We start from the raw sequence: 72089 nt of genomic DNA on the forward strand, positions 1-72089 counted from the left end.
CCATCTTCTACTGCTTTCCTAGGCCATAGCAGAAAGCTGGATCGGAAGAAGAGCAACTGGTACTAGAACTAGCACCCACATGGGATGCCTGCACTTCAGTCCAGGACTTTAACCTACTGTGCCACAGCACTGGCCCCATGATAGCCATTCTAACTGTGGTGAGATGAAACTTCATTGTGGTTATTTGCATTTCCCTGATGAATAGCGATCCTGAGAATTTGTTCATTTGTGATTTGTATTTTTTGTATTTTATCATTTGAAAAATGCCTGTTCATATCCTTTGCCCACTTCTTAACTGGGTTTTTTTTTTTTTTTTCTTTTTTATTTTAGTTGCTATTGTTGTTGAGTTTTTTGAGCTCTTTACAGATCCTGGATATTAATCCTTTATCACTCACATAGTTTGCATATATTTTCAGTCATTGTTTTGTGTGTTACCTTTGCTGTACAGAGCTTCTTAGCTTGATGTAATCCCATTTGCCCCTTTTTGCTTTTATTTCCTGTGTTTTGGGGATCTTTTCCAAGAAGTCTTTGCCCATGCCACTGTCTTGCAGAGTTTTCCCAATGTCTTCCCCTCATAGTTTGATGATATCAGGTCATAGTTTTAGATCTATGGTTCACTGTGAGTTGATTTTTGTATAAGGTATAAGATAGGGGTCTTTTCCCATGCTTCTACCTGAGTAGATATAATTTCCCCAACACCATTTGTTGAAGACACTCCTTTCTCCAGGGATTGATTTTAGTTTGTCAAATATTAGTTGGTTGTAGCTGCATGGATTAATTTCTGGGATTCCTATTCTGTTCCATTGGTTTACATGTCTGTTTTTGTGGCTGTACTAGGGTGTTTTGATTATAACTGTATTACATCTTGAAATCTGGTATTGTGCTGCCTCCATTTTTTTTGTTGTTGTTGTTTAAGGTTGTTTTTGCTGTTTAGGGTCACTTGTGTTTCCATATGAATTTTAACATTTTTTTTCTAGATTTGAGAAGAATGTCCTTGATATTTTGATAGAGATTGCATTGAATCTGTAAATTGCTTTATGTACTATGGATATTTTGATGATATCAATTCCTCCAATCCATAATCATGGAACATTTTTTTCCATTTTTTGTGTCTTCTATTTCCTTCTTTAATCTTTTGTAATTTTCATTGTAAAGATCTTTCACATCCTTGGTTTCATTTTTGGTATTCAAATTTCTTGTGGCTATTGTGAATGGTACTGATCTCACAAATTCTTTTTCAGCCATGGCATTTTTTGTGCACCAAGAAACACAAATATTTGGAATATTCTAATAGATCTTGTAATACTCTTTTAGTGATTCAACTCATGATTTAAAATATCTTCCTCTTGTTGTGTACCCATCTGCTATGCTGATGTTATATACTAGGCAAAGACTGTTGGATCATTCAAAGAAGGAATTTCTCTTCAATGCAACCACAAAGATCTTGCTTATATATTAACTGGTATGCATATATGTTACTATTTCCTTCTATTAATTTTAAATCACCTTGAAGTCCAGATTCTTACTCATTTTTCCATTTTAGCAAGGATTCTCCTTTATAAAAAGAATCTGAAATTTCTGGTTCAAATCACTTACTTTAGTTGTCAAACTATATTCAGAAGCAAATCTGAGGCTATAAACTTTTTCTTAGGGGCAAATATGTAACGTGTTGGTGGTAGATGTCAAATGTTGGTCTATATTAAAATTATCTAACTTAATAAGTATGCTCTATGATGTAATGGTGCTTTGTTATTGAATATTTCCTTGGTGTGTATATTTGGTTTAGTGGATAACATTCCTCGTGGGATGCACTCATTTCATATTGGTGTACCTGGTTTCAAATCTCAGTCCTATTCCTGACTCCACCTTCCTGCTAATGCCCATCCTGGGAGGCAGCAATAATGGGAGACATTGATTGACTTCCTGGCCTTTGGCTTCAGCCTGATCCAGCTCCAGTCATTGCGAGAATTTTGAAAGTGAAAAAGCAGATGGGAATTCTCTGTCTTCCTCTATCACTATGGCTCTGTGTCTCCCAGATAAAAGGAAAGGAAGGAAGGGAGGAAGGGAGGAAGGAAGGAAGGGAGGAAGGGAGAAAGGGAAGAAGGGAGGAAGGGAGGAAGGGAGGAAGGGAGGAAGGAAGGGAGGAAGGAAGGAAAAGAAGGAAAGGAAAGAAGAAAGAAGGAAAGAAGAAAAAGAAAGAAAGAAAGAAAAAGAAAAAAAGAAAGAAAGAAAGAAAGAGAAAGAAAGAAAGGAAGAAAGAAAGAAAGAAAACAAAGACCCTGCATTAATCCATGGTTAGTTTCTCTAAAAGAAAATGTGTGCCTTTATATCATAAAGTATACCACTATATTTTAGTTCTCATTCGATTATTAACTAGACACTAAATTTTAACTTAAAACCAATATTTTAAATATAAAATAATCATTCCTTAAACCTCAGGAGTAGGTTAAAGTAGTCATTTTTAAAAATATTTTAAATATGCATTCTTTCCAACTGAAACAAGTAAACCTGTATTTCAACATCAAACTAACAGTTATTTCATTTGAAAAAATATAAAATATTGATTAGAATGGCATATTGAAATGCACAAAGCCAAAACACAATAATGACTTATTTAAAAGGACATTTTTGTAAGCTTTTTGAATGATGAGGAATAATTGCTTTCCCTGATAATTTTTTGTTGTTGTCAACTAGATCATGTTTCCATAGAGTGTGGCTATCAAGCAAAAGATACAAAATATTAAATGATTAAACAGTGTAGGCAGTTCTATGTTTAAAACAAGACTTCTTAATTAGAATACACATATTTAAAATGCCCTCCTCTATCTATAGAAATATGATGGCTGAGAATGACTTGTGTGCTACAGCAAATATCTGTCTCCAGTGACATTACATAGTTTAGATGGATGGTCCTAAAAATTGAAACATTTATTCTTGCCCAGATATGCATATTTTAGCATCTTTCTGGAATACTGATGAGAAGGATATCTCTGCTGACAGACTAAATATACTCCCAGAGATGATATTACATATTAATTTTACTTTCAGCATTAACAATTACCTGATGGTTTTTTTTTTTTTTCTATGAAAAGGGAGAGCAACCAATGGGTGCCTCAGTTCTGTGGAATACCTTTTCTCAGTCTCATAGCAACTGCCTCACATAGTCCTTTTTATGATGCAAAGCTCAACTAGCTATTCACTTTCAAAAGAGTTCTCTACGGGGCTGTAAATCATAACATTCATCTAAGAGGTGTTTTGAAAGGATTAAAAGTTATCATGTGAATAATGAAGTTAACACAATAAATGAGAGATAATGAGAACTCAAAAACAGCTCTTTCTGCTATTATTTGTGTTTTCATTTTCATTATTATTCCTCTAAGATTGGTAGTAAGAAAAATGTCCTGGGGAAAGAAGTGGTCTGGAACCTTATCATATGTGAAACAAGACTGTGACCAACCACACCTGCATTAAATGTCTTCCAACTTTTAATACGTACAAACACTGGTAAGTGCCAAGTGGATCTGCATTCCTAGGAGGAATAAAGTGAGAATAAAGTGTCTCTGTGAAGACATAGCTTCATCAGTTACTCCCAAATATTTTAGATATTAAAATATTTTATGTAGATCAATATGTATTTGAAGATTTTAAAATACAGCAAGGTGATGAACTAAAATATTTTTTGTACTTCAGTAGGCATTCAGTTCAATTATAGACATCATTCAGTTCAAATATAGATATAATTATTGAAATTTCTTTCTATTTCACCTAATCATTATCTGAACATTTCACAGGAAATCCTGTAAAAGTTACAGTTGGAGTGATCTGACGTCTATTTTGGCTACCAACACTCTTTATTTAATTTTGTTGTCTTGGTATTCTGTATGAATTGGAATGAATAATTGGAATGTTATAATCTCTTGCCCTGTATATTCTCTTGCTTTAAATCAATGCATTATTATTTGTAATACATAAAATTAAGTCATAATATTTTCAGTAGACTTCTGCCACCACATAGAGCATCTGCCTTGGTCTCACCTAGTAAGTGTGACACACTTGAGAAACATACTCTCATTTTAATCTATGATATAATATTAAATATCATAGATGAACAGTAATGAGCTATTTTTTTCCAGGTCTTCATCTTTCTAGGAAGAATGTAATTATCATCTCCTTTTCAAGGACCTTTTCTAATGCTTAGATGCAAGAGACTATGACAACAATTTTTCTGGTCTACAATAATGGACTGGGAAGTATTCGATTCTGTGGCTTAAGCAGCCAAATTGTTATGTAGTCCATATCATGGCTTATGAGATAAATGACACTTAAATTGAATGTTTGTGAAAATTATACAGGAAGTAGATCATAAGCAGCCCTTATATAGAACATATAGAGAATAGTATGAATATACTCGTGAAGTAGGCAGGCATACAGGTTAAAATTGATCAGATTTGTGAACTGGAAGACCACGCCCCTGTGTGACCTCATGCTCCTCCTACCTGATGCCTTTGCCACACCCCTGTGTGGCCTCATTGCCCTACCTGGCCACACCGGGGTGCCCACCAGCCAATCAGGTTAATTAACCACTCCCCTTTGGAGTGGGTTAAAAGCCTAGGGCACAGTGTGTCTGGTCCTGCTCTTCTTCCCTGGCCTCTTGCTAGGACAGGGCTTGCTGTAGCCCTGCCTGAAGGCCATGTGCTCTACGCTTCCTGGCCTAAATGCTCATTCACATGGCTGGTTCCTGGTGCTCGGTATGAACCCCCATTCACTTCTCTCCCCTAAATAAAGCTCTCACTCTTATGCACCTTTCTTACTAAATAAAAGCATAAAACGTACCATGCTGCCTTGTTTATCTGTGCTGGTATTTAGAATTCTTCTCTAAATATTAAGCAAGAACCCTCTTGGCCTTATTAATATCGGGGATTTAGTAATAAGCCTGTGGTGAAATTGTAAGGCACCCCAAATTCCAATAGTGCATGTGGCACCCCGGATAGCATTTCTAGGGAGCTTTAAGGGGCCACATTTCAGGGTATATTTTAGGGGGTCTTTTCTGATTTCACTCAGTACAAAGCTTTAAAATTTATTTTTTGATATAAATTCACAGCTGCTTGTTGAAGATATTAGCACATGTGAATTAAGTATTAGTAATCGATTTTATTTCATAAAGAAAACTGAACAAAAGTGGGATCTGGCCTTAACTTTGGCTTGTATCATGTACTCTGAGAGTATAGTTACATTATTGATTGCATGAAACCAGAAGGCACAAGTCTTCTGGCAAATACTGATATCTACTTTAAAGCATAGTGAATGTTTCAAAGTAACTGTAAATGTAGATAATGATCTAACACCTGCAGTGTAGAAGGCAAACTTCTACTATATGAGGAATGAATTTTTATTTAGATCAAACATCTGATAGCTTTTTATTTAAATCAAATATCTGTTCTTCACATTAATTTCACTTATTGCATGTTTTCTTGTAATAGTGATTAAAACTGCAGCATTGATTGTTTATATGTTGCTTCCATTTGATGCCAGGTTTAATATCTCTGATCCACTGATTCAAATGGAAATATGTAAATTAATTCCAAATATGGTTTATTTCTTTCTTGTGATTATTAGCTATTGATGATTTAATATTGCCCTGTTCTTATAAATAGAGATTTAGAGCTTGAGGTTGAAAATAAAATAATTTGCCTTGATGTTTATTTGTAAATGCAAGTTTTTGTTGAACAGAAATGTTGTAGAAAAATTATATGCTTACAAAATCAAGAATCTGTAAAGCATAAATGTCTTTGTAATTCAAATTGCACCCAGAAATATTGTAAAATTTTATCAAAAGAAAAAGAAATTGGTGTCCCAAAAATTTATATATGGGCATATCCAAATAATTTCATTGCACTATTTTGTGATGAAGTTTATAATAAATCTAAAGTATACTTAATTTTGCCATGATTTGTACTTTCTCTTTTTTGTCTATTAACCAAAATCAGCAAATTTTTAAACATTTAAACATTACTTTTCTAACAGAAACCTAAAAAGATAAGGAATAATTCTTTCATACCTGAATACTCAAAATTTTATATATGTTATGCAAAATGAGTTGAAACCCATTAAGCAAATTATTCTATATATGGAATAGCAAAAATGTTCCACATTTGAAAATAATGCTTAAGTAAATGGAAAACATCAAAAGTCACTGTTAACATCAATGATAAACACACAAAAATAAGCAATGTATTTTACATAATGCTATACTTGAATTTTGAAACATTATGATCAAAATTTAGATTACCTAGAAATTCATGGAGAGGCTTTATATAGAACAATTTTTACTTGTGTAAGTTTATACTTTCTATCACAATAAAGTTTTAGTAGACAGATTTAAAAATTTTTAAAATGGCCCTAGTTCTTGATTCTATCTCATAAGCAGACATTTTGCAATGTGGCTCAGCAGTGTCTTCTAACAAGAGGCAACTGGTCATGGCAAAAGTGATGTTTTGCCAGCAGAAGCCTAGGTTTCAAGAAGTTGGAATGCTTCTGCTATTAATCTTGGAGATTTTCTAGGCTGTAAGAAGAAGCTAACGAGAAGACAAGAGAGTGCCTACAGAATTCAATTGTCCCTGAAGAGGACAACTGAGACCAGCCTGATGAATGGATGAGTGGGTAGAGCTAAACCCAGGTAAGTCAGACTTGCTGAGCAGAATAGCCCAGTCACTTCAAAGGCTTATGATAAGTAATTAATCATTAATTTAATCCACTCAACATTAGGATTGCTTGTAATTGCCAATTGATGAAAGCATTAACATGGAAATGTTTTCAAATTTGTAGCATATAATTTAAATGAAATGCCCAAAATGTTCATAAGGATAACTTTTTGAGTTTTTGAGTTTGAATTTCTAAGCATCTTCCTTAAAAATGAAAAAAAAAGGAAAATGCTGATAAAGACAATGAGACAAATTTGAGCATTTCAATTGAAAAAAAGAAAGGAAGAAAAAAAAATAGAGATAAGAATGTCCTCTCAATTCTCTATGCAGATCAACAATACAAAAAAGACCATTCCTCAATTTAAAACTGACATCTACAGAAATAGTTCAGAGTCATTAATCAGTGGAACTTTAGCAGCCATAGAAAATACAATGAAAAATTAAATAGAATTAGGAGTGGGAAAGATAACATTATTCAGATAAATAATTCACATAGTATTTGAGACAGATACAATTAAGAATTAAGTGGAGTGTCTGAATCAAAAGGTGATAGATAACTGTGTTCTTGTTAAGTGAAAAATCCTGCATATAAGAAGCCTGTCTTTATAAATTTATAAAAATACACACACATATAATTTTTATATTATAGAAATAATTTAAATAATAATTACATCTATTTTCAAAGTTCAATAATTTATTTATTTCATTTAATAAAGTATGTATATTTTAAGTATTTTAAAGCGTTAACTGTTACATTTTTTCCAATTTTAAAGATGTTATATTGTACCCCAATCATACAAGGATATTTCAGTTATTCTAAAATACAAGTATACTTCAGTTATTCCAAACTTGGTAATATTTATTAATAAAATCATAATTTTGTTTTTAATATAGACTTTTAATAGTCAATATTTGCCATGCTAGATGACAAATTTTCACTTTAATGACTGTGTTTTAATGAAGTGTTTGCTCTGTTGTTACTGTTTATTAATGTATTTAAGATGCTTGCAGGTAAAAAAGAGTAGGCATCCAGAAAAAAAAAATGATGGGAAGCCTGTGGAAAAATGGAGGATAGCACAGGGACTTGGCAATAGCAATGAATTCCAGAAATTCTCCAGAAAAAGAAATCTTATGTTTAAAGAACTAAACATTGCTAAAATCTCTAGGATATGAGTGAACATAGGATATAAATTGAACCTGCAAGGAATCTAAACTAAGTTTTATGATGAGAATTTTCATTACTCAATAATGATGATTTGTTATCCTTCAAAATGATCTTTCTTTTTTGGCTAATTTTAGCTATTACAGTGAAGAAGGCAAAGTTTTATGATATGGTCATTAAATGAGGAATAGCTATACTTTCTGAAGCCACTAGGTACAAAGCAAATCAGGACACACTTTCCAAGTGATCCATTCTGTCCAATTTTTCATGATTCTACATGCTTGAGCAATATAGTATTGTGCTGTGATGAATCCTACAGTATATTATTTGTCTACCTTCATTAATACCATTTACATACAGTATGATTACCAATAAATCAACAAAATTATAAAGAAAAGTATCTTTCCATTCACTTCACTGCACACTCACATCATACACTTAAAATCATGTAAGTAAAATATCTGAGGATCCTCCCTTCCCTTATATTATTACTCATTTTAACACTTGAAGGATCTATGTAGGTTTTGTTTGCCTTCCCACCCATCTGTTCAACTATTCGTCCATTCATCCATCGATATTTCTATCACTCTCATAGTTTAGACCTGTTTTAGAGTAGCTGTTAAATAAGTGACAATGCTAGTGGTCATCCTTGGTATTTTGTTCTTTGATTCTCTCATCCTTCTCATTCTTCATACAGAGTTCAAATCCCCTTTTATTTATAAATATCTATCTTGATCCACCCATTTCACCTGTTCTAATCCTGTTTTCAATAGCAAAGCTATGCTTTTCTCAACATATACTTAGATGTCCAGGACAGCACCTCCCATCAGAGCTTTTCTCTCTCCAGTTTGCTTCAGAAGAATACCAGGATAATGGACCCAAACTCAAATATGCTCATGCAATCTCACTGATAGTAACTCTTTGGAGTTTTCCCATGGAGTTTAATACAGATTCCAGAGAGACGGCATGCACCAGGAACATCTAAGAGGAACATCTAAGGGGAACACCTGTGCAGTCCCCAAGAGAGCCGGCCGGCGGTGTGCCGCTCCCCTGCGGAAGTGGGGAATGTGGCCAGGGGGAACTGCCCTTCCACGGAGGTGGAAGGGACAGTAGCCAACCTGGGAAGAACCAGCAGCAAACCCGGGGAGGGCCGAGCAGACGAAAAGAACAGCGCAGGGTTCAGTGTTGCTCCTCCACGAAGAGGGGGAGCGACAATTATGATCATACTTGGCTCTTTTTTTGCAAAAGGTTATTATTATTGTTATTTTCATTTGAAAGGCAGAATGTCATAAAAGAGGGAGATGACAGGTATCTTTTTTTTAAAGATTTATTTATTTTATTTGAAAAGCAGAGTTACAGAGAGAAAGAGAGAGAGAGGGAGGCCTTTCATCCACTGGCTCACTCCCTAGATGGCTACAATGGCTGGAGCTGCACTGATCTGAAGCCAGGAGCCTCTTTCGGGTCTCCCACATGGCAGCAGAGGCCCAAGGACTTGGACCATCTTCTACTGCTTTCCCAGGCCATTAGCAGAGAGCTGGATCGGAAGTGGAGCAACCAGGACTCGAACTCGTGCCCATATGGGATGGTGGCACTGCAGGCAGCAGCTTTACCCACTACAGCACAGCACTGGTCCCAACAGATATCTTCGACTCTCTGGTTCCTACCCTAGCTTTCTGTAACAGCCAGGGTTGGAGTAGACTAAAGCCAGGAACCAGAAACTCCATCAAAGTTTCTCACATGGGTGGCAAGGACACAAATGATTGAGCCATCATCCACTGCCTCCCAGGGCACACACCAGTTTGACCTTATTATTCATATATATATATATATATATATATATGCATATATATAAGCAGTTGTATCCCCATTATTTTCATTTCTTTATTCTTTTGTTTACTTGATTTTTCCTCATTTATCAATCTTATTAGGTTCAGAAAAAATTTTTATGTTAATTTTTTTTATTTTTTATTTTTTTGACAGGCAGAGTGGACAGTGAGAGAGAGAGACAGAGAGAAAGGTCTTCCTTTGCCGTTGGTTCACCCTCCAATGGCTGCCGCGGCCGGTGCACTGCGGCCGGCGCACCGCGCTGATCCTATGGCAGGAGCCAGGAGCCAGGTGCTTTTCCTTGTCTCCCATGGGGTGCAGGGCCCAAGCACCTGGGCCATCCTCCACTGCACTCCCTGGCCACAGCAGAGAGCTGGCCTGGAAGAGGGGCAACCGGGACAGAATCCAGTGCCCCAACTGGGACTAGAACCCGTTGTGCCGGCGCCGCTAGGCGGAGGATTAGCCTAGTGAGCCGCGGCGCCGGCCTAGGTTCAGAAAATTTTATCTTTTACTTCCAATAATAAATTTTTGCTTTAAGTGATCCTTTATTAAATTTGTTTTTGATTCATCCTTTATGTTATACTTTTTATTTCTATATTTTCATTTAATTGTCTTACATTTCCAAACAAACAGATTGACAAATAATTACTATTCATTTTAGGGATGCAATGTAATAATTTTAATGCTTGTATACATTAAGCAATCATCAGATCATGCTAATTATCATATCCATGCACCTCAACATTTTTCCACAATGACTATTTCAATTTACAGCTCCTTCAAAAGCACATAAGAATTCCCTTTTCTCCATGTAGTCACCATTATTTGTTGTTTTATGACTTTTTGGTAATATACATTGAAGATGCTGATAAAATACCTCACTGTGATTTTACATATTTCATTGATGATAAGTGCAGTTCAGCATGTTTTAAAAGAACTTGTTGGCTTTTTGCATATGGTCTTTTGAGAACTGTCTATTCACATATTTTACCCATTTTTAGTTGATATTTTTACTGTTATTTGATTGGGTCCTTACATATTAAGAATATTAATCCTTTTGTAACTGGACCAAATACTTCTGTGGTTTCATTTTCATATTCTGATAAACAAAAGTAAATTACAAAGCTTGTGACTGAATAAAGTGTTCAAACAAATAATACTTGTTTCTACATTCCAGAAACTGGCCTTGAGAAAGCCAGATGCAGTTTCAAACTAATCTAACCCTCTCCAGTCACCATGATAGGAGGTTTGAGTTTGTTGCAACAAAATACAAAGGCCATGATAAGCATGGGCTGTAAGCTGAGTGGGCTTCCTTCTTATAGAAACACTGGAATCCCTTAACCCAATATTTCAGAACTCAGACAAATAATATTTTGTAGCTACTTAGTTGTACAGAACATCCTCCTATGCCCTCCTCATGATAAAACCATCAACAAATGGCACTGGAGTCTGAAAAACCTTATTATTGGACCCAGAACCTGCTTCAGCACCTGGCTCCATAGCCCAACCTCCCTTGCAGCCTTTTTTAAAGCCCCCGGCCATCCTCACTAAGCAGCAGAGTAGGTCTTGAGATGCACCAAATCTGCTGTTTTCCTCATCTATGGATGGATTAAACTTTCTCTATTCTATTCTTAACCATCAAATCTTGACCTCGTTATTTTGGTTCAGCACTGGGGACAGAGAGAGAGAGGTTTCAGTAATATTTTTTCAGAAAAACAGCTGGCAAATATTTCTACCATTCTGTATGTTGTCCTTAATTCTATTGCTCATTTTCTTTGTTGTTCAGAAGTTTCCCAGGTTGATATATTTCATTTGTCTTTTTTTTATTTTTTGCTTTTGTTGCTTGTGCTTTGAGGTCATATCAAAAAAATTCTTATCAAAATCAATGCCCTGAAGCATTTCCATTATCTTTTCCTCTAGTAGTTTCACAGTTTTGAAGTATTTAAGTCTTTGAAGTCTCCAATCCATTTATATCTTTAAACCATTGTGAATTAATGTATTAGTTTTTCATTACTGCAGTGAAATATTTAAGACTTGCTATTTACGAAGAAAGTCTGATGTTTGTAATGGTTTTGGAGATTCATAGTCCACGATATGGTAGACTCATGAATTCAATAACTGACAAATGTGGCAGTAGTGGAACATGGAACATGGAAAGAGTAAAGATCTCATGGTGAGCCAGGAAGCAGAGAGAGTCATTTTCTGTGACTCAGGGTAATAGCCAAGGGCACTTCCCCAATGATCTAAGGACCTCCTACTAGACTCACCTCCCAAACATCATACTTGGATTAAATTTTCCACCTTGTTTGTATCATGAACTTAGACTTTGGGGTTAAGCATTTCTATGCATTCAAAAGCCATATAATATTTAAACCATAGCAAGTTGTTCTGTGTTCAGTGAGTTAGGAATCAAGTTTTAATCATTTGCCTATTGATGTAGCACTTTTCCAGCACCATTTATTGAATATAGTTGAGATGGCCACATCCCATAATGGAGTGTTTGAATTTGAGTCTTGGCTCTGCTTCTGATTCCATTTCTGCTCAAGGATATGCAGCAAACCAGCAGGTGAGAACTCAAGTACTAGGGTCTTTGTCATCCATGTGGGAGGACTGGATTGGATTTCTAGTTTCTAGCATTGATTTTTTTTAATCCCTGGCTGTTGCAGGCATTTGGGGGGTAAGCCAGCAGAAGGAGCTCACTCATGTTCTTGCTCTCTCTCTCCCTTGCACTTTTTCTCTCTCTCCATCTCCCCGTTTAGTTAATTAGTTTTGTAAAAATAATAAAAACATTGTAGCAATAATGTGGCCTACATTATGGTATTAAATTCCTTCAAAGAGTATTTCCTTATATATCCAAAGGAGGTTATGATAGAGGTAGAAGCCAACCCAAATCTCCTTCATACAAAAGGGTTTGAGATATTTTAAGGGTGTTTTCAGTTTATGTTTTATTTCAAGGTTTTACAAATCACTATGGTTTTAACCTTTTGTGTTCCAAACTCATAGACTGAAGAATTTTGCCAAGTCTTCTCTTCAACTTTTGTCCTGCCAGCTCTATGAATCTCACAAATGATTTACTCATACTCTCAATGGTTCAATCATAATTCTTGAAGCAGCTGCCTGTGCTATTTAAATTTTTATTTTATTTTGCTTTACGTTACTTATTTGCATTTTATTTTATTTTTTAAAAATTTATCCAGTACACTGGCCCTGCAATTCCTAATGGCCTTGTAAACTAGATTTATTAAAATTTTACTTTATCCAAATTTTATTTTATACTTCTCCTTGTGAGATTGATAAAACTATCTAGTATTTCACTACTGGAATTTATATTGACAACATTTTATTTTCCTATACTTAATTATAGTCTTCATTGTTTTACAATGATGCTCTTATTGCTATGTTCCATCATCTAGAAATACCTATCATCATCTTGCACACTTGGGCCGCTGCCACCCATGTAGGAGATGCAGCGCAGTACCAATAGTCTTCTGCCTTCCACCTGGCCCAGACACTTTGGCCCAGCCAAAGTCATGTGACCATTTGAGGAGTGAATTAGCAGATGAAAAATTATCTCTCTTCTTCTCCCTCTCACTCTGTCACTCTGCCTTTCAAAAAGAATATAATAATTTTAAAACCAAAAGATTGGCCAGCATTGTGGCATACAGGTTAGGGCTACTGCCAACATCCCATATGGGTGTTGTGCATGTCCTGGCTACTCCACTTCTGATCCAGCTCCCTGTTAATGGACTGGGAAAAGAAACAGAGAATGGCCCACATGTGTGTGCTCCTGCCACCCACATGGGAGACCCTGAATGAGCCTCCTGTGAAGTATGCAGGCATACAGGTTAAAATTGATCAGATTTGTGAACTGGAAGACCACCCCTTCACCATGCCCCTGTTTGACCTCATGCCCCTACCTGATGCCTTTGCCACGCCCCTGTGTGGCCTCATTCCCCTACCTGGCCACACCTGGGTGCCAATCAGGTTAATTAACCACTCTTCTTTGGAAGTGGGTTAAAAGCCAGGACACGGTGTGGCCTGGGGGGTTCTTCTTCCCTGGCTTCTTGTCAGGAGGGGGCTTGCTGTAGCCTCATGCCTCCAGGGCATATAGGATTTATATTATATATGTAGTATATAAATGGCATAGGTTTATATATATATATATATATATATGCTGCATGCCTGGTTAATAAAGCTGTATATTTTGTATTATATATATGGCATAGGTATGATATATATATATGCATGCTACATGCCTGGTAAATAGAGCTGTGTCTTTTAAGAATAGAGATATATATTTTATATATGTGGCATAGGTGTAGTGTATGTATATACATATATGTGCTGCATGTGTGGTTAATAGAGCTGCATATATATATATATACATATAGTATATATATGGATGGCATAGGTGTGGTATATATATATATATACACACACATATATATGCTACATGCCTGATTAATGTATGTGTATTATAGTATATATGTATACAGCATAAGTGTAGTGTGTATCGGTATATATATGCTACATACATAGTTAATACTGATAAATCATATTATTATGATTTATATTATGTTTTGTGTGTGTATATATAGTATATATGTATGGCATATGTGTGGTGCGTATGTATATATATGCTGCATGCCTGGTTAACAGGGACATATGATTTATATTGTATTGTGTATATATATATTATGTATATACAGCATAGGTGTAGTGTGTATATGTATATATACATGCTACATGATTGGCTAATAGAGCTATATATTTCAGATCATATTATTCTGAATTATATTGTATTGTATGTACATATAATATATATATATACAGCATAAGTGTAGTGTGTATGTATATACACATGTTACAATCCTTGGTTAATATATATATTTTTTACATCATTATTATGATTCATATTGTATTGTATATATATAGTATATATATATAGCATAGGTGTAGTGGGTATAGGTATATGCACATGCTACAATGCCTGGTTAATATATATATATATTTCAGATCATATTATTATGATTTATATTATATTGTATATATATAGTATATATATACAGCATAGGTGTGGTGTGTACATGTATATACACATGTTGCAATGCCTGGTTGATAGAGATATATATTTCAGATCATATTATTATGATTTATATTATATGGTGTATATATATTATATATATACAGCATAGGTGTGGTGTGTATATATATATACACATGCTACGATGCCTGGTTGATAGAGATATACACTTCAGATCATATTACGATTTATATTATGATATCTATATAGTATATATGTAGCATATGTGTGGGGTATGTATGTGTATATACATACATAGTTAATATAGCTACTTAATATAGCTTGTATTCTAGATCATATTATTATGATTTATGTTGTGCATATATATAACATGTGTAGTGTGTATGTATACACACATGTTATGATTTATATTGTATTGTATATATATAGTATATATATACAGCATAGGTGTGGTGTGTACATGTATATACACATGTTGCAATGCCTGGTTGATAGAGATATATATTTCAGATCATATTATTATGATTTATATTATATGGTGTATATATATTATATATATACAGCATAGGTGTGGTGTGTATATATATATACACATGCTACGATGCCTGGTTGATAGAGATATACACTTCAGATCATATTACGATTTATATTATGATATCTATATAGTATATATGTAGCATATGTGTGGGGTATGTATGTGTATATACATACATAGTTAATATAGCTACTTAATATAGCTTGTATTCTAGATCATATTATTATGATTTATGTTGTGCATATATATAACATGTGTAGTGTGTATGTATACACACATGTTATGATTTATATTGTATTGTATATATATAGTATATATATACAGCATAGGTGTGGTGTGTACATGTATATACACATGTTGCAATGCCTGGTTGATAGAGATATATATTTCAGATCATATTATTATGATTTATATTATATGGTGTATATATATTATATATATACAGCATAGGTGTGGTGTGTATATATATATACACATGCTACGATGCCTGGTTGATAGAGATATACACTTCAGATCATATTACGATTTATATTATGATATCTATATAGTATATATGTAGCATATGTGTGGGGTATGTATGTGTATATACATACATAGTTAATATAGCTACTTAATATAGCTTGTATTCTAGATCATATTATTATGATTTATGTTGTGCATATATATAACATGTGTAGTGTGTATGTATACACACATGTTATGATTTATATTGTATTGTATATATATAGTATATATGTATTGCATATGTGTAGTGTGTATGTTTATACACTTGCTACATGCCTGGTTAATAGAGATATATATTTCGGATGACTTGTATGTATACTATGTATACACACGCTACATGCATAATTAATATAGTTAATATAGCTATGTATTCTAGATCATATTATTATGATCTATATTGTGTTGTGTGTATATATATATATATAGAATATATATATATCATATGTGTAGTGTGTATGTATATATACATGCTGCATGCCTGGTTAATAGAGCTATGCATTTAAAATCATATTATTATGATTTTTGTCATATATATATAGTATGTATATAGCACATATGTAGTGTGTATCTGTATATACACATAATATAATATAGGTGTTATATATATATATATGGCCTGCGCATAATATGTATGTATATGATATATATATTATGTTATTTATGTTATATTATGATTCCATAGCAGCATTAAATCATGTTATTATTCATTTCTGTTTTTGTTATTTTCGTTCCTGGAGCGGTGTTAGCATAATTAGCTGTTTTTTTTTTTTAATTTTTTGATCTCAGGACGGTTCTCTTCCTTTGTTTGTTATTTTCATTCCTGAGGCGGTGTGAGCATGATTAGCTGTTTTTTATTTTTGAATTCAGGATGGTTTCTTTTACCTGTTTTTTTTTTTTGTTGTTGTTGTTGTTGTTGTTGTTGTTATTTTTGTTTCTGAGGCAGGATTATAACAGTCTGAAATGACATTTCTCAGACTGAGTGGTTTATATCTCCTTGGTGTGATAAATACACTAAACCCCATAACAGGCATAGTAGCACTGAAATGCCAGATTACAGGTTAAGGTAAACGATCAGATATATAACTAGGCCAAAGCTTAGCCCTATTTACTTTTTGTCTCCCAGGTCACAAAGTAATTTAACTGTGGGCAGTTCTACATCTGCTCTTTTGGAGACTCCCTAAAAGATGTACACAAAGAGACTGTAAAGCGGTATAGCTCTGCATGCATTCTTGGGGAGTTACTTCTAAGGGTACAGTTTAAAATTTGCTATGGGGTTGCAAAACCCTTTAGGCTAGAGGGTAACGTTAACATCTTAAGTTTTAAAGTGATCATATAGGTGAATTAAGTGTTAGAGTGATCATGTCAATAGGATTAAGGTCACTGAGTGCTACTCAAAGCCATTGAGTCTGCTGTACAGACTGCTTCCCATGTTGGAGCATTTACTCCTCTTTAACTTTATTATTATTAATAATAAACACTTAATCCTATTGATCCTGTAGGACCTGTGAAAATAAAGACACAGCTCTTCACGAGCTTAATTATTCTTAAGCATTTTACATGGATATATTGTATTAGCTATAACTACTTAATTAGATCTAGTTGAAGGGTCTCCCAATTACTAAGTGTACATCTTTCAGGGAGTTTCCGAAAGAGCAGATGTAGAACTGCCCACAGTTAAATTACTTTGTGACCTGGGAGACAAAAGGTAAATAGGGCTAAGCTTTGGACTAGGCTTCCTGGCCCACATACAGGCCTAGATGCTCTTCCACGTGGCTGGTTCCTGGTGCTTGGTATGAACCCCTATTTACCTCTCTTAAATTAAGCTCTCACTCTCTTATGCATCTTTCTCACTAAATAAAAGCTTAAAATGGGCCATGCTGCCTCGTTTATCTGTGCTGGTATTCAGAATTCTTCTCTAAATATTAGGCAAGAACCCTCTTGGGCTTATTAATATTGGGGATTTAGTAATAAGCCTGTGGTGAAATCATATGGCACCCCAAATTCCAGTAGCACTTGTGGCACCTCAGATAGCACTGCTGGGGAACTTTAAGGGGCCACATTTCAGGGTAAATTTTAGGGGGTCTTCTCTGATTTTACCTGGATTCAAGCTGGACCAGCACTGGCCATTGCAACCTTCTGGGGAATGAATCAGAGCATAGATCTCTTGAAAGAAAGAAACACACACACATACACACACACACACACAGAGAGAGAGAGAGAGAGAGAGAGAGAATCTTCCAATTCAATTCCCAGATACCTGCAATAGCCAGCAATAGAGTAGAAGGAAGTCAGGAGACAGGAACTCTATCAGGATCTCACATGTGGGTAGCGAGAAATAAATACTTGAGCCATCATCTACTGCTTCCCAGGGTGCACATTAGCAGGAAGCTGAAATTGGGATTTGAGCTGAGGCTTGAACCTGCGGTGACTCTTCCTTGTCACTGCTGGAGAATTAGGCAGGCTGCCCGCAGCTTGCCTTGGCTGAGGAGGGCAAGTGCGCCACCCACCACTCAGCCTCCCGGAACCCGGGGGACAATCAGATGCGGTGGGGAGCCCAGTTGAAGCATTGTAAAAGGGAGGTGTTTATATAGCTGTGGTACAGAGCAGATGCAGGCAAGGGGTCGGGTGATGTGATGCAAAAGTGTTTTAGCCACTCCTATTATATCACCTTAATGATCCCTTAGGCAAAAGCACCCTGGGGCTGGGTCATTTGCCGCCAGGGATTTGAAACTTAAAGACAGGTTTTCAAATTTGAGGCAGTCTTAGGAAGTCCCTCTAGCCCTCTCCAGATTTAGCCTTCCCCACAGGAACCTAGATATGCAGATATTGACTTCAGGTAACTAAATTGGTGTTTTACCTGCTAAGCAAAAATGCCTAGCCATGTATAATACTACGATAAAGTAATAATCATTATACAAATATTTAATATTATAAATATAAACCACTTCCAAAATAGCATCTTTTTATATTTGGAGAAATTTCTTAATATATCAGATTAATGTATGATAATTACTAGAACACAATTGAATTCTTATGTTAGTGTGATATTAATATGAAGAGAACAGATTCAATGTAATTCATAGATTCAATACTAAGAACACAATGATATTTCCCTTCCTCCCACACTCCGTGCTTCTTCTTTCTTTTTTTCTTACTTTAATTTTTGAGGTAGCATATTTTTAATTTACATCATAGTCAAAACCTTAATGCTCCACTAAATAGAGTTCATCAAGTAAAAAAGACCATAGTTCAGGAGGAATATAGGCAAGGGCTATAAGCAATAATTAAATGCAAAGATGTCCATTTCACTAGTATATAGTAAATTTTAAAATAATCACAGCTCATTAAAACTATAATAGTACATCCTTTGTAACCATTGGTTTGACAAAAACATAAAACAAAGTTTGCCAAAACTGTATTTGCAAATACTAATACAGGTATTTCTTTCTTTTTTATTCAGTTTTTTGATGCTATTACATAAACTTTAAAATCTCTTAAATCACAGATGAAGATAACTCTAACTAGAGCACAGTACAACTCTTATGTTCATTTTTAGTTGGTATAATGAATATAAATAAAAATAGATTTGCTTACTTCCTTTAAAGCATCTTTGCTTATATTTGCAAGTTATTTATTACTATCAAGAGCTAATGATAAAACAAGGCAAGTAATAAAATAAAGACATACATAGACAGTGGTAGACATTCAATCCGAGCCCTCACGGAAATACTGCTTTTATTGACAGATTCTTACCTTACATTACAGAGAAAAGGTCCTTCATATAATTACATTTAATACCTTGATCTTGAGATAAAACATGGGATGATTAAAATATCATTATATGACAGAAAAAAGATCTTATTCCCCATGGCCATCTTTCTCTATGACATATACCTCAGTGTTAAGCGAAGCGAATTGTATCTCTTAATTCAAGCATTAAATAATTAACCACTGACTTTGCAAAGACTCACATTGAATCTTCATAAGGGAAATAAAAAAGCATACGCAGCTCAGTAATTTCAGAAAATATGAGTGTTAAAGTTCTTCCTGAATTTGAATTAGGGTTTATTTTCTTTTAATTAATACATTTTATTTGGTTAAAAGGTTAACAGCTATTTGGTTAAAGGGTATGAGGAAGACTTAAATGAGAAGGTAGATAACTTATGATCTAGAGGATCTTTAAAGTTTATTATTACAAATAGTATTTTATGCACATATATTTATAAACATAAGAATGGTTAAATCCACAATCCAATAAAAATCCAAAAACAACAACAAAACACTTTTCATCAAGTGTTTCATCTTTTTGATCCTTGTGGTATTTCTGTTCTGACTCATGCCAAGATCAGAAACAACACAGAATCCATAAATTTCACCTCATCTTCTCACCTTCCCTCTGAGACTTGGCTCTTTTAAAGAGAGAGGAGCACATTTTCCTCCTCCAGCTTGGCAGCCCTGAGGACAGATCTTCTCACACATTTCCAGATTTAGCAGTGTCATATGAAACTTGTATTTGTCAAGTCCTGTAATGTTCTAGCACCTATTCCTGATTTTTTCATTATCTGATTCTCCTTAAATTTCATGTCTTTCACCTTCTCATGCACAATATTATTTATTTGAAAAATTGGTGAGCTTTCCAGGGTAACATTTTCTTTGATTATCAGGTTTTTACTAGAAGAAATACTCAAAGGTATAGAATACACATGAACAGTGTGAAAGGAAGAATGTTTTAAGTTAGGGGAAATATATCTGAGAAAAAGATTTAAACACTTTTGTGCAAGAGTCTGGCTTAATTTTGAGCATTTTCTCATTCTCAAAATAGTTTTCCTCATCAGTTTGTTCATAGTCAACTGACCTTCCTTGAACAGTGTCAAGTATTTTTTTAAATTATTTTATTTATTTGAAAGAATTACAGACAGAGGTAGAGCGAGTGCATGAGTGAGAGTGAGAGAGAGAGAGAGAGATGTCTTCCATTCTACTGGTTCATTCCCCAAATGACTGCAATGGCCAGAGAGGAGCTGATCTGAAGCCAGGAGCCAGGAGCTTCTTCTGGGTCTCCCACACGGGTGCAGGGCACATGGAGTTGGGCCATCTTCTACTGTTTTTCCAGTACATAGCAGAGAGCTGGATCTGAAGAGGAGCAGCTGGGACTTGAACAAGTGCCCATATAGGATGCTGGCACTGCTTTAACCCACTGTGCCACAGTTCTGGCCCCAGTATCAGGTATTAACACCACTACCTCGTGGCTATCTGGAGAATGAGTTATGAAGGTTTTTATTTTCTTTGACTTGGAAGTCATTTTATTTATTTATTTATGTTTACCTGGCACTCTCCTTCTGCTGTCATCTCCACAAAGGGAGTCTCTCTCTTTTTACTCAGTGGTATAGAATTTTGGTTCTCACTATTATGTTGCTCAATCTGGCTTCCAACAATAGCATCTGCTTCATTAATAATGTTTTGCGTGGGCTGGTGCTGTGGCACAGTAGGTTAATCCTCCACCTATGGTGCCGGTATCCTGCATGGGTGCCGGTTCTAGTCCCAGCTGCTCCTCTTCCAATCCATCTCTCTGCTATGATCTGGGAAAGCAGTGGAAGATGGTCCAAGTGCTTGGGCCCTTGCACTCACCTGGAAGAAAATCCTGGCTCCTGGCTTCAGATAGTCTCAGTTTCAACGGTTGCGGCCATTTGGGGCGTGAACCAGCGGAGGAAGACCTTTCTCTCTGTGTCTCCCTCTCACTGTCTGTAACTCTACAGTCAAATAAATAAATAAAATCTTAAAAAGATAATATTTTGCAAATGAATTTCTGAAGAGAGAGGTCTGTAGAGACTATTAATTCCACAATAGGTTTATTCTTATCTCTTACCAAAACACTCTTTATTTTGCTTGATTTTTCTCCTACACTTGTTAACTAGTTTGTATGGATCTAAAATTTAATGACTATTTTCCTTTTCTTTACTGTTTATTTCTATACAGTGTCGACTGTTCTTGCCTTGACAGTCAAGTCTTTGTTTAGATTTATTTATTTTAAAATCAAGATCTTTTGCACAGCTTTCTTGACCATGTACATCTTTATAATTATCCTCTTATATTTTGTTCATTTCAGAAATTATCATCTTCTAATTTTCTTTCTGTGTAAGCTGCTTTTTTATTTTTGTTTCATTTTGCTCAGCAGGTTGCCTATCGGTGGCATACTTTTTCAAATCCAGCAAGTTCTGGGTCTCACAGTCACATAAATTTCCATTATCTTTGGTGGAAAGATCAGCTGTTTGAAATTCATCTGTGACTTAAGTGTTTTCAGAAATGGTTTCTTTATCCTTTCAGGTTGGAGGAAAGAAAGTATCCTTTCCCAGGTCAGGCACATGTTTGCCATCAGTCTCCTGTGTTTGGTTCATTGTAGAAGTCATTTTTGTTTTTTGATATACCTTTTGTCTAAGCTTCTTAACTATTTTTGAATCATTTTGACAAACAGATTGCACAGCATGGACATGCTCTGTCACTCCTCTGAAATGACAAAGGTTTCCACTAGCTTTGGTAGGAAGAGTAGATGTTTGAAACTCATTTGAGTCTTGCAAGTTTCCAGGGATGATCTCTTTATCCTTTTGGGTTGTGAAGAAATAACTGTCCTTCTCCAGGCAATGCACACCTTTGTCATTATTTAAATGATCTACTTCATAAATTATTTCTGTTCTTCACTTTACTTTCTGCCTAAGCTTCTTATTAACTTAGATTCATTTTTACTGAACAGGGTACACATCAGTGATCTGCTTTTGCAAATCCAACACATTCTGGGTTTCACATTCATATAGATTTACATTGTGCCTAATGAAAACAGCAGGCGTGTGAAACTGTTTTGAAACTTCTAGATTCCTATAGATGGTTTCTTTATTGTCTTGGGTTTGGAGAAAAAGTTACCGTTTTCTAGGCTGTTCAAATCTTTGTCATTCTCATGTATTTTGTTTCTTTCAGAAATTATTTCTGACTTCCAATTTACTTTGTGTCCAAGTTTATTCATTTTTGATTCATTTTGATGAGCAGGCTGCATATCAGTGACACTCTTCCAAGTCCAACATATTTTGGGTCTCATAATCACAAAAATTTCCATTATCTTTGGTGGAGACACACACTGCTTCAAATACATTTGTGACTTCTAGGTTTTCGGAAATGGTTTCTTTATCCTTTTGGTTTGGGAATACGTTGCTTTTTTCTAACTTATGAATCATAAATGTCTGTCTAGAAGCTTTACTTTTATTACAAGTTATGGAATCCTGACCTATATTAAATTTACTCTCCTGCAGGAATTGATCTGAACTTTGAGAGAAAGAGTGTATTTCCTCTTGCCCATTTGTTACATGTGTTCTTTTCTTGTTTTTATTACACCCTGTATTATGTCTGTCATCTGGGTTGAGCTATAAGGGAGGGTTACTCCCTTCAGTAGGTTCACTTGAGCAAACTGTTCAGTATTGCAGGTAAAATGTGGATCTTTGGAATTCCTTTAGGCTATCCAGGACAACAGAGTTTCTTTTTGGTCTGTTTTTAATCTTTTCCTCAATATCCACATATGAACTATTTTTACATATTCTCTTTGATCTTTCTTATTTTTTTCACAGCTTGGATCTTTCACTTTTATGAAAGTTTTCATTTGACAACCATTCGTGTTTTTTATTACTTTTGTTTTTGGTGCCTGTTGAGACTGTAACAACTTTGCTGACATCATTAGCAGTTAATTCTATGTTTGCATCATACACTATTTTCTGCAGTTGAAAGTCATCATTATCCTGGACTTGACTCATGCAACCTGCATTGGGTTCCCTTGCAGATTCAGAAGATAAGCCAGGAAGAGATTATCTGCTTCTTCGCGTATTAGTATTTGCTTCATGAGTGTAATCATTCATCTCATTCTTCAAATTTAATTCTGGAGTTGAAGTGCATTGTTCATCTGAATGTGTTGCACAAGGACTGTGTGCAGAAAAACTGGCCCCCGTGATGACCTACGCTTCTTTCCATCACATTACTAAGCAATTGTCTATCTCTTTGTGGTTAACTGACGTGGTACTTCTCATCCCATTTGTTGGACGACTCTTGAAATTTTGTTCTGAGGAGGAACAGCTTTCTTTGAGAATTATATACAAGATAGAAGAAAAATGTTCTGGGTCATCTAAATCATATACATTCTGATTATTTTCTTTCTGAAGTATTCTTCCAAATTATACTGAATTGATAGACTGTCTTGTTGATACTGAAGAGAGAATACCAGGTGGTGTCTTTGATATAACAGACTTACCACTCTGCATTTTCTCTCTATCATCCCCATCATCATCATTTGAAGTTAATGGAACTCTTGCAGATCGAAGATGCATCAACTTGCACTGTTTACCAATTCATTTCTTCTTGCTAGCTGGCAGTAGAAAAGGACTCTGTTGGAACTCAGAAAGACTGCTCATATCAATAGCAGATATTAAGTTATTGTTCCTGAATGCTTCTATTTCTATAAGTTTCTTATTCAAGTTATATAGCTTTAGACGAAGAAATGTATTCTCAAAATTCAGTTTCTCCATTTCTTTTTGCAATAGAATCTTTTCAGTTGTAATTCTTTGAGAATTCTCCTTCTCTCTACTAAGAGCCTGAGCTAATGCCCTGTTCTGCTTTAGAGGAATTTTGAAAATAGAAGAATTGTTTATTATTTTTGTTTTGGTATTTTTGAAACTAGAGGTAGATTTAATTTAGCAGTCCTTGAAATTCTTTTGTCTTACAGGTCTCTTAATTCCTGAATAACTGAATCAGTTTCCATGACCAGGTACTCCACCACGCTCAATCAGGATAGGGCACCACAACCTGGCTCCAGGGGGTCAGACGAGTTAGGCTTTATAACTCTTTCACCATTCTCTAGGCATTTATAAACTTCAAATGACTTTTTATGTCTGAATTTTAACTTAATCCAGCAACTAAAATACATTCACAATAAGCCAAGTGTATTATTTAGAAAGTCCAGGTCCTTTGTACTGCTCTGCATGATTAATATAAAATTTCCAAGGATTTTTTTTGTTACAATCTACTGTAAAATGTATAATCTAGGCAAATCCCCTGTAATGATTCTGTAAACTCTGGATATCCTGCAGTTTACAAGATGACTAGTAATTAGAAGAATCAATATATTCAGATACTTCCTATTTACTGTTGCTACTGATCTTAATAACAGTATGTTATTTCTGAAGATTATATCTAAAAAGTATAGTAATTTCAGATTTATATGACAAAATTATCAGCTACAATTGTTATAGAAGTTCAAACAATAAAAACCAAAAACTACAGTGCAAGGGAAAACATGAAACTTAAAGCTAAAATGACAAATTCTTGGCATCACATTTTATACCTTAGAATAAAACATCAGAATTACTAAAAGTAATTTATATTTTGAATTTGTAATTCTCTGTGGGTTAACCATGCACCTTTATTTCATGTCACTTATATGAAAAATAGATATATCAATAAAATTATAGATCATTAAAAATGTAATAATGAACAAAGGAAGCTACCCAAATTCCTGAGATCATATAGAACAGATTTGAAACCACTGATTTTTTTCTTTGTATTGTATATTAATTTTATATAAATATCTCTAAATATTGGAGAAGTGAAAAAGCAAAGCACTTTCATAAAAATATATTTTAAAAGTTATTTTTATTTAATGTACCAAGCTGATAACTTGCTGTAATCCAAACAATTAAAAACTTTGATGAAAACAGCATAAACTGAACCTGAGAGGTTCTTACTGATCACTTATTTAAACTATTGCAGCTTTAAAAGTTCCTTCATTGCTCCTGATCACTATTCACCCTCATGATTCTTCTATGCCCTTTAAAAATAGTTTTATTGGGTTGTACTTCCCATACCATACAATTCACTACTTAAAATATACAATTCGACAGTTTTTAGTGTTTTCACAAACCTTTTTATGTTTTTCTCTCTTTTTTCTCCTGCTCTTTTATTAGCCTTCCCCTGACCTAATTCTCAACTAAAAAGTATCTTTATTAGAACGCTAATCATATGAAATGGCCTGGCACTGCAATGGGTAAATTGCCATGAAGAACCAGCCCTCAGTGAACTGTACTGTAGTCCACTTGGGTGGCTGTTATCACTTGACTTTATTAAAGCCCATATAGGCTAAGGAATAGGAGTAATAAAAGGATGTCTGGAGGATAATAAGAAAATATCACTGAGTATGTTAGCCTCCGATAGACTTGGCACCCAAATTAAAAGCACTAAAGGGAAGTCTAGAGTCCCTTTATGCTATCAGTCCTGGTAATTCTCACGAAACTGAATCTCATAAATGCCTGCGCTGAATTTACCTACCATAGTAATTTATGAATCAGATAGTATTAGAGTTGTAGTAGTTTAAGTTTTCACGCATCCCTGAGCACCACATAGAAATATGAGAGGGCACAATTTAGGTTTCTTAGATATTAATGCAATCACATTTCCATCATCTGCTTCATGTGAATTGATCCATAGATATAGATTGTTGATATTTCCACATACATTGTAAGTGATTGGAACTTGAAAATATCGAAAAAGTCTTTCAAGTGTTTTGTAGCCTGAACACCCACTTTATGAAATATCTCATTGTTTCCAAAACTAACTCATTAGTGTTAAATAAATAAATGTCATGTTATCTCTATTGCACATCAGTTATACACTTTATAATGAAGAAACCCAGGAAAGGATATATTTCTGTGACTGGAAGACATGTGCCTTACGTTTTTACATGAAAAAATCTAGAATGAGAATAATTATAGAATTACTCTGTTTTAATATGATGTTTGTGTTGTTCACTAGAATGATGGAGAATTCATTTATTAAGAATATTAAAATTACCATTTATGTTATTAATACATTTGACCTTTTGCCACACAATGTTCCTCCAACAACAAAATGTTTAACCTGTGAGATAAGTTTTATATGTTGCAGAAAAACAAGTAAGCAACCATATTTGAAATCCAAATGGTTTATCAAACTGTATTTTACACATGTATGGAAATAATTTTAGAGGGAAAGTTAATCAACAGTATAAGAATGTGTGCCAACAGCATATTAAACAATACATCTGCCTAAGTGAGGAGGAGTATTTATAGATTATATCTCTACTAACTCTTAATTCAATTCTTGATTTAAAAGCTAGATGTAGCTAATCAGATCCTACAATATCCAGTTCAAATCTTCAAGCTTCAAGACCCTCTTTTAAATTTGACCCAGAACTCTTGGTTAGGGCAGCAGATTAGACCGCATTTTATTGATCCCAATCTATGTAATAAACACAGAAGTCTCATAGCATGCATTAACCTTCCTCCAATTTACTTTAATATACTTGTTAGATGTTTAGTTTCCAAGGTGTGAAGGAAGAAGTAACAGGAAATAGGAATTTGGAACAAAATCAAGCACATGAAAATTCACACACACACACACACACACACACAAACCATGTGCTGTTCTTTTTATCTAATTCATTCTCTTCTTAATTGGCCTGCTTAATACCATGGCATGTTGATAACCCAATGTTATTATTCTGCTTCTTTATTATTATATTGCTATAACACTTTGAGGACAGCATTCTGATGTCAATGAGTAGATATTCAAAAAGAATGGTAGCATTGCATAGCCCCAACAGTATATATTTTATTGCATGTTTCCTGGAAAGAAGGAAGAAATATTTTCCTAGAAAATTATGTTAAGGCTATTTCCTTAGATAATGAAACCAGTTGCTAAATGGATACATGTTATGGCAAAAAGAACACAGGTATCAGCAGAGAAAGAAACATAAGAAGAAATTTATTATGATCTAGGGCCATTATATTAGATCCTGGTTACCATGGTTTGGATGTTGAATGCTCTCAAAAGGTCCTTGTAGTAAAGGCTTCCTCCATAGCATGGCACTACTGTGAGGTGATAGAAGCTTCAGGAAGTGGGGCCTGCCATGCAGTCCTGAGGGTATTGATTGTGTGTCCTTAAAATGTACTTCTCAGGTGATCTCTAGAGTTCTCACAACAAGGTTGCTAAATAAAAGCCCGAATTGGAACCTCTTCACTCTGCATTCTTGCTCCCCAACGGATGCTTCATTCACACTGTCCACAACGGGTCAGGAATTTTGCCAAAACTGTGTCACATCATCTGCACTTTCATTCTCCAAATTAAGCAGACCTCTCTCTTTACTTCAAAAGTAGTTTGTCTCAAGTATTGCATTATAGTAATGGAAAATTGATCAGTACTCCAGTGAATAAGCAAATGAGTTATCCTTCCCTCAGTAAAGAACTCTTTTATTGAATCTACATCAGTAATAACTTGAAACAAGTCTCTGGAAGGCTGATCTACATAATTCTGTCATTCCAGCTCATTTAAAAGACATCTTATAGATTGATGCTCTAATATGAAGGAAAAAAGATGACCTTACCAATACATTGACAATGAAGCCACACAGAAGATATGTTGCCCTAATAATTATTTGGGCAGGTTTAGAGCGGAATCTCTAATGGGGCTTTCCTTATGTCTGATACTGACTTTTCTCAGAAATTAAATGCTCATGACAACCTGTAGTCAAGCATTGTGATTTCCTCTTCATTTAGTTCGGTACACAGAACAAAACAAAAAACTTTGATCTGGTCAACCCTGGTGTGTCTCCTTCTCAACAATGACACTCAAGATTGTGTCTGATTAAATAAGCCAACACTAATTCCTCAGCTTGTAGGTAAGAATCTCCTCCAACTTAGCACTAAGAATCTCTACCTGAGAGCCTTGTTCAAATGAATCTGACACTAGGCTCAGTTTCCTTGACTACCTCGCAATGTAAATTAACAAGAAGCCAATGTTCAGCCTACAGGTTTCCTGGGAGCTTATGCCCTAACACAAGGGAGACAGTTTGGTGGAGAGAGATTTTTGCCAGTGGACTCCCTAGTGAAATCTAAATAGCTGGGAGGCATGGTCACACCTTCTTTGTCTCTGGCTCATTTGCACCTGGCTCACTGTTCTGTGCAGACATTTTTTTTTTTTTTTCAAACAAAACTCTCAAAATGGCAAAGTTGCTACCCAAAAAAGGGTGAAGTATCTGTTGTTCTGGGCTATTCTGGTCATGCTTGCAGATTTGGGAAGTTCCTACCAGGGTGTTAGAAGGTCTTTGGGGTTAACATCTAGATGATCCTTGCTCTGGATTGGTTTGGAGCTGAAGACAGATACATGTCAGGTCAGGAGGGTTGTGATTTAAGGAGTCCTGCTTCTATGTGGTCTCAAACTCTCCAGGTGGTTTAGCATCCTGTCTACCTATGAGTACCTTAGGTTAGGGAATGTACCTCAGTACTTCACACCTACTATTGCAACCCCCACAACCCTGAGTACAGCATCACAACCTGAAAGAGTCCAACACCAATATTTCAGCATGTCGCCAGTACCACAGTAGTTTGAATTCTGATGGAGAGTTTGAAAACCCGTTTAATAATCATTCTCAGTCACTAACCATAACCTTGAGAAATTCTTAATGATCATCCCTCTCCCCAAATATCAAAGAACGTTTTATAACTGGAGTCACACACAGTCTTGTTGGCCTGTTGATGCATTTTTCTCCAAGATGTTCATCAAATTTTTTTTAAAGATTTATTTATTTATTTGAAAGACAAGGTTACAGAGAGGCACAGAGAGAGAGAGAGAGAGAGAGAGAGAGAGAGAAACCAAAAACCAAGAGCTTCTTCTGGTCTCCCATATGGGTACATCTTCTACTGCTTTCCCGGGCCATAACAGAGAGCTAGAAGAAAAGTGGAGCAGGCAGCAGCTTTACATTCTATGCCAAAGCACCAATCCCATCAAACTTTTTTAATGAATAAAATTTTAGAAGAAATAAAACTCATATTAAAAAGGCGTGGGCTATGGCGCAGCAGGTTAATGTCCTGCCCTGAAGTGCCAGCATCCCATATGGGCGCTGCTCTACTTCCCATCCAGCTCTCTGCTATGGCCTGGGAAAGCAGTAGAAGATGGCCCAAGTCCTTGGGCCCCTGCATTCGCTTGGGAGACTTGGAAGAAACTCCTGGCTCCTGGCTTTGGATTGGTGCAGCTCCGGCCATTGCGGCCAGTTGGGGAGTGAACCATTGGATGGAAGACCTCTCTCTGTGTCTTTGCCTCTCCTCTCTTTGTGTAACTCTGACTTTCAAATCAATAAATAAATATTTAAAAATAATAACAAAAAGTGCAGGGGCAGGAGGTAGGGGAGCCAAGAATTTAACAAGCAAGACTTCTTAGGACATTTGGTAAAGTATTCGTTTACTAACATATAAAAGAGGTAAGCTATTTGAGGAGAAAAATGATTCAAGAAATACTAAATTAAGGATGGAAAATTGCAAAAATAAGAACATTTCACACAGGCAACACCAGACTTGAACTAGTAATGCTGCCTGTGTTTACACACATATATGCACACAGACAGGCACATGGGACCTAAGAGAAAGAGAAATTTAGCATTTTATGCATATTTGCAGAGTCCTAAACTTCCTTGGGATAAAAGACAAAAAAAAATGCATCACTAGAAAGTGACATATCTGCTGCCAGACTACTGACAGCATCTTGGCACAACCTGAAGACACCATTGCTGCATATTGTACTCAAGTACCTACCGCTAAAGAGTCCTGGCACTGAGGGTGTTCCTTCTAATGATACCCAATTACTCCAAGCTAGCAAGTTGTTTAATGGCGTATTGGATCCGTATGTTAAGGAGCAAAGCTCTAATTATTTCTTTGGTTACCAACCAGCACATCACTAATCATGTTTTCACAGATACAAATTCTCAAATACAAATACACCATGTAGCACAAACCTCAGCTTCTCTTATTATCTTTATAAAGTGAACCTGATAGAACCTGTATAGTATATCAGTGAAGTGCCCCTCCATGACTTACAGCATCAGTATCCCAAAGACTCTTTAGGATGGAGATTCCTGAGCTCCATACCCAAACAATAGGAGCAAATCTCTTAGCTTTCTGAACTCAGGGACAAGACTACAAAATTCTCATACTAAAGCTTAGTAGATCTCTCTAAGGGCCTACTATATCTGAAAATCACAGTTGCAAAGCACAGAGAATATGGGTTACCAGAAAAATATACTCGGACAGAGTTTGGTCAAATTATCACTAAAATGAAAAAAAAAAATCCTACTATTAAAATGATTGTGAATTAGCTGTTAAGGGAAATAACTCTCAGACCTTTCTCCTCTTCAAGTTTTTTGTTGAATGTAGAATAAAAGAAAGTCACAGAGGGTTGTGGCAAGTTCTATTTGAAAACGTGTCTCTTACTCAATTTTGTACAGGACAAGCTTAATTGATTTAACTTGGGTATTTCTGTATGTCAATTTCATTCATATATATTATGGTTTTTTTGTGCTCCATATATAAGCTACTACAAATAAGAGAAAGTGTGATATTTGTGTTTTTGGGTCTGACTTTTTTCACTAAGCATAATGCTGGAATTTATTTAAATAAATAAATAAATAAAGTTGAAAACCCTTTCATTAGCCACAAAACCATGAAATGGGAACATTCCTCTTTTTAGATTGAACACCTCTGATTGTACCAGCAATTTAACAATCAAATGACAGCTGCAAGAGTTGGATTACATTTACATTTTCCCATAAGAGGCAGCTGTGAAGCATGGGCTGAAAATTGTTTCTTATTCTAGACAAACAAGGGGAAAATTAAATATGAAAATTGAGTAATGATGGCTATAGCCTGTAAAGGGAGTGGGAGGTGAGGATACAGGGAAGATGGATAACAGGTACCAAAACACAGATGGAAGGAAACGTTCTGGCTCTGTAGCACAGTGAGATGACTATAATTCACAATGTCCCCTTCTATACCAGGAGATCTTGATGGCTTCAAACACAAACAGATGATAAGGAGATGGAAACAATAATTATTCTGATTTGATCAGTATTCTGACAACATGGATTGAACTTCACACTGTACTCTAGAAATATGTACAATTTTTAATGTGCTAAAAATTTTATTTATTTTTAAAGATTTATTTATTTGCAAAGCAGATTGACAGAGAGAGAGAGAGAGAGAGAGAGGGAGGGAGAATCTTCCATCTGCTGTTTCACTCTCCAAATGTCCATGAGATCCAGGACTAGAACAGGCAGTTGGCAGGAATCCCAGTACTTGGTCTATTGTATACTCCTTCCAAGATACATTAGTAAGAAGCTTATCAGCTTATCAGAAGCCGGGAGTAGCCAGGACTCAAACAGGTACTCTGATATGGAGTGCGGGCAAAGCAGGTGGAGGCTTAACCTGCTGTGCTAAAATACCCACATCTAATCAAGAATAAAGCACATATGAAGTAGATGGAATTCAAACTACTTTGATTTGATACTACTCATTGTATACATGTGTAGAATTATCTCACAAATACGCACTTTGAGATGTGTCGATTTTTAACAGCCTTTGTCTCAATTGTTGAGGAACAGTGTTTTTTTTTTTTTTTTCTTCATACTGTTGAATTTTTTACTTACTTTAGGGTTAATCTTGTGAGTATAAAGTTAACTGAAAATAGATCTTTGTAAAAAATAACAATGCGAATAGGAGAGGGAGGAGGAAGATGGTGAGAGCTTGTGTGTGTGTGTGTGTGTGAGAGAGAGAGAGAGAGAGAGAGGGTGGGGTGGGAAGTATCACTATGTTCTTGAATCTGTACATATGAAAGATATGGAATTTGTTTACCTTAAATAAAATTAGAAAAAAAAAAAAAACAATTCCATTTGATTTTCTAGATTTGCTTTATCTGTTATTTCTAGCCCTTATTTTACAGGCTCTATTTTTCATGCTGTAACCTTTTTAAACTAAGTTAATGACTGGGTCAATTTATTTTTAGTTTATTTAAGAATCATTGAATGAAGGCCAGCGCTGAGGCTCACTAGGCTAATCCTCTGCCTGCGGTGCTGGCACACCGGGTTCTAGTCCCGGTCGGGGCGCTGGATTCTGTCCCGGTTGCTCCTCTTCCAGTCCAGCTCTCTGCTGTGTCCCGGGAGGGCAGTGGAGGATGGCCCAGGTCCTTGGGTCCTGCTCCCGCATGGGAGACCAGGAGGAAGCACCTGGCTCCTGGTTTCGGACTGGTGCAGCACGCTGGCTGCAATGCGCTGGCCGTGTGGCGGCCACTTGGGGGGTAAACCAACGGAAAAAAAGAAGACCTTTCTCTCTCACTCACTGTCTAACTCTGCCTGTCAAAACAAAACAAAACAAAACAAACAAACAAAAAAACAAAAACAAAAACAGAATCAGCCAGGTCTCCCTTGTATTTGGTGAGTGTTTCTTTTGCCTGGGGGCCAGGCTGACATAGCCAGAAGTAGCAACCACCTCACCAGAGAAATCATTAACCAGAAATGTGAAAGGAGCTGGTTTGGCTCTGTTCCTTGGTGGATGCGTTCTGTATGTACAATGTGATTAGTTTACGTTTAGATAGAGAAGGTGAGACAGAAAGAGACAGCGTAAGGTTCAGAAGGCAAGAGCAAGAGCAAGCGAGTGAGAATCTTTCTTATTATAGCTGATGCGGGCCGACTGGGCAACCCATTCTACAAACATATTCTCTGACACAGTGATCAGATAGAGGTCATTTGTTAGCTATCAAGCAGTTGTAACTGAATACTATCTTTTAACTTTCTACATTGGATACTCTGGGTTTTAAATGGCAAGTTACCCAGCGTTTCCTATGGCTTAGACCCAGGGTGGGAATCTCAGCAACCACAGAGCAGGTGGCTAGGTCTTCCGCAGTCAATCTGCTGCCTCTGTCAAATGGCATGTATTGTCACAAGAAAAAATGTTGATGAAGCTGACCTTTATTATCTGACCCTATCATTTCTTTTGTGGTCCTTGGTTATCTTTTACAACTTGAGGATGTTTCTGAGTATAAGTTATTAAGAAAACAGTAGTGAGCGCCACAAAAGCCTCTACAGAAAAATCTTCTGTTTTACATTCTATAAAATGGGAGGTGATTATAAATATTAGTCAGTTCTTCTAAGAACAGGTGGGTTAGAGGACTGTTTCCAGCACGGTTACTTCATGTTTTTAGCTGAGAATTGTAATTTTGCTGCCTCTTATGTATAATGAAACTTTATATGTTTATTATTATTTCTCCCTCCAGAGATGGTGATTGTGGTTATCTGCATGAGTAACAAACACAGTACATTTTTTTCTTGGCTATTGTGAATAGTGAGGAAATGAGCATTAGAGTGCAGATTCCATAATTTAATTTTAGCATTTTTGGGTGAATACCCAAAAGTGAAATTGCTGCATCATTTGGTAATCATTTTCCTTAGTTTTCTGTCAGCTGTTGTGCAGTTTTCCTTAATAAGTGTATTAATTTGCTTCATGTACAAGTATTTCCTTTTCTTCACATTTTCACCAATATTTGTTATCTTTCATTTTTTTAATAATATTCATTCTAAAGGGTGCTATTTGATATCTTAGTTTGGTTTTGATTTGCATTATTCTGATGATTGGGGATAATGAGTGCTTCTTCCATATGGCTCTTGCTCATTTGTATAACTTCATCTCAGCAATATATGTTAAGGTCTCTGCCCATTTTTAATAGGGTTATTTGTTTTCTTGTCATTAAGTAGTTTAAGTTCCTTATGTGTTATTGATAGGAAGCATTATCTGTGTTTAGCTTGCAAATATTTTCTTCAAATACATAGATTGTCTCTTCACTGTTAGTTCATTTATTTAAATGCAAGAAAAGCTTTTGATTTGAAACAATCCCGTTCACCTATTCTTTTCTTTCACTGGCTATGCCTTGGGGATCATAGCCAAGAAAATGGCAAAACTAATATTATACACTTTCTCCTTTATGCCATTGTCTAGTGCTTTTATGGTATCAGACTTCAGCTTTAAATCTTTAAACCATTTTGAGTTGGTTTTTGTACAGCATATGAGATAGGGTCTAAGTTCTTTCATCTGCCAGCTTTCCCAGAGACCCTTATTAAAAAAGACTGTCTAGAGCGATTCCAAGACATTGGTCTATAGAATTCATTTTGAGAAGTGATATTGAAAGTACTGCATACAATAAATTCTGGAAGGAAGGAAGGAAATAAGGAAGGAAGGAAGGAGGGAGGGAGGCAGGTAGGCAGGCATAGAGGGAAGTAAACAGAAAAATTAACAAACATATGGGGCTTCTGTGAGTTTTGTGACTTATTCATAGGAGATAATGGCCATAATAAATAAGATTTTATAAGGCTGCTGTGAGAATTTAATGAGATGAGGCTTATAAAACACAACAGTGGGGCCGGCGCTGTGGTGTAGTGGGTAAAGCTGCCGCCTAGAGTGCTGGCATCCCATATGGGCACTGGTATGAGTCCTGGCTGCTCCACTTCCAGTCCAGAACTCTGCTATGGCCTGGGAAAACAGTGGAAGATGGCCCAAGTTCTTGGGCCCTTGTACCCTTGTGGGAGACCCAGAAGAAGCTCCTGGCTTCAGATCGGCGCAGCTCTGGCCATTGTGGCAAACTGGAGAGTGAACCAGCGGATCGAAGACCTCTCTCCCTCTGCTTCTCCTTCTCTCTGTGTAACTCTGTCTTTCAAGTAAATAAATCAGTCTTAAAAAAAAAAAAAGTGCCTAGTTCATTCTTACTCAATAGAAGTCAGCTATTACTATTAATATGTTATGCTTTTGTTTTTAAATAAATGTTAATTAAATTAATGAGGAGTACTTATTTTATATACATAGTGTTATTTAAAATCATGAAAACAATAGCACATTTAGGTTTGTACTGTTTCATGGGAAATAATGCTATTTGATTATAATTATAAAGGAATTCTTAATACAATTCTCTTTGATGCAAAATGTTGGTTTCTCTTTTCCAAACCAGTGTTTATTGTGATACTGTTATAGTTTTAATGTTCCTCCTAAACAGTTTTTATTTAATGTTGTCTTATATGCAATAATAGTTAAAATGAGGGATCAATATCCATAATTGGATGTGCATCACATTTTTTTTTTTTATCTGACAGGTGGTAGAGTTATAGACAGTGAGAGAGAGAGGCAGAGAGAAAGGTCTACCTTCTGTTGGTTCACTCCCCAAATGGCTGCCATGGCTGGCGCTGCGCTGATCCAAAGCCAGGAGCCAGGTGCTTCCTCCTGGTCTCCCATGCGGGTGCAGGGACCCAAGCACTTGGGCCATCTTACACTGCCCCCACCCCAGGCCACAGCAGAGAGCTGGACTGGAAGAGGAGCAGCCGAGACTAGAACCCGGCGCCCAAATGGGCTGCCGGTGCCACAGGCGGAGGATCAACCAAGTGAGCCATGGTGCTGGTCTGCATCACATTTTTTGATAGGAAATTCAGCTCCTCTTATTAAAGAGAATGCTAGAGTATTATGTGTGTTTGTGTGTGTGGATAGGTAAATAGATATGATAGATGACAGATGGATAAAGATCAGATAGATAGATAGATAGAGTGAGTGGGTCCAGGATGCCAGTGATGTGATTCAATCTGAATACAAGTGCCCCAGATTTAGGAGCAGTAAGAGCTCAAGAAGAAAGCAACTTCACTCTTCCTCTGCCTATTTGTTCTATACAAGTCTGCAAAAGTCTGGATGATGCCTACTTACATTGGTGAGGAGGAAATCTTCTTTACCTAGTCTATAGAGTGAAATGCTGGCCTTCTTCAGAAACATTGTAACAGACACACCCATACAAAAGTTTTGTGACCTGAATAGTCATTAATCTAGTGAAACTGACGCTAGAATTAACCAACATACTTCCTTCTTGGAGATGCTATGGTGAGGAATTGAGAGTTAGATTTAACGTGGCAGAACCACGCCCATAGAAAACACAAATAAATGTTTCACATTGCCATCCCCTCTTGATGAATAGAATCAACAGATAATAATATCATTAATTTAATAAAGTGAATTTAAATATAATCAAATAGGTTTTTGCTTACTATTATCTCCTTTAATTAAATCTATTGAATTGGAACTGCCAATTTTAAATTTCTTGAATTTTGATTGTTAAGTTTGGCATTTACTAAATTTTTGGTCTAAAGTTGCCTGATATTTTATGCATATCTTGAAAGAATATATACTATTTGGGTTATTAGAAGAAGAAACAAAATCATAACAAAATCATAACAAAAGTTAACTAGAATTTTATTCTTCATATTTGAAAACACTATTAACTTATGGAAGAATCATCTGGTTTTTTTGGTTGTTTTGTTTTATTTTTGGTTATGGGCCATCGAATATTTTGGAAGTCATATCAATTCATGAGTAATATACATGTTAAACTTTAAACATGGATCTGTATTTCACAGTGACAAGGATTTTGCACAGAAGAAAAATGGCAAATATTTAATGTAGAACTTTAAGATGGCTCTGTCATTCTTTTAGAGTATCTGTGCACTGATGAAACCTATACTTTTACATAGACAATTGAAAATCCAAAGGCAGATACACGCCAACAAAAGAAATATTTTAATTATGGAACCACGTAGTCTAATATTGAACTGTCAAGTTTCCAACACTGAGTTACAATTCAAATATATTTCAGGAACTCTTTTCAAGACATTTAATAAAAATAATATTTTCCCTTAATAATATTTCCAGCAATTGATTTGTACTAAAATATAATAGAAATTAAGAAATAAAAATATCCTAGATGATATCAGAGCTCTATAAGATATCTAAGTTCAATTCTCCCTTTTAATAATTTTGTATATACATACATATATATAGTATCTATATATATATATATATATATATATAGCTAATCATTCACCTAAGTCGTAGTCAAATAAACATAGATATAGAATGGGAGTTTACTAAAATCATAACCCTAAACAGTGGAAAGAATAACAGTATGAATCTCTTCATTTATCTGATTTTCTCAGCTAAACCATATGGTACTCATTGGAATAACACTTCTGATGCAAGAAAAATATCCTGATCTTCAGTATGTTTTATAATCTTTGTTCCCTCTGGTATATATATAGATGATTTTCCTAATCTTTACATGGATTCTGGATGAGGGTTAAATTACTCCATCTATATTTTTGTGTAAAACTATGCCACAGCAAATATTATGTCTATAACTGCTTTGTACAAAACTGAAGAAATACAGTAATTCAGAAGTGAGATTATGTATTGGATTTTTTCAGAACCCACATTCATCTTATTTTTTACTTACTATAGCAACAGCTCTCTGTTGCCCTTAAGGGACCTCTTCAGAGTGAAGATGAGAGTGACAACCAAGGTGTGGAATGATATGTGGACATTCAAACAGAAAAGAGAGGATTCAGGATGCTCCTGTAATCAATTACTTTTCATGTTTCTTCCCTCTGTTGTACACTCTCATGGTGGGTCATATTGATGCGCATATACCCTAAGGTGATCCTGCTTAAATACCTCTCAGGTACAACAGGAAAAGTGTGTTAGATTATTCCATTGCAATCAAGGGCTGTTGTGTTTGATCTCATTTTTAAATATCCATTTTGCATTTTACTTCTTATATTTTACGTTTAACTTGAAGAGGGGTCAGAGCATGCTAACAATTTAGATCACAATCACAAAAGAAAGGGATATTAGCAAATTGTTGGAAATTACTATTACTTAGAGCTTCAAGACTTAATATGTGCATGAACCATGGTGTGTCCTTAATGCTAGATTTTGTTTGCTGCTGTATTCTTGCCTTATTCTGTTCAGTGAAGCAGCTGACTTATTTCATTATATAAAACAGCTGTTGTACAGGGGCAGCAGCTGTTTTGTATAATGTTTATTCACATTGCCATAATGTAATTTGAGAGGCCATTATGATTTCATCTTGGGTCCAATCCCATGTTTTCTTTGTAGGAGATTAGGGCAACAAACTATTTTCATCAGAGCTTGAAGTGACAAAGTAAACCAAATTAAATCATGATACATTCCTTTGACTCATGTTTTATGAGTCATGAACAAATGTGTACAATTCCTTCTATATTTACTTTGTATCAATACTTGAAAAAATGTGAAAATTGTAAAGCACTCCACCCAATACGACATTTACTCAGGTATACTAGGACACACAGTTTGTGTGTGTCTTTGTACTTCTTGCTGCTCTTCCCTTTCTTTCGTCATTTGGCATTCTTCTTGTGTTGCATTGCCACCCAGTTTCAAATTTGGTTGAAACACACCAACTTTGTTGCTTGAGAATTTACTGATGTGCAATTGACTTTCCTGGAAGTGTGAGCAAGCTAGTTCCTTATGGCATGAACCCTATCCAACAAGAAACTGGATGTGGAGGCTCTGGAAAAAAACTCCCTTCCCGCTCTCTCTCCTTGTCTACTACGAGATTCAGTTCCTCCTTGTTCAGTCCAGTGAAGAAGCTACACTGTGGAGATCTCCATGTAGCAAGTACCCCAGAGAAGCCTCTGGGCAACACCCAGGGAGAAATTGCAGCCTTCACACCAATAACCCATGAAGGAACGAATCCTCCCCACAGTTTCATGAGTAAAATTGGACTCAATCTTTCCCCAGTGGATTCCTTATTTAAACCTGTAGGCAACCGCAAAGATGGGAGTAGCTAATGTACACCTTGGTTCCTGACAGATTTGAAAGGGGAATAATAAATGTTATTATTTTAAATTGTTATGTGTTGGAGTAATTTGTTACACAATCTTTCCCAACTACAAATTTAACAAAACTGATTTTCTTCTCTGCACTCAATCTTAGATAGCTACAGTTTCTTTCTTTTTTTTTTTTTAATAAAGATTTATTTATTATTTGAAAGTCAAAGTTACAGAGAGAGGGAGAGAGAGAGAGATGTTCCATCTGCTGGTTTACTCCCCAGTGGCTGCCACAGCCAGGGCTTGCTAGGGCTGGCCAGGCAGAAGCTAGGAGACAAAAGCTTCTTACGGGTCTCTCACATGAGTGTCAAGGGTCTGAACACTTGGCCACATGGGATGCTGGTAATGCAGATGGTGACTTAACTGGCTATGCCATAGCACCAACTTTAGTTTCTTGATTATTTTAACATAAATTTTATTCTATGGAAGTTTTGGAATAATGCTATTAGTTTTCCTTAAATCCAAAACTTTTATTTATTTTCATTATATTTGCAGGGCGCAGAGAGAGAGAGAGAGAGAGAGAGAGAGATACATAGACAGAAAAAGACACACAGAGAAAGAGATCTTCCTTCTGCTGGTTCACTCTCCATGTGTCTGCAATAGCTGGAGTAGGACAAGGCTAGAGCTAGGAGCCAGGAATTCAATCAGGGCCTCTATTTGCAGCGGGGACTCAGGTACTTGAACCATCCTCTGCTGCCTGCAATGATGTGCATTAGCAGAAAACTGGAGCAGAAGCAGGGCAGGACTTGATTCCAGCCCCATCAATATGAGTGTGGACTCTCAATTGCTACACCAGAGTTCCTGTAACTTTGTATATGTAGTTATAAACATAATTATACTTAATCTTATATCTAGAAACCAAAGACATCTCTATAGAAATTATATTCAAATACTGATATTTCTACACTAAACTTTATATTTGAAATAAATAGCATTTTAAAAAATTTCCACAAATCATTTATATGAAATTATGTTTTGGATAGTTGGTTGCTGGTATAAAAAATGTAGCTGCTTTTCACATATTGATCTAAACCTTGCCACTTGGCTAACATTGGCAGACATATTCATTTTTCTCTCAGATTTTTGCTCATCTTCTTAGCACAGATTTCATTTTAATTTTTTTAGAAAACTTTTATTTAATAAATATAAATTTCGAAAGTACAACTTTTGGAATATAGCAGTTTTTCCCCCATAACCATCCTCCCACCCACAAACCATCCCATCTTCTACTCCCTCTCTCATTCCATTCTTCAGTAAGATTCACTTTTAATTATATTTATATACAGAAGATCAACTTAGTACATACTAAGTAAAGATTTCAACAGACACAAAAAGTACAAAGTACTGTTTGAATACTGATTTTACTGTAAATTCATATAGTAAAACACATTAAGGACGGAGATCCTACATGGGGAGTAAGTGCACAGTGACTCCTGTCGTTGATTTAACAATTGACACTCTTATTTATGACGACACTTAGCACAGATTTTAATACATCTTATTTTGTATTATCTTCTCAAAGATGTACAGTGAACAGTTTTGCAAGATAGAACAAGTATTTTCTACTTAGGATAGGCATTTTGCTATCCAGGTATGAAAAATAATGACTCCTTCTAAAGCAAAGGTTGTGTTGATGTGCTACCAGCCCTACTTGAAAGTCTGGGTTATCCAAAGATACAGGTTCCTCAGCTGTGACACGAACTCACAGATTATGTAGCATCCACCTCTGCTTCCCGACATTATTCCTGTAGTACTAAGGACATGGCTCTGGCCAATACTGCTATGTGTTCTCATCCTGCAGCTTGAAATTTTGTTGATAGCTGTCTTAGTTAAATGTTGCATGCTATAGATGGGATGGTGTTTAGTCCCAGGCCCTGTGGATATATTCAACAGAATGGCTAATAGTTTGATAGATAAGTAGGGAAATTTTCTGAAAAACTAAAATGGTGTAGAATGAATGGTGAATACTGTTGGGGGACAATTTTTCATAGTCTCTGAGCCCCCCCCCCATAGATACATAGTACATAGTACATAGGAGTTGTACGTAGTACAACTGCTTTGGTGAGAACATTCCTCACTAGAAACTGATCTTGAGGTGTATGTCCAGATTTATCTTCTTATAATACATTACAATTATTTATGATACTTCTTAATTTCCCTTATAAGTTCCATGCTTGTGTTAATTTCTAATATAACTGTAAAAACATCAGTACTTATGTTGAATAGATTTGTTTATGTTGACTTTGAACTTCATTGCAGAAAATGCATCCTGAAAAGTTTTAATTCTTAAAGTTTGATGAAATGATCTTCAGGTCCACAATCTTTTCAGGTAGATAATTGTTGTATGTGTGTCTGTAAAGAAAACATTCTTTGTGGGTTTTTTGTGTTTTTTTTTCTGATAATTTTTATGTTTATTTGTAAGGTAAAGTGTTAATTATGCTACAAATTAGCCTGAGTAATCATTTTATATTATTTAATTTATCAATTACTGAAAACAATGCACTGATGCTCTTCATATAATTGTGGATTCGTCATTTCACATTACAGTGTATCAGCTTTGTTTGTAAAGTTAAATTGAATTGGTAAATTGAACAATTTATCACCATGAGGTGATCCATAAATTCTATTTACTTAATATAGCTGAATAGTCTTCCTCTGGTAATATTTATGTGATTTCTTATTATTACTAATTCTTTTATTATAAAAATTTTTATTGTAACATAATTTTAGCTCTGCCTCTGGTAATGAACATATAATTGGACTTTATCTTTGTTTAGTTCAAAAATTCCTTTTGCAATAGAAATATTCAGCCCAGTTATATTGCATAAGATTATTGATGTTATGTTTTTGTCCTGCTTCAATTACCTTTCCATGTCTGTCCTTTCCTCTCTTTGTTGAGATCATTTCATTACTTTTAAAAGTAAATTAATTTATTTTTTGATCATTTACCTTAAACATTTCACTATAGTTTCAAAAGTATTTTGTAAGAATTGAAGAAAACTACTTTATGGCTGCTATCTGGGCCATATCAAAAATAGTTGTTACATAATTTTGTATTGCTGATTGTGTGCCAATAATGAGAGGTTCATAAAGCAGGGGGATAAAAGTCACCTGGAAACATAGCTAATGAAAAGGAAGGGATATAAAATGATTTCTATAGATCCCCAGAGTCACTTGAAGCGGAATTCATTAAAGTTTAGTACTGAGGTGGCCATTTGATTTAGCAATTAATCAGCAAGTTAGCATATCTATATCCCATGTTAGAGAACCTGGGTTCCCTTCCCTGTAATGATTCCTTATTGCAGCTTTTTTGTTAATGCAAATCTAGAGATGTACAGGTGATGGATCGGGTAGTCATGTCCCTGCAACCCACATGGGAGACCTGGATTAGTTCCTGGCTTCCAGTTTCAGTTCTGGTCTAACCCCACCTGTTGTAGGCTTTTGGTTATGAACCAGCTCATGAGAGTATCTCTCCTCCTTTCCTCTCTCTTTTTTCTTTCCTTTCTTTGTCAAATAAACTGATTAATTTTAAAATAAAGTTTAATTTCATTTCAGTGTAGTTAAATGCTCTCATGCATCATAATTCCAGAATAGAACAGGGTTATTTTCTCTTTTTTAAAAATTTAATTTAATTTTAAAAATTTTATTGAAGAGATTCAAGTTTCATGTATTTCATATATACTGATTTAGGAACATAGTGATACTTCCATACCACCCTCCCTCCCACCCATGCTCCAACACTTCTTTTTCCTCCCTTTCCTATCCCCCTCTTAATTTTTAAGAAGATCTATTTTCAGTTTACTTTATACTCATAAGATTAATCCTACTTAAGCAAAGAGTTCAACAAACAGTAAGAAGAAAAAAACACTGTTCTTCAATAATAGAGACAAGGGCTATTTTTCTAATCGTGAGCTCTGCTCAATGAATTTATCATTTACATGTGGTGAGTGCTTTCAAGGTAAGTATCAGAAATTGAAGGTATTTCAAGTTCATCTTATTCTCATTGTCATCAAGTCTCAACCAGACCCAGTGAATCTTTGAACTTGGGAAGTCAGGTGTCATCAGAGGCAGTGAGATAGTCATTATTAAGAGAATTGTTCATATATCTGAGGTATCTTTATACTGTCTCCCACAGTGGCTGTCACAGTTTACATTCCCACCAACAGTGGACCAGGGTATACCTTTCCCCCACCTCCTTGCCAGGATTTGTTGTTTGTTGATATATGATCCAACCATCCCACTCTTGGAATTCACCCAAAGCAAAAGAAATCAGCACATGAGTTATTTGTACTCCTTGTTCATAGAAACACAACTCACAATAGCGAAGATAGGGAATCAACCCAGATATCCATCAACTGTGGAGAGGATAAAGAAATTATATATATACACTATGGAGTACTACTCAGCTGTAAAAAAAAAAAAAATTGCAATCCTGTCTTTTGCAACAAAATGGATGCAGCTGGAAACCATTATACTTAGTGAAATAAGTCAGCCCCCAAAAGACAGATATCATTTGTTTTCCCTGAGCTGAGGTAACCAATAGAGCACCTGAAATGTAATGTATTGGAGTGAAATAGACATTGTGAGATTCTCTGATTGTTTACAGCCCTTGTCTCTTCCATTGAGCAATAGTGTTTTTTTTTTTCTTTTCTTTTTTCTTCATGTTATTTGTTGAAATCTTCTACTTAGTGTAGGGCTAACTATATGATCATTAAGTAAATTGAAAATAGATTTTTGTTGGGCTGGCACTGTGGTGCAGCAGGTTAACGTCCTGGTCTGCAGCGCCAGCATCCCATATGAATGCTGGTTCAAGTCCCTACTGCCCCACTTCCAATCCAGCACTATGGCCTGGGAAAGCAGTAGAAGATGGCCCAAGTCCTTGGGCTCTGGCACCTGCATGGGAGACCTGGAAGAAGCTCCTAGCTCCTGCCTTTGGATCAGCGCCACTCTGGCATTGCAGCCAATGGGGGAGTGAACCAGCAGATGAAAGATCGATCTCTCTCTCTCTCTCTCTCTCTCTCTCCTCCCCCTCCCTCTCCCTCTCCTTCTCTCACTGTGTAAATCTGCCTTTAAAGTAAATAAATAAATATTTAATAAAATACTATTAAAAATAGATCTTCGTAAAAATTAATAGTGGGGATGTGAGAGGAAGGAGGGAAAGGGGCATGGGCAGAATTGGGGGGATGTCACTATGTTCCTAAATCTTTATATATGAAATTTGATAACAAACAAAATTTTAAAAATTACATAAGTAAAGAGCTGTGAATCATTTGAACAGGGGATCCTCCCATGTTAATGCTGTGAGTGTTTGGCTAAGGACGTATTTTTCACTACTAAGGCTTCTAGCTCTTCTCCAGCTTTCTCTTTTCCTTTCGTTCCAGTTTCTTTAATGTATACCTACTTATGTTGTAAAATTATTTGTCAGAAAGGAAGTAAGCTGATTATTGATACACAATTATAATTCTCGTACCCCTAGAAGTCTGTGTTAAGTTTAACTAGAATGTATAGGAATATATATTTTGGGAGCCAGTGTTGTGGTGTAGCAGGTTAGCCTGCTGCCTGCATGCATCTCATAGCAAAGCACCAGTTTGAGACCCTGCTGCTGTGCTTCTGATCCAGCTCACTGCTAATGTGCCTGGAAAAGCAGTGAGAAATGGCTCAAGGGCTTGGGCCCCAGCCACTCACATGGGAGACCTGGATAGTGTTCAGGCTTCTGATTTTGGCCTGACCCAGCCCCAACGGTTGCAGCCATTTGGGGAGTAAAGCAGTAGATTGATCTCTTTCTATTTTTGTGCCTCTTTTTGTCTGTGTCACTTTGCCTTTCAAATAAATAAAATAAACCTTTTTAAAAAATATATGTATAGGCCGGTGCCGTGGCTCACTAGGCTAATCCTCTGCCTTGTGGTGCCGGCACACTGGGTTCTAGTCCCGGTTGGGGCGCCGGATTCTGTCCCGGTTGCCCCTCTTCCAGGCCAGCTCTCTGCTGTGGCCAGGGAGTGCAGTGGAGGATGGCCCAAGTGCTTGGGCCCTGCACCCCATGGGAGACCAGGATATGTACCTGGCTCCTGCCATCGGATCAGCGCGGTGCGCCGGCCGCAGCGTGCCGGCCGTGGTGGCCATTGGAGGGTGAACCAACGGCAAAGGAAGACCTTTCTCTCTGTCTCTCTCTCTCACTGTCCACTCTGCCTGTCAAAATATATATATGTATATATTTAAAGTAAGCAGAATTTTAATTTCTTTTTTTATTTGACAGGTAGAATTACAGACAGTGAGAGAGAGACAGAGAGAAAGGTCTTCAGTTGGTTTACTCCCCAAATGGCTACACGGCCAGCGCTGCGCCAATCCGAAGCCAGGAGCCAGGCGCTTCCTCCTGGTCTCCCATGTGGGTACAGGGTCCCAAGCACCTGGATTATCCTCCACTATCCTCCCAGGCCCCATCAGAGAGCTGGACTGGAAGAGGAGCAAATGGGACTAGAACCCGGCGCCCATATGGGATGCTGGCACCACAGGCGGAGGATTAATCAAGTGAGCCATAGCGCCGGCCCCAGCAGAATTTTAATTTTAAGTCATCAGAGCTCTGGTTGCTTAATTTCTGAATGTCAGCACAGCAATAAAATGTGACTTCTCTTCTCCAAGGATAAAACTTAAGATGGGGCCATTAATGTTAGTTATATAACAGTAAAGTTTTCAAAATATGCCAAAAATGTATCTTAGTTGATTAGCAGTGCATTTTTTATTTTTAAAGTTCTCCTCCTGGATTAAAAAGGGCTAAGAAATAATTCCAACTTTCTACATTTCTTTGCTTTTTAAGTTGATTTACTTATTTTTATTTGAAAGCAAAGCAATAGATAAAGAGAAAGGTATGCAGAGATAATCTTCCTTCTGTTGGTTCATTTCCCAAATGCCCTCAATAGCTGGGACAGGAAAAGGATAAGCCAGGAACTCCATCTGAGTCTTCTACGTAGATGTCAGAGACCCAAGTACTTGAGACATCATCTGCCACTCCCAGTTGTAGGTTAACAGGAAGCAAGTTGGGCAGTCAGAGCAGGAGTCTATTCCAGGCCCTCTGCAAAGGATGTGGTCATCCCAAGTGAAGGATTTTTAACTGACTGTGCCACAATCCCCACTCCTAATATTTTTAAATTGAAATTTATTTTTGCTGATTCTCTCAGTTCAAAAGGATGATGAACAGTTTCTCAATTAAATCAAATGTAAAACTCCTGGCTAACTACTGCTGTTGCCAGTTTCATTCCTTTTACATATAAATAAATTCAAACAAAGTTGAAAGTGATGCATCTTTCACTTGACTGTAACCATTTGAATCCGATAGTGACTTTAGGCAAGTCTTTACATCAGAGAATAAAAATTGATGCTCTATTATTTACAATTTTATAATAACTTTTTGAGGATTCATAGTAACATAAAGGTTTGATTGTCTTCAAATGAAAGGTAACATTCCGGGGTCAATGCTGTGGTACAGCAGGTTAAACTCCTGACTGGGAAGCCTGCATCCTACATGAGCACCGGTTCCAGTCCCAGCTGCTCCACTTCTGGTCCAGCTCCCTGCTTATACAACAGAGAAGATAGTGGAAGATGGCCCAAGTACTTGGACTGCTGCCACCTGTGTGGGAGACTTGGATGGAATTCCAATCTTGTGACTTTGACCTGACCCATTCCTAGCTGCTGCAGCCATTTGGGGAGTAAACCAGCCAATGGAAGAGCCCCACTCCCCACCCCCTATAACTCTGCTTTTAAAATAAATATATAAATTTTAAAAAAAAAGGTAAAATTTTCCTAATGATACAGATTCTGAAAAAAAATTATTTCTGGTTTAGATAGAGGCCAGAAATGTCAAAAGGTTTTACTATTTTTAAAAGAATATTCTTCAAATGCTTCTATTTTATATTTCTGTGCATTAGTAATGTATTACAATATGCTCTGCCATCCAAACTGATTATGGTATTAAGGCTATCTAAAATTATGGTAATATAAGGCAATACAAGAAGGAAATTTGAGAAAGGTGACCATTCATACTAACTTTCTTTCAACTTTATAGCTCTTTTGTCACTGTGACATATTTCTGAGGCTATTAATGTTTAACAGCCTGGGGGGGTTATAGTGCACTTTGTGTGATCCTCATATACTAAATTAAAAACATACACGTTACATTGATGATATACTATTTAGAAATAATGCTAAAATTTCTCATACTTAATGAATATCTATAGAAAAACTTGCTGCTTAATTGGAAGGAAAAAGTACTAATAAAAGATGTAATTGAATAATGTAATTGAAATGCAATCTTTGATTTTAATATTGACATATAAATAATGTATCATTAGAATTATGCAAAATATTCAAATGACATTTAATGAGATTAGATTTTTAAAAATGTATTTGTATTTAACAGCAATAAATAGAAATTCAAATCATAATTCAAGGATATATACTGTCTTGGTCGTTACTAAAATGTTACTAAAAGAAATACATTATTGTAAAAGAGTAATGTGATGGAGTTCTAGGGTTTTGATATTAGCTGTATAATGTACTTATTGATTTTTGTTCATTAATTTATTTTATTAATTAGAATTTTAAAGAGGTAATAATTCTGACTTCAATTTATTAGCATTTTGTTAATTTTCTATATAAAAAGGACAATGTACAGTTGTGTAAATTTGTAGGGCATAAAGCAATGGTTTGGTTGCTGAATACAATGTGGAGTAATTAAATGAAGCCAGTTAATATATCCATAGTTAATATATCCATAATCTCAAATAATTATAATTTCCTAAGAAGAGAAGATATTCACTGTTATGAAATTTGTGATGCTCTATTATAAAATATCTTGACTACTCTGTGCCATAGAATTTTAAAAACCGATATTCCTCCTGTCTGAGATTTTATACCCTTTGATCATCATTCTCCCATTGCTCTATCCAATTTTATGAGTTCAGGTGGTTTACATTCCTTACATAAGTGAGAATATGCAGTATTTATCTTTCTGTGCCTGGTTTATTTTATTTAATAAGATGGTCTCCAATTCTAAACTCATTGTTCCAAAACACAGAAATTCACTTTTTAAAAAGATGTATACCACATCTTCTTTATCTATTTATCTATTGTTGGATACAAGTTAATTCCACAACTTGGCTATTGTGAACAATGCTACAATGAATGTAAAAGACTAGACATCTATTCCACCACATATTTTGGGCTGTATCATATAGCAATTCTAATTTCAGCTTTTTGATGAACCTCCATGCAGTTTGCCATAATGGCTGTACTAATTTATAATCCCTCCAAGAATTCACAAAAGTTCTCTTTTCCAATATCCTTCCCTACACTTGTTATCTTTCATTACATGATAACAGCCATTCTGACAGATATGAAATGATATCACATAATTTTTCTTTACATTTATCTAGTAATTAGTAGTGTTGAGCATTTTTTCATTTATCTGTTAGTCATTTATATGATTTCTATTCAGGAATGTCCTTTCGCATCTCTTTAATTGCTTTTTGTTTGTTTGCTTGGTTGTTTTTTGTTTGCTTATAACATAGCTATTATAAAGAGCCAAGATTTCTAAATTTGTAATGATACAGAAAAATTTCTTGTACATTATTAGTAGTGAAAAAAGTACAAGAAGCATGCTACCATTTATTTTAAAATGTTATGTATGGTTATGTATGCATACATATATGCTTATGTACATTCTGAATGAAAACAAATATGAATAATCTTTATTTCTAAAGTGATAATGAAAATCCCCTTTCCTATTCTTATTTATTGTTATAGATATTTATGACTTGAAACATTCACAATAATGAAGAAAAGTGGTGAAAATAATAAAACAAAAAAGCACAATTAGACAATAAATCAATATAAGAACGTTATGACACTGTGAATGTTATATTCCCGTATTCACATTTTCAGACATCTTCTAGTGTACCTGGATTCTCTATACCATGTGTGAATAGTTTCCAAAAACTTTCAGTTAAATAATAAGTAGGCTTCTTAGTTCACTTCCTCTGGGTTCTATTAGTCAATAAGGGAGAATAAAAAGGCTCTTTATATTTTCATATGCCTATGGTTGGAGCAGATTTTAAGAAAGTGATTCGATGTCCATTATCTTTTTTTCTTACATATCATTAAAGAGATTTTTTTAAAAGATTTATTTTATTCATTTGAAAGACAGAGTTACACAGAGAGATAGAGATGGAGAGAGAGGTATTCCATCCGCTGGTTCACTCCACGGATGGCTGCAACAGCCGGAGCTGTGCTGATCTGAAGCCAGGAGCTAGGAGGCTCCTCTGGGTCTCCCACGCAGGTACAGGGGCCCAAGGACTTGGGCCGTCTTCCACTGCTTTCCCAGGCCTTAGCAAAGAACTGGATCAGAAGAGGAACAGCTGGGACTAGAACCGGCGCCCATATGGGATGCCGGCGCTTTAAGCCAGGGCGTTAACCCGCTGTGTCACAGTGTCGGCCCCTCGGTGTCCATTATCTTGAAATGAGTTTCAGTCACAGGATTTTACAGCATAACTTTACAAAAATGGTTTCTACTGATGATGGCTAAAACTGAAGAAATATGCACAGATTGTGCAAATTGAAAATTATGTGCCAATAAATTTACTACCTTAAGACAAACAGTTTTAGAATACAGAAATATTCAAACCAAAAGAATTTCATTTAATTTATGCACAATATTTTACAAGGAATATACCTAGATTATCTATTTTTTTAGTAAGTAGAATCAAATTATATTAGATGAACTAAAAACTATTAGAAAAAACAGGGCTATACATAAATATATGCTTCTGATATTTGCAGACCTCAAGACATATTTCAAAACCTTTATACTAGTGGTTTATAAAGTACAATGTATCCAGCAAAAGGATGGAGACAGGTGTGAAACCATGAGGTAGCCAATTTTCTTACATCAATGAAATATTCATATTGTTTAGCAATTCCAGTTAGATCATTTAAAGTATTTTGCTGTTTCATTTTCCACACATTTCTAGAATATCATTGAGCAGTGAAATATGGTGTTATTTCTTCAGAATAAATGTAGCTTTTTCAACTAAGCTGTGAAAATGGTTTATTGTTGTCAAAACTATACCTTAATTTGTTTGTTTTCATTTTCATTCTCCTCCTTTCATTATATTGTCCACAGTTGTTATTACAAGATCTTGAACACAGTATTTCTTCATGGAATCAGAAATTTATAAGACAGGCTGCTTATTTATTGTATATTCAGTTGTACCTGAAAAGAATATAATATTCAAATAAATTCATTTACTTGCAATAATTTGTATAGAATATTTTCCATATGTATTATTTCTAAAAATCGTTTGCTCTGCATAATTGAAACAAAATTCAAATAGTCGCTGGCTCAATATATAATATTGATATATACTGTATAACTTTTCCATATGAAAAAATTATTGAGAAAACCAATCATAAAGAGCTAGACATGTATAAAGATTTGAGCCTATATGAAATTCTGGGTTTCTGGTTCTGATATTTTATTTTCTGTGATATTTGAATACTCAAATAAACATTACTTTATATAAATTAAAGCAATGGTACATTTTTGTTAAACACAACTTAAAAATTAAATATTTATCTTATAATTAATTTTTAAGATACATTTTATAGTATGGAATTGGTATCATAATAATCATAGTAGTGTATTTTATATGTGGCAATTACATTACTTTAATATCCTCCTTCCTTCCTTTCCTCCTTCCTTCTTTTTGTCTTCATATAAAGGAAACAGATTTCTTGTGTTTCATAATACAGTTTTAAGAACATAATGATACCTCCCACCTCCTGTACCTTCCAACTTTCCTATTCCTTTCCTTCTTTCCTTATTTTTCTTCTTATTTTTGCAATCCCATACTTTCCATTTACTTTGTATTCACAAGCTTAATCCATCATTTTTTTAACAATCTTTATTTGAATGTCAGAGTTACACAGAGAGAGAAGGAGAGGCGGGGTGGGTGGGTCTTCCATCTGCTGGTTCAGTCTCCAATTGACCTCAATGGTCAGAGCTCTGCTGATCTGAAGGCAGGAGCCAGAAGCTTCCTCTGGGTTTCCCATTCGGGTGCAGCGGCCCAAGGACTTGGGCCAACTTCCACTGCTTTCTCAGGCCATAGCAGAGAGTTGGATCGGAAGTGGTGCAACTAGGACTTGAACCAGTGCCCATATGGGATGCTGGCACTGCAGGTGGCAGCTTTAACCTATCCATTTCTTTAACTAGACTGCTATTGAGTTTCTTGAGCTCCTTAACTATTCTGGATATTAATCCTTTATCAGGTGTATAGTTTGCATATATTTTCTTCCTTTCTGTCAATTGCCTCTTCACCTTGTTGAGTGTCTCCTTTGTGGTGTGAAAACTTCTTAGTTTGATGTAATCTCATTTTTGCTTTTATTGCCTGTGCTTCTGGGGTCTTAGCCAAGAAATCTTTGCCTATGCCAATGTCTTGCAGTGTTTGCCCTCCGTTTTTCTATAATAATTTGATGGTTTCAGGTTTTAGGTTTATATCTTTTCCCATTGTGATTTGATTTTTGGAGAGGGTATTAGCCAGAGCTCTTGATGCATACTTCAGCATACAGAGATTCAATCTTCCTAACACCATTTGTTGAAGAGACTGTCCTTTATCCAGGGATTGATTTTACTTTGTCAAAGATTAGTTGGTTATAGATGTGTGGATTAATTTCTGGGGTTTCTAATGTATTCCATTGGTCCACATGTCTATTTTTGTGCCAGAACCAGGCTGTTTTGAGTATAACTGTCTCATAATTTGTCTTAAAATCTGATATCATGTATAATATATATAGGTAAACAGGCTTCAAATATGTACTTTTCAAAGGTTTTCTTTTGATGAATATTGAACTTTACATAGAGAGTAATCTAAAAAACTACCAGCTTTACAATCATGATACATGTGGACTCACCTGTTTGTATTTATATTGAGACTATGACTTTATCAACCAAGAATTGCATCTTCAGATACTGGGATTATATATAGTCCTGTGTTTAGAGAATCAGTTTGAAAAAAATATAAATAAAGATGATTGTGTAAGGAAGAGAAACTTGATTTTCTTCAGTTCTACTATTTTGTCATCATTTGTATACTTAATTTTTAATATTCAAACCAGAATATGAACTGTAAGCTGTAATATTTACTAGGTAAGTGAAAATTTTTCTCACAACTTAAATATTTCACTAAAATTTAGTAATACCCTTAAGTTGAAATTTATTCTTTTTAATGTATAACATAAAAAATCCAGCCTGAAAGCTGACTGCTGCCTTTCCAAATCATTAATTTTAATATCTTTGACTCTGTCACAGTTGCTTATAAAGAAAAGCTGTAAGCTTCTCTCCTTACATTGACAGTAAATTATTTTAGCACCAGAACTTAGAGAACAAGAATGACATTATCATATATTTGATTCTTCCAACACTAGCACAACTGAGTAAAAAGTAACAAATTTTATGGTACCTTATAAGATGCCATTATAGTTTTGTCACTCGAAACTTCAGTTGAGTGAAAACTGGATTGATTCACTTTCCTAAGTGGTTCTCTACTTGGTCTGAAAGATTGAACATGGCTTCTTATAAAATGAACAGCTTTCAGAGTGGATTAATCTGGCTTAAAAGATTTAAACCATACTATTCCTGAAAAATGGAAAGATTATCAAGTTTAAATGAAAACTGAGACTTCATATGAAAAATTTTTTGTTCCCTACAGGCAAGGAATATATACATTTTTTGTGATTAAGGATTGTAATTAGTATATAAACTCTATTCTTATTGCTTTTTTGAAATGAATTTTAAATTAATAACAAAATTTGTTATTTAATTTTCATATGATGAAAATTACTTGATTGCTTTCTATAATTCAAAAATATTGCTAAGAAAATGATATAGATTATTATCATTTGCCTAATACTTCCAAAGGGAAAATACAGAATAATCTCAAAAATACAAAATTGAAATAATCATTATAACAGAAATGTTACTATCCTTTGGTATGTTTTACTTTTGAAAATCAAATTGGTATGATATTAAATTTTATGTTAGTAAATTTAAAATATTCTTTTTTTGGGAACTATGACCTAATATTTAGCATTCTATAGTTGAATGTTCCAGAACATTCAATTCTAAATGAAATGATATATCAAATTTTGAAAACCTATTGAATCTTCCCTTTGGAAGAAAAATATAGGAGCTGGCATTGTGGTGCAGCAGGTTGAGCAGCTTCTTGAGTTGCTAGCAACACTTATGGGTGCTGCTTTGAGTCCCAGCTGCTCCACTCTGATCCAATTCTCTGCTAACATGCCTGGAAAAGTAGCAGAAAATGGTCCAAGTGCTTGAGCCCCTGCACTTGGCTTTGGCCTGGCCCAGCCCTGGCAATCATAGTCATTTGGGCACTGAACAAGATGGAAAATTCTCTTTTTCTCTCTCCCCGTCTCTTTTTCTGTATCTCAGTCCCTCTGTGTAACTCTGCCTTTCAAATAAATAAAACAAGTCTCAAAAGATGAAGAAGATATACACCATGAAATGTATTTAAATTTGATCAGGAAATTATGCTAAATGATATTGAAACAACAATTACATTGACTATTAACTAAAGCCAATATAACAAGATATTTGTATGTGTTATATACATATGTATTATAATAAATATGTATATTATACATACATGCTATTTTCTGATACTTGAGAAAATTTCAAGGATCATTTTATTTTGGATAAAAAATGAAGTACGATAATAAAAGCAATCAGGTCTTTCCCATGCTTAAATTCACTCACGTTAATTTTTATAGCTATCAAGAATGGGATTACTCTTACAATTTCTTCAAAAGGGGATTAATTATTGGTGTGTTCAAATGCTACTAATGTTGGAGTGAAAGAAACATGAAGATGAAAAGATGAAAGAAACAAAACTAACCCTTGAGATTCTGAGACTATCAGAAGGAAACAGAGGACACACTTCTGGACACTGGCATTGGCAAGACTTTTTGGATAAAACCACAAAAACACAGATAACAAAAGCAAAAATAGTCAAAGGGGATTTTATCTAGCTAAGAAGCTTCTGTGCAGCAAAGGAAACACTCAGCAGAGTGAAGAGACAACCTGCAGAATGAGAACAAAACATGTGTACATTATTCATCTTTAAAGGATTAATATCCGGCCGGTGCCATGGTTCACTAAGCTAATCCTCCGCCTATGGCGCCGGCACTCCGGGTTCTAGTCCCTGTCGGGGCACCTGTCCTGTCCCAATTCCTCCTCTTCCAGTCCAGCTCTCTGCTGTGGCCCGGGGAAGGCAGTGGAGGATGGCCCAAGTGCTTGGGCCCTGCACCCGCATGGGAGACCAGGAGAAGCACCTGGCTCCTGGCTTTGGATCGGTGCAGCACTGGCCCTGGCGGCCATTTAGGGGGTGAACCAATAGAAGGAAGACCTTTTTCTCTCTCACTGCCTATCTCTCCCTGACCAAAAAAAAGAATTAATATCTAAGGTTTGTAAGGAACTCAGAGAACAGCAGAATGACAATTAATTCAGTAAAAAAGGGCAAAGGATTGCACAGTCATTTCTTAGAAGAAGAAGTATGAGTGTAAAAAAAATGCATGAGATTTTCTTTGGAAGGGTGATGGTTTTATTCATGCTGTTTCCATAATGGGATATCAGAGATGGACCAGTTTAAACCCTTGAAGGCTTCTCCTTGGCTGCACAGGTGCCGTGAGCGGCTGAGGGCTCCTCAATGTAGAGAAACTCCTGCCTGGGGGGTGCCACCCCACGGTACCGCTCACAGGAGCCTTGCTTCTGTTGATGTAGGGGAAGAACTTGCCAGGTGCCTGATAATGATCTTCCCTGTGACCCAGCTCCTGCAGAGGCACTTGTAGCAGGAGGAGATGTAGCAGGGGATCCTGGGGGCAGTGCGTGATCTTGCACTCACAGCCCATCTGGTACCTGTGATCCAGGCTTTTCTGCGTGGTGCTCAGGAAGTCCCAGGGCACAGTGAAGTTGCAGGAGCCAATGGCATCTTGACATCACCCTCAGCCTTTCTGCAACAAGACACTCCTTTTTGCCTCCTGCATCCAGTGACGCCACACACAGCTAAAGGCAGGGCCGTGTAGATGAACTTGATGTCCCTGTCATGATGAGAAAATGTTCAATATTACTAGGCATCAGGACAATGAAATCAAAACCACAATGAGGTACCAGCTCATTCTGGTTAAAATAACTATTATTAAAAAGACAATAAAGGGGCCGGCACTGTGGCACAGTGGGTTAATGCCCTGGCCTGAAGTGCAGGCATCCCATATGGGCACCGGTTCTAGCCCCGGCTGCTCCACTTCTGATCCAGCTCTCTGGTATGGCCTGGGAAAGCAGTAGAAGATGACTCAAGTCCTTGGGCCCCTGTACCTGGGTGGGAGACCTGGAGGAGCCTCCTGGCTCCTGGTTTCAGATTGGCGCAGCTCCGGCTGCTGCAGCTAATTGGGGAGTGAACCAGCAGATGGAAGACCTCTCTCTCTCTCTGCCTCTCCTTCTCTCTTGGTGTAACTCTGACTTTCAAATAAATAAATAAATCTTAAAAAAAGACAAAAAAGAGCAAATGCTGCTGAGGGTATGAAGATAAGAGGATCCTTTACAAACTACTGATGTGACTATAAATTACTACAGTATTGTGTGAGAACAGTATGGAGGTTCCTCAAAAAGCTAGAATTAGATCTACATATGACCTAGCTATCCTTATTCTGGGTATATAGACTAAGGAAATGAAATCAGTGTATGGACACAATGTCAGTACCCCACTCTTCATTGCAATGCTTTTCAAGGTGGCCAAGATATGAATGGAGTATTATTGAGTCATAAAAATGAAATCCTGACTTTACAGCAGATTGGATAGACCTCATATATCATTAAGATGTTAAGTGAAGTTAGCCAGAAATAGGAAGACAATACTGCATGTTCTCTTTTGTACGTGGAAGTGAAAAAAAAAATAGAAGTAGTGATTACAAAAAGCTGGAGTAGCCGCCAGGGAAGAAGGAGGAGATCAGATCATAGGTACTTAAATGAAGTAGAGGAAAAACAGGTTCTAGTTGTTAGTCTCCAACACAAGTAAAAGATGGGGAAAGATGAGCCAGCATTGTGACTTGGCAGGTTAGGCTGCAGTCTGTGATGCACCATTTCCTGTCCCACCTGCTCTACTTCTGATCCAGCTCCTTACTAACGTTGGGAAAGCCACAGGAAATGTCACGCGTGCCTGGGTCCCTGCCACCATGTGAGAGACTGGGAGGAAACTTTGGCTTTTGGGTTCAGTCTGACCCAGCACTGCCATTGCAGCCACCTCAGGAGTGAACCAGCTGAAGAGAGATCTCTCTTTCTTTTTCTCTCTCTGTAACTCTTCACTTCAAAGTAATAGTTTTTTTTTTTTTTTTTTTTTTTTTTTTTTTTTTTTTTTTTAAAGAGAGGAGATAGGCTGGATGTTTCATATGCTCAGTTGAAGCTATGTATATGTGTTGAAAACTTTCATTAAACCCCTTCAAATGGTGCAATTATTATACGTCATCTAAAATTTAAAAATTAAAAAAAACACTCATTTCAAATCATTTAAAATGAAAAGCATTGATCTGTGAATTATGGTGAACATAGTCAATAATAACATATACTCAACAAAGCAGACTCTAAATCATTCTATTTTTCAGAATAAATGTTTCTTTACAGTAAATTAAAAAGTCTGAAGACCATAATGCTTCATGAGATAAGCCAGTCCCCAAATGACAGATATCTTGTATTTTTTTCTGATTTGTGGTAGTTAATGTAGGATACAAAATAACTCACAATGTATAAGCATGAAACTGACATCTTATAACTTGATTATTGTTTATAGCCCTTGTCTATATTCCTGTGGAACAGTAGTTTTTTCTGCTTTCTGCTTGTTGAACATTATGTTTAGTGGTGCAGTTAAGCCTGTGGTTATAAAGTAAATTGAAAAATTTAAAAAAGTTTAAAAGATTTCAAATAACCCGCCCCTGTGTTGAGAAAGGTGGTTCTTAGAGAATATATGCATATTTTGAAATTCATTCTAGTGTAACTTCTGACATTTTTTCTAAAATAATCATTATTTTTCCATAAAATTGACTTTATTGATTTCAGCCTTACTTCCAGCTTGAAACGCAGTGTCCTCGGCCCTGATTCAGTCATGTTTCTGCTTCAATTTGACTCAGAGGATGACATGAACATTTACACGTGTTCAGTAGCTGTGTAAATGAAAACAGACTGAACCTCTCACTACCCTCTACACACTAACGGCCTTGCACTTCCCTTTCTCTCTGTGAAGATCATCTTCCGCAATTCTACTTGCACCCTTAAATTTTAAAAAAAATGAAAGCTTCTATTTAAGAGAGCTTAGAAATGCTAGATTATGTTCTAAAATGGCTGTTTTTAGACATTTGAATAAAAATATAAATACAATTATGTGTTTCTTGATAATGGATTAAAATAAGAAACACAAACTACCTACTTATAAAACCAAATCAGCACTTATTTAGAAATAATGATAAATTATAAAACTTGTTATCTAACTGTTTAAAAAGGAGATTCTAGAAAACACATGAAAGGATTAAATCAAGTCAAACAACTTAGAAAAATTACAGAAATAAGTCAATATTGATTCTTTGGTAAGCTTTGAAGTGACTTTCCTATTTCTGACCTTTTGGATTATTATAAGGAGAAATTATTAACCACACGATCATGAAAATTTTATCTGTGATTTGGTACTTCAAAATTCTTTGCTTAACTCATTTTCATTTGGGTCTTCAGCCAGAAACTGACAAATACAGGACATTTTTCCACTGGTTTTCCGACATCACAACTGATGTCAAAGATGATGCCTGAAAATTATGTTTCTTCTATACCTGTCACTGATATACCCCATCAAGGAGATAGATATATTGACAATTCAATCTTATTCATTTTTTTAAAAAAAATTTATTTATGTGAAAGTCAGAGTTATAGAGAGTGAGGAAGATATAGGGAGAGACATGTTTTATCCATTGGTTCATAACACAGTTGACCATAATGGCCAGGGCTGGCCAGGCTATTTCAGGAGCCAGGAGCTTCATCTGGGTCTCCCACATAGTTGGCAGAGGCCCAAATACTTGAGCCATCTCCCACATCTTTTCCTATGCTATTAGCAGGAAGCAGGAAGTGGAACAACTGAGATTTGAATCAGAGCCCATATGAGATGCTGGCATAGCAGGCAGTGGCTTTTCCAGCTACTTCACAATGCTTACAACAATTTCATTCACTTTTAAAGATGTGTTCTCAGCATAACTATTAGTAGTTATAGGGAAATTCAGGTTATTTATGGGAAATAAACATTATAAGAAAATTATATTGTTGGTATTTAAATTCACCCTTACATGAAGAGCCTGGGCATTCTGTTTAAATGAACTTAAAAATAAAGATGCTATTGTAGTAGATTGTTCTAGATAACAAACTTTAAAAATATAAAAAAAAAGGTGACAGGTTATTTCACTTCCTTACCTCAATTAACTTCAAAATTATCTTACATAAACAATATTATTTCAATTTTTAAATGAATTATAGCTTAGAGTTACTGCTGAGAAGAAAACAGACACATTCATTTTCAAGATTCCAAAGATAAACATCTGAGTACTCAAACAAACCCATACAATAATATAAAAAACAAAAACAAAAACAAAAACCCCACACACATTCTCTCCCAAAAGGAAATTAAATGTATGTCAAATAAAGACTAGTAGTTTCACTATGAACACTGAATTTCTATCTTCAAGTCCATTAAAGTAATGTATACCCAATGCAGAGATGCAGTACAAAATTGAAAAATATTCAAATTTTGGTTTTGGAACATACAAAGAATATATTACAAATGTACTCTATACTCTGATGCATCATACCTGTTTGCAATAATATTCTTTTTGTTGCTTGAAAAAAGTCTTTAAATACCATTCTTAAGTGATATTCCAATAAGTGAATACTGAGACAAATGAAAACTAAGAATTTTCTCCAAAGAAAACATTATCTAATTAAATTGTATGAACTTGACTGATAAACAGAAATTTAATATATTAAGCATATTTAGCCTTATGTTAAGTGTAGTTTAGCCTTAGTTGATTAGGATTGTAACATGAATTTAAAAAATTAGATTAATCCCTCCTCTCCCAGTCTAATCTGATGACTGGATAGACTTAAATGCACATTTTAGCAGACAGGTTGTAGAATTATTGATGAAAGAAAGAATAGAGCCTGGCTATGCAACCATAAATTACTTTTCTCGGCTTGACACATTGTTAAATGCATACTAGTTTGCCTCATACAGGTTATTCTTCAGTTAAGCAGACCAGCAAGGATGGTTTCTTTGGCAATATTTCTCAGACTGATGCCTGAACTTTGGGTCAGATTTATGTTTGTTAGGGGTCTGTTATGTTTGAAATTGTGAGGGACAAAAAGTGCTAACATTACTGTCACTGTAATAATAACTTAAGGATTATATTTCTTATCTAAGAGAATTAAAATGATTTCAACATACTATAATACCACTTTTATTATCTGATTGTGATTTTTTTTATTTTATTTTATAATTTATTTGAAAGCCAGGGAGACAGAGAAACAGATGGACAGAACTATGTATACTTGTTTACTCCCCAAATGCCCGTGACAGCCAGTCCTAGGCCAGTATTATGGCAGGATCTATGAATTCAGTCCAAGTCTCTCACATGGCAGTGATCCAAGTAGTTGGACCATCACCTGCTCCTCAGGGTGTGCATCAGCAGGAAGCTGAAATCAGAAGGAGAACAGGAACTGAACCCCAGGCACTCTGCTATGGGATGCAGGCACCCTGTATCCCAAATTGCTGTGCCAAAGCCCATCCTGCTGCATTTATATACTAATTAATTTATATACTAATTAATAAATATGCTATAAATATAAATAATAGTATAGTTTAAATAGTATACATAAATAATTAGCATATAATGAATATACTAATTACTGAGAAACTTTTTTTCCTCTATCTCTTACCTAAAAGGCTATTAGATATTTCTTCTTTTTTAGATCATTATAACTTGACAGAGTCCCAAATATTTTTATTTTATATATTATAAATATATACTAATTTTCTAATCTTGAAACCAAATTATAGCTACTTGGAAGGATTCTCTTATTCTTTCCTTTAAATTATGAATTGTACTCCCAAGGAGGCATTTTTCGAAACATTCTTTTGGGAAGTATAATATTATCCCATGAGTGAGATTTGCTGCGTCCAACATGGAAGGGCGTCAGGTTAATCAGAAAGAGGGGCAATGTCACATAGAGTAAGGAAGCAGATGCAGATTAAAATTTTAATATGGGGAAGCCAGAGGACACCATCTACTGCCAAAGGTGGGGGCAGAAGTAGAGGCCAAGTATTTATTTTCAATGGTGACATGATTGGTTAATTATAAAAATTGGTGAAAACAGGATTTCATGATGAAGGAGTTTAAACATAGTGAAAAAGGGAACAATGGGAAGTTTTAGTAGTTTTAGTGTTTACAGGAAGGACTTATTTGCCTGGAAGTTGGGAGTAAGACATCAATCACAATGTGGAGGAATCTTGAGGTGGACTAATTATTAACTGGAGCGAATCCCCCTTGCTGTTTACTGGAGCCCATAGCATTTCCTTAGCTGCTTCAGCATCCTGTCAGATGAACTTTGCATTGACATAACTTGACGGATCACCTTTGCAATTTGGCCAAGCACACCTTCAGCAGAATTCAGGCCATGTGGTCTGTGAAATCTAGGCCTTTAATAGTATTCAGGCCATGTGCTGGCCCGACAGAGACTTAGACGAGGCTATTGCCCATTATCTCACATATAGGAAGCAGGACATCAGAACTTGTCTACATAGGTCTGCATACAAATTCAATCCACATGTTACTACATTATTAACCTTCCAGTTCTATTTGTGTTTGTGTATATGTGTATGGGAGTCAGTGGCATGGTTTATGTGGGCCTGTTGAGTATTTTGTACATTAAGGATATTTTCATAGAATTCTGTACTGTTCTCACGGAATAAAACATTAGGATGTATCTCTAAATGTTGATAAAGAATGGTTTTCTTCTGGGGCAGTGCTGTGGCGTAGCAGGTAAAGCCGCCGCTTGCAGTGCCAGCATCCCATCAAGTCCCAGCTGCTCCACTTCCAATCCAGCTCTCTGCTATGGCCTGGGAGAGCAGTAGAAGATAGCCTAACTCCTTGGGCCTCTGAACCCACATGGGAAACCTGAAAGAAGCTACTGGCTCCTGGCTTTGGCTTAGCATAGCTCTGGCTGTTGCAGCCAATTAGAGAATGAACCAGCAGATGGGAGACCATTCTCTCTCTCTCTCCCTCTCTCTCTCTCTCTCTCCCCCCTCCTTCTCTCTGTGTGTAACTCTGACTTTCAAATAAGTAAATAAATCTTTTTAAAAAAAGAATGGCTTTCTTCATTAACCATTACTTAATGTTTAAATATATTAATAATCAGTTATTATGTCAAGATACAGAAATATTTAATTTCCAAAGAATTTAATTTTCTTAAATGTTATAATCAAAAATACTTTACATAAAGATTTTATACTTTAAAAATAGGAAATTCACAAAAACAGCTTAATTCAATCTGCAATGGACATGATTTCCTTGTTTGATACAAGGTTTATACATTATACTACTTCACCTGAGAGTAGCCTTCTGCCCTGTGCAGTTGTCCTGATCTCTAGAATGTAAGGCTAAAGTGAAAGCACATACTGTTCTGTTGGTTGTAAAGCCCAGCTCCTGAGCTCTTATGTACTGGCAGGGAGAGGCTCTGGCTTTGTCAGAATTTGCTTTGAGTTCCTGAGGAAGACAAGATTTTAGTGAAATGGAATTGATGTTTCCTGAAGCAGAAGGGATTTGGAGAATAGGATGATGTCAACAATTAAGTATCTTATTCTTTCTCCTTGTGACAATAACCAATACAGAATTCAATAGTGGCATCTTGTTTTGTTAATAATGTTGCACAATGTTGCATACATTGGTCAGCTCTTGCTGCAATAATGCTTTGTATCAAAGCACTCCCAAACTCAGTGTTTTATGACAACCATCACTGGATTTTTATCAAACATCTTTCAGAAAGCCTAGGTTTCACTGCTCTATCTGATCTTCCCTGGAATTTGCTCTGGGCCGTGGGAATGGATCAGATCTGTTCTGTTACCAGTAGGCACTTGATATACAAGAGAAAAGCTTATGCCTACCTGTATGTTTATTTAGAGTCTCTGTTACATCTTGTCTGTTCATAGCCCCATGGACAAAAAAAATCATATGACCAGGCACAAATTCAGGAAGATAGGTAAACATACTTTTCTACGATGAAAAAAACTGAAAAACTGTAAGACAAAGATAAGGATTGTTGGTATAGAGTTAAGAAGAATTGAGGCCGGCGCCACAACTCAATAGGCTAATCCTCCGCCTTGTGGTGCCGGCACACCGGGTTCTAGTCCCGGTCAGGGCGCCGGATTCTGTCCCGGTTGCCCCTCTTCCAGGCCAGCTCTCTGCTATGGCCTGGGAGTGCAGTGGAGGATGGCCCAAGTGCTTGGGCCCTGCACCCCATGGGAGACCAAGAGAAGCACCTGGCTCCTGGCTTCGGATCAGCGCGGTGCATTGGCCGCAGCACGCCAGCCATGGTGGCCATTGGAGGGTGAACCAACGGCAAAGGAAGACCTTTCTCTCTGCCTCTCTCTCTCACTGTCCACTCTGCCTGTCAAAAAAAAAAAAAAAAAAGAAGAAGAAGAAGAAGAAGAATTGAAATCAATACTTCAAATTGGAATCAATAATTTAATTTTCCATAGGGATAAATCAACTTGTGTGTGTGTGTGTGTGTATGAGAGAGAGAGAGAGAGAGAGAGAGAGAGAGAATCTGGGATCAACTTTATTACATATCTTTTTGTTTTAAATTTATTCTTTCACTTACAATCCCTTATTTTGCATATTACCTCACTGCTGTTTCTTTAGAATTGCATCCAATAAAACATTAATACAAATAAACTTTTTGCTATAGACTCTGTTTTGTGGAGATCACTGATTAAAAGTGTTGGTATCAGGTATTACAAACAGACCTCAGAATGAGATATGGAACTGGGATTATTTGACATTGTAAGTACAACAGGTATCATCATAATTATTGATAAGGAGTATAGTGAAAACCACTAGTAGGCAATTGTACCACTATCAGCAAATCTGTCATGTGTGTTTAATAAAGATAAAATAAACACATAAGGCAACTGTACTAGAATTTCTAGCACTGGCTGAGCTTGATGGTAATGGCAATAAAAGATATTGTGACTTCTGGATATGACATTTGAAGACTTACAGAAAGAAAACAACAGGTTAAGTACACCTATAAGTACTCAGAAATCATATTGTGAAATTGAGGATTTTCATCTGAGTTTAAAAGATAAAGCTCTACAATGTAAAGATAGGTGGCAGCCTATTAAAGGCTGCACTGTACAGTGATCTGCCCTCAAGGTGACCCAACAGTCCAGTCCACTGCAGTGGCTTTCAATGTGGCAAGCCTGGGCTTCAGCAGATGTCGGCTTATAAAGAGCCCTGGCAGCTCTGCCAGCCAAGAGTTGGATCACTGGAAATGGAGCTGCCCTGGAGTCGAAGTTTACCTAGGTCAGAGCCACAGATCTTGCTGGCTCCAAGCTGAAGAGCCCTTCACTCAGCCCATTCCAAAGGGACCACCACTGCTGAGGGTATGGCCAAATAGGGTCAGTAACATTGCAGGCAGAAGATGCCACCTGCCTTTACCTGGCCAGCTCTCCTCCCAGGCCAGCTAGGTAATGAAGTCCCCAAAGGGTTCACACCTCTCTTAGGAAGTCCCCCATGTGAAGAGATAGATAAGTCTGGGCCTCCTAACTGACAATGCCTTAAAACCCACCTGATTATTATCAGGTCCCTCTGTCAGTTTCTATTTGCCTATCAATTGGATAACTTAGTCGTGATTTAGACAGCAGCTCTCTTGGGTTCTCCCATAATGACTCTGTCCTTTGTTGTAGACCCTATCTAACCCATCTGGGGCCTCATTCCTTTATAATCATAGCCTCTACTCTAACATCCATTGCTCTACTCCCTTCCTGTGTGTATTGATGGTCACCTCCCACACTTAATGTTGTATGATTATTCAGAATTTCTCTACAGACAAACCCCTCTACTTGCAAAAGTTGAGTGACCTTTCTCCCAGTCTTGGTTGGGATCAGCTTTAAATCATGTCCATGAAGCAGTCCTCACAAGGGTCCAGATTCCGGCCCCCCTCATTTCCTCTCCTCTATGAAATCCTCTCGTTACTTGGCTAATGCCACTCTTAGGATCATTGGTTGCTATTTTCACCCTGACTTGTATACTACAGCGTCTGTTTAAGTGTTTACAGCAGGTGATAATGTAACAAACCAAGGCCTTCAACAACCAGGCAGTCAACCCATGCTACTACAGGGATATATTTGGCTCCCAAATCAGGAGACAGTGGCTTGAGACATCGCCCCATGCCACCCCATGCCAGCGAAGAGTACCTCGTTGCCCCATGTCAGCAGGAAGCAGCTCTAAAGACAGATAGATCATCATCCCTCTACCCTTCCTGGACTTTTGGGGCTAATGTAATCCCATACAACTGCTGCTTTATAAAAAAACAAATGGGAGGAATGTTAGTAAAATGGCACAGTACCGACACCGTCCTAGGCTTTAAGCCCCTGCCGCCATTGCTGGAAGCCAGGTAGCCACACAGCCCAACAACTGGTGTCCGCCTCATCCCCATCCTAATGGGATTTGCTGCTCCTACTTCCTTGCCCGCCCCCTGGCAAAGTTTTAAAAGGACCTGTTCCTGAACATGTGGCTCTCTTTCTCTCCATCTCCTGATATCTCTCTCTCTCTCTCTCTCTCTCTCTCTTACGCTCTCCTTCTTCCTCTTTTCCTTCTTTGCCCCTTCCCTCCAATCTGTCAGGTTTCCCCCAATAAACTCTTTCCCTTAAAAAAAAAAAAAAAAAGAGGCCGGCGCCACGGCTCACTTCGCTAATCCTCTGCTTGTGGTGCTGGCACTCTGGGTTCTAGTTCTGGTTGGGGTGCCAGTTCTGTCCCGGTTGCTCCTCTTCCAGTCCAGCTCTCTGCTGTGGTCCAGGAAGGCAGTGGAGGATGGCCTAGGTGCTTGGGCGCCTGCACCCATGTCAGAGACTAGGAGGAAGCACCTGGCTCCTGGCTTCAGATCAGCATTGCCATAGCAGCCATTTTGGGGGTGAACCAATGGAAGGAAGACCTTTCTCTCTGTCTCTCTTTCTCTGCCTAACTCTGCCTGTCAAAAAAAAAAAAAAAACAAAAAACAAAAAAACCAACAACAACAACAACAAAAGAGATAATGCTTTAATATCTTTAAAAGAGAATCTCAAGGGACTTATTCTGCTGAAGATAAAATGCACAATATGCTTTATTAAATTGTTACTTCTATAAAAACTAAATTTTTAGTTTAGGCCCATATCAGACCCCAATATTTTAGGAATATAACTCAGGACAGGGTTAGGGATTTATGGATAAATGAGTTACAGAACCTTTAAGTCTTAAATGTCCCTCAGATCATCTGAGCAGTAAAAGCAACTCTTTTCCCTGTCTAAGGAGAGAAAGATTTGGATTAGTTAATGCATAGATCACAGCAAACTACCAAGTAAGGACTATAGCCAAATAATATATTCACTAAGAGTGATCCATAAAGATAGCAGTAAAGGAATGTCTTCCTAAGGAGAAGAGTCATTTCTTAACAAAAATTTTCTTGGAGAGGGAAAAAGTGATAATATCTTTTTAAAATCAATTCCATCATATGAAAAAAGATAGCTGAAAAGATCACCTATACAGGCTAATAAGTTTGACTACTTTGGCCAAGATTTCAAATGAATAAGACTGAAAATTGAAAGAGTGGGAATGAGAGAGGGAGGAGCTGTACAGATTGGCACACATTCCCACAGACTTACCCTTAAGAGTGAAGTTAAAAACTTGCCATGGGACTCAAAATCCTATTTAGCTATGTGGCACTAATCCCATCTTACATAATAAAGTGATCATATTAAGTATGGAATTGATCATATGCATAGGACCTTAAGTCAGAGGGATCACATAAATAAGACCAAATGCCTGGTAATAACAATAGATAGAATTACAAAGGAGAGAAAGTTCCAACATGGGAAGTGGTCCACATAGCAGATTCATTGAATGACAAACACCCTAAAAAACACTCTGACCTCAGAATCAGCCCCTAAGGCATTCAGATCTGATTGAAAATACCATGAGAGCATTTCAGGCATGGAAAGCCAAGACATAGTGGCAAAAACAGTTCTGCATGAAAGATCTTGTGAGTGAGACCCCAATGGAAAGAATGAGCCATCAAAGAAGGATATGCTTTTCTCTGAAGGGAGAAGAGAACTTCCACTTTGACTATGGCCCTGTCTAAAAACCAACAGAGTATGGGGACTCAGAAGGCTTCCATAGCTTTGGCAGCTTATGTCAAGAGCCTCGGGTGATCACTGACATCATAAATAAGAGTGTCAATTGTTAAATCAACAACGGGAGCCACTCTGCACTTGCTCCCCATGTTGGACCTCTGTGCTTAATGAGTTGTACTATGAGAATTAACAGCAAAACTTGTCTTCAAACAGTGCTTTATACTTTGTGTGTCTGTGTGGGTGCAAAAAGTTGAAATCTCTACTTAGTAAAGAGTTTGTCTTCTGTATGTACAGTCAATTAAAAACTAATCCTAATGGAAAATGGAATGGGAGAGGGAGTGGCAGGTGGGATGGGAGTGGGTGTGTGAGGGTGGGAAAAGGGGGAAGAAACACTGTATTCCTAAAAGCTGTACATATGAAATTTGTATTCACTAAATAAAAACCTTCAAAAAAGATTGAATATTGGAGGATATATACTTGGGCAGTATATGGAATGAGAAAAGTATTTACAAGTGGTGTCCAATGGTAATACCAGAAACTACTCAATATTATATCATATTTCACACTTTCTTAGTCTAAGGAGCATATGTTAGAGTGAAGGAAGCAAAACAATTGGGAATGACTAAGGGATACCTGGCCCTATCACTAACCCAATCACCCAGAAGCATTCAGAATGACACAAAGCTGAAATGGCCTTTTGGAATCTTATTTACAATCTTATGTGGGGCTAGAACATTCCCTTTCCGTTGATTGTGTGTGACACTATGTCCACAGTATCTAAATGGGTAACCAAATAAAGATTTTGGAATCAGATTTACCATAACTCTGTAAGGATTAGTAGGATTTTTGGTTTTCTCTGACTACAGTTTAATTTCTGCTGGCTGAGGCATGTTGACTCTGAGAGGGTGTATATTTTGTATGACTGACACTGGAGTTTTCTTTGAAAGGAAATGTGTGACCACTTTGGTCTTATGACAGTGAACCAGTAGGCAAAGAAACAGATACTACACTACATGGTCATTGAACCTATTTACCATTAACATCTGAGGCTCTGGAGAATATGCCTGGAGTCCTAGTAATTCACTCATATCGCATGTTCCTTTAATAGCAAGAGACAATGTATAAACAGGATGTTACAATGAATATAAATCTGCAATTAGAAAGCTAAGTTTCCATACACATTGATGATGATGCATGACCAAGAATAAGGTTAGATAAGCAAGACAAATAAAGTATAAAAATTAAGAAAGCACTTACTCTCTAAGACCATAATAATGGGTGAGCACCTTTTTACATTTAGCACCTAGTTATCTCCTTGGGTCTGGTGCTTAGGTACATTCATCTGGGCAATTTAATTAGTTTAGCCAAAGTGCTGGATGAAAGTTCAGAAAAATCAAAATTGGTGAAGGAAATAGATCTTAAAAGCCCACTGTAACCCTGAGACCAATTTTCATATCACATCTCTCTTGCAGATTTGTTTATTTATTTAAAAGACAGAATGACAGAGAGGAAGAGACAGAAAGTGAGAGAGATGGTGACAGAGAAATAAGAAAAATCTTCCATCAACTGGTTCATTCTCCAAATGGCTGCAACAGCCAGGTCTGGGCCAGGAGAAAAGCTCTCCCACATTGATGGCAAGAATCTGCATACTTGGGCCATCTGCTGCCTTTCCAGATGCATTAGTAGGAAGCTGGATCAGAAGCAAAGCAACCAAGACTCAAACTGGCACACCAATATGGGATGCTGATGTTCCAAGCACTAGCTTAACTTTCTGTGTCACAAGCTTGCCCTTCTATCAAGTTTTTTAAGACACTACAATTCCCCTTCCACCTCTTCTCCCCTTCATTACGACATAAAGGGATATTATTAAGATCAATATATCCTGAATGGGTGGAATGAATCAAAGTATCAGAAGGACTGTTCTGGATGCAGTTCTTCTGATACACCAGACCATTAAAATCTTATGTTTTTCTACTCTAGTCCTGGCAACTTATCTTGCTTGACTTAGAGAGGGTATTTTTCCTGTGGTTATAAAGTTCATGCTTCTGTACTTGCCAACAAAATTGCCTCTAGAATTGCTGTGAATACATATACTTAAAATGAATGTATAGGATGCAGACAACTAGCTATCCTCCACTCCCAGAAGCTTTAGCTTCCCCAGGGCTTCGGTGGCAACGATCAGTGGCTGTGATCTGTGCTGGATGGGGCCAAAGATGCAGAAAGCTTGGTGTACTGTTGGGGGAACTTACCCTGTGGGAGAAAATGAAAACAAAAGCAATTCTGTCATTACATGTATTCCAACTGAATGTTCTGTGGCACAGTGGTTTCAAAGTCCTGTCTGAACATGGATTAGTGAAAGTACTCAAAGAGAAATGTTGTTATGTAGTTATGACAAGACCATTGTAAATCTATTTATTTTCCTTTCTTAATTTCTTCTTTTTTATTTTTTACTAAGAATTTCCTTTCTCCAAAATGTCAATATTGTACTATTTTTTTTCTCTATTTTACTTCTAGGAAGCATAACAAAGAAAACTGTTGATCTTGACCTACTTTCATAATTTCACTTTCTCTGTACTGTTTATCTTGATTGTCTTGATAAGTAATCAAAAAACAAATGAATAGTGTTTGAGAAAAACTACCTAATAAGCAAACTATGACCACTCCTCCTAACAGTATGTGCTGCTACTCTGCTACTGTCACTGTTAAATAGTACAGAATGAGCCTCTAGCACAGCATTATCTGGCAACAGCTAGAATTACAATCTTACTGCTGATTACTTCCTCAAGCCAATCAGAAACGGTATATCCATAAGTTATGAGACAAAAACCTGTCAAATAACTGCGAATGTAAAATAAGAAGAAGGCTTAGTGTGCTAATCTTGTATTTAGCTACACGAAAGAATTCTCATTAACTGTTTGTATTTTGCAAGTCTAGATTTTGTATAGGAAGCACTGATACTTGACGTTATAATCAAATGTTCCCCTTCTAAAATCTTAGTGGTATCTAGACATAAATGCTAAGCACATTGAATATTTCCAGATACCCGTATAACAGATCATATTATTATCCCTATATTATTTATAAAGTAGCTGAAATTCAGAGTTTATGATATTTACTTTTGTGTAACTGACTTGACTCCACATTGTTGGACACCAGAGTTCATGTTTTGTAAATTAGACTTAAAATTGTTGATTACCATCCTGTTCACTACAATCAGGAACCTTGGCATTCTTTCTCTATTTTGCAAACCAAGGTATTGCTACCTCAAAGATCACATCTTGTCTCTACCACCTAAAATTCTTCGTTTGCAAACATATACATGACTGTCTAGACAATCAAGTGTCTGCCAAAGTATCTTGTCTAAAGAGCCTGCCCCAATCAACCCAGGAATGACATTTATGCTTCTGTTTCACTTTACATATCCCTGAGAAGCCAGCGGGAGCCCTGGGGAGAGTTCTCTTTTCTTTGTGAAGGGCAGGGCACCATGGAATGGGTTCGCCCTGAGAGAGGGGCCAGTGCCTTGGAAAGCGTCGCGGTTCCGGTGGCATCCGGTGAGCTCTCGCTGGCCCTTGAATATCCAGGGAAGAGGGTGTAAATCTAGCGCCGGGCCATCCCCGTATCCACAGCAGGTCTCCAAGGTGAACAGCCTCTGGCATGTTGGAACAATGTAGATAAGGGAAGTCAGCAAGCCAGATCCATAACTTCAGGATAAGGATTGGCTGGGTCGTTTGGGCTGAGGCACAAAGCGGGGTTGGGCCCGTGCTGCAGCTGGACAAGGATGCCCTGATCCCGCCAGCCCCATCATCCGGCTTCATATTATTTTATTACCATTGGAAAGTATCGAGTTCATTTGTCTCTAAAAGAAGACAATAGTAGGGACCTTGACTTTCTCTTTCATCACTGGTTTCCAATGACCCATAACATCCTGACATTCGGTAGACTCAGTATTTACATTATTAAACAAATAAATACATATTGTGTTGGGAAAAAATTAGTACTCCAAGTAATTTTATATACTAAACATGGCAATAAGTTCAAATGACAACAATGAGCAATTGTTAGTGCATACAACACTGATTCATTAATCTCAAAGGTACAATATTAGAATCATAGAAGCTAAGTTCTCACAAGGACTGTCTGATCACAAACTTGTCTTTCTCATTTAAGGATATTTTACAGCATTAGGAAAGCGAATAAATCATAAATCAGTCATCTATACCCTAACTCAATCACTTAAAAAGTACAGCAGGTGTTTAGTCTGGTATCATAGACCCCAGATTCCTATTTTGGAGTACCTGAGTGGAATTCCCAACTACAGTTCTGGAGAGCAGACTCTGAAGGGTAGCACTGCATTCTCAGTTCCTGGCTTTGTCTACAGCCTGGTCTTGATCATTGTGAACATTTGGGGAATGAACCAGTACATGGAAGCTTGCTACGTATCTCTCAAATAAACAGATTTCTAAAAAAAGCTATGGAGGGACTGGTGCCATGGCTCAGTAGGTTAATCCTCTGCCTGTGGTGCTGGCATCCCATATGGGTGCCAGTTCTAGTCACAGCTGCTCCTCTTTCAATCCTGCTCTCTGCTGTGGCCTGGGAAAGCAGGAGAAGATGGCCCTTGGGCCCCTGCACCCACATGGGAGAAAGAAGCTCCTGGCTCCTGGTTTTGGATCAGCGCAGCTCTGGCCATTTTGGCCATTTGGGGAGTGAAGCAATGGACAGAAGACTTTTTACTCTGTCTCCCCTTCTCACTGTGTGTAACTCTACCTCTCAAATACACAAATAAAATCTTTATAAAAAACTATGGAAAGAAGAGTAAAATATACATAAATATTGAGAAGGATGAAAGATCATAAAGAGAAGAAAAATGAATTGAGAAATATAATTAGAGAAAATTAAATGAAATAAAGAAATTGTTTTTTTGAGAACAATGTAATTGACAAAATTTCAGCCAAAGTAACAGAAAATGCAACATATAAGAGGACTTCCAAAGATTCATGAAAAGTATATATTGTGAAAATATTACATATGGATTCAAAATTTTGCTTACATCTAAGTGAAGTTTTCCTTGAACTCTTTGATATACTATATACAATATAAAGTACATAATTAGAATAGCCTTATAAACTAGGGGAAAAATGCTGTCATTCCCTTTTACAAGCTGACATTACTTTTTTTTTTTTTTTTTTTTTT

The 72089-nt window shown here is 36.4% G+C and overlaps 2 pseudogenes; both read right to left on the bottom strand.

The window, feature by feature from the left end:
* LOC100347211 (dnaJ homolog subfamily A member 3, mitochondrial pseudogene) overlaps positions 1 to 536 on the bottom strand; it is a 3692-nt pseudogene extending 3156 nt beyond the window's left edge.
* Positions 537 to 20147: 19611 nt separating this feature from the next.
* LOC127489505 (shugoshin 2-like) lies at positions 20148 to 55344 on the bottom strand (annotated as a pseudogene).
* Between the last annotated feature and the right edge of the window lie 16745 nt (positions 55345 to 72089).

This window comes from Oryctolagus cuniculus, chromosome 2 (genome assembly GCF_964237555.1).
Source record: "Oryctolagus cuniculus chromosome 2, mOryCun1.1, whole genome shotgun sequence".
Classification (NCBI taxonomy): domain Eukaryota; kingdom Metazoa; phylum Chordata; class Mammalia; order Lagomorpha; family Leporidae; genus Oryctolagus; species Oryctolagus cuniculus.